This window comes from Marmota flaviventris, chromosome 4 (assembly GCF_047511675.1).
Source record: "Marmota flaviventris isolate mMarFla1 chromosome 4, mMarFla1.hap1, whole genome shotgun sequence".
Taxonomy (NCBI): Eukaryota; Metazoa; Chordata; class Mammalia; order Rodentia; family Sciuridae; genus Marmota; species Marmota flaviventris.
Window position 1 is genome coordinate 158,747,851 of NC_092501.1, and position 69,910 is coordinate 158,817,760.

Below are 69,910 nucleotides of genomic sequence, written 5' to 3' on the forward strand. Positions count from 1 at the left end.
CTGAGCAGGGACCAGGGTCGGTGTTGCTAAACCAGCTTTTACAAGAACACAGAGAGGCCAAGCGAAGGTTCAGGCACTTGTGCAGAGTTTGGTCCAGCCGAGAATCTTTGTCCCTTACAGAGACAGTGGCACTGATGCAGACCCACCCTCTCCCAGAGGTGGCTGGAAGTTCACAAGCTCTTCAAAGCTCTGGAATTAAAGAGGATGTTTGCAACTTTTTGACGCTCAGATTTCCAGTGACTCTGTCAACCGTAATGAGACGTCAATCTCTTTTTTAATGCTGCTGCCATGCACACAGCCACTTTTCAGTTAAAGACCCGTTGGCAAATGTTATCTCATTTTAAGCTCGGGTCATCAGCACCTGGGACAGAGTCACCTCTCCAAGGCCAGCAGGTTGCTGCAAGGACAGCAATCTTTACCAGAATAGAAAGGAAAACAATGAGTGAAAAAAAAAAAAAAAACCTTCATCCAATCAAGAAAGAATTGGATAAGCTGGACTCATTAAAATTAGGACCCTGAGCAACTTAGTGAGAACCTATCTCAAAACAAAAAATAAAAAGGACTGGGGATGTAACTCTGTGAAATAGTGCCCAGGATTCAATATTCAATCCCTAGTAGGAAAAAAAAGTGAACCTTAATGTAAACTGTGGACTTTTGGTGATATATCGGCATAAGTCCATCAATGGTAACAGAAGTACCACTGAGGCCCAGGCCATTGACAGGGAGAAACTGGGGAGGGATGCGTAGCACACAGAGTAAACGGGAATTCTCTGTATTTTCCACTCAATTTTCTGCAACCTAAAACTGCTCTAACAAATAAAATCTACTTTTTAAAAATCTTCCTACATAATAAAAGTAAATGGCAACAAAAATCTTTAAGAAAGCTTGTTGTTAAAAGAGACTTTCTTCGTAATAATAGGTCAGGCTCCATTTCAGCTCTCTGAGAAAACAATTCTGATGGGTCGATATTCTCCTAACCCTGTCTCACAACGTTAATAGAAAACCCCAAGTGGTAGTCGGGAGTCAATCGTCAGGTCCCTGCAAGCTGAAACCCTGAATTGCAGGCAGCTTAAGTGCTTTACACATGTGTGGACAGTCAGCTGATTAGGCTCAGTCTTGGTTCCCTGCCCAGCACAGCAACAGCGATGGCATTATCGGTGGCTCCAATGCAGGATTGTGTCTTCATTCCAGACGTGTGAATCACTTTGGTATTGAAACAACAACTGTGGCTTCTTCTCTGCTCCCAAAACAAAGCAGCGTGCCTTCATACATAGGCAATAGGATTGGAAATACTCCACTACACCCGCATGGAAACAACGCCCTCATCTAGTGGTGCCTCTTTGGAAGCCCAGGATATACAGGTCAGAGCACCAAAGTGTCACTCTCCTTTCACTTAAGAGGGGACGAATGTGATAAAATGTGAATTTCACCCAAGATACCTGTGTCACCTGTCCCAGAAAGCGTTGTTTCTAATCTGAAATGCATGCTGAGCTATTCCAACCACTTAAAACCCTCTGCATTAGCAGATTGCTGGGTAACTGAGACCCAAATTCAGCCTCTCTTTTTTTAGCTCTCCTGGCACAGTGGGAGTGGAAGGATCATAGATCATTTATAAATGCGCTAACACCAGGAAGCATAAATCATCTTATTTAGAATAGAGCTCATTTATAAACGTTCCTTAGAGTGTAGATTTCCCCCATCTCTTGGTTTCGTTATTTTATAGGTGGAAAATGGAGATAAGACTTTTCTTTTTTCTAAACAGTTGTTTTTCTCTCTGGAAATTTCTTGCTACCTCTCTCTGCCCAAGTAATTCTTACTATTTCCTTCAGCACAACTCAAACGTTAGCCACCAGGAGGTTGCCTAGAACACTTCTTACTAAGTTCTGGTCTTGTGTTCTCTTTTCTTTTGAGTCCAGTTTAATTATCTGAGAATTTCTCTCTTGCCCATTGAACCCCAAGGACCATGATAGTTGAGACAATGTACCTGGTCTGGTTATTGGCATAGAAAGGATGCTCATTAAATATTTAAAGAATAAATAAGATGTGTGAATAAACATGGGACCAGCTGCTTTCCTCAACAGAATTCAGATCACACAGGTTAGAAGACTTGGTGTAAATCAGCTTCTTTGTAAGTGGAGAAGTTCTACTACCAGCGCCCAGCTTCTCAAGTTTAAGTATCACTTTTCTCACCAAGATTTTCATGGCTAAACTTATATAGAAAGCTAAAAACTAATCTAATAAACACCCAAATTCCCACCACTTAGATTTGAACTTTATATTTTATCATATTCCTCTATTTTTTAAAGACATTGATGGATACACAGGATGGAGATGTAACTCGGTATTAGAGTACTTACCTAGAATGCATGAAGCCCTGGGTCTCATCCCCAGCTCTAAAAATAATAATAATAATAACAACAACAATAAAATAGAAGACCCAAGTAAAGGTCCCTTCCAACAGATATAGGACCTTAAACATGTATCCTTAGTCAGCTGGAAGGAGGCTAACCTTTGTCAGTAGACGATGCGTAGAAAGGGTTCTGTTCCTGGCTCAGGTGTGCTTCTGCAGCCCAGCAGCTTCTCCAGTTTCTAGCACATTGTTTCCCAGGGTGTAGATCCTGCAGAGCTCCCACAGGGCAGAGCAGCCAACAGCCCCCAGTGGTCATCAGTTTGCCTCCCCTACTGTACCCTTGGGTGATTTTGTAGCTCCATTCTGCCCATGAGCAGCTTTCCCAGGCACCCTCTGGAGCAGAGGGGCAGAACTCAAGCTGGGACAGAACACTACCACGATGAGTCACCTGCAATCCAGAGAGCCATGGCCGTGCCCTCTCAAGAAGCTCTGGACCTCTGTCCTGTTGACAGAGCAAGTTCTATCTCAGTCCTGAACACAGTGATTTCTCCCTGTATTTGCTATTTCTACATTCTTTAGAGTTTTCCTCTTATGAGTGGATGCACCATTATTCCAAGCCCCTGTTATACTTTATCTCCAAGTTCCTTGTTCAAGTTATAGAGTGGTTTCTTTTTCCTGACTGGACCCAAGCAGAAATAGATACAAGCAAAGATTCTTTTGAATAAGTGTATGAGATTTATCGCTTTTTAATAAGATGTAAAATTAATTAATGTTCTTGCCGTAGCATGTTCTATATCTGGATGTGTAGTAGGAATCCATGTGTTCTAAGCTTGTACTTTTTGCCCATCAGTAGCAGATTCTAATTGGGAAGAGCCACATGTAGGGACATGTTAGTAGCCTTGGGAACTCTTCGTCCACCTGGCTTCTGTGAGCTGTGAGTCCCTGAGACCAATGACTGTTCTGATTAGAGTCTGGCCACAGGAGACAGTCTCTGCCCAGATGAGCATCTGTATGTTCTGGACTTATTACTTTCCTAGTGTGACCACAGGGCATGCCCCTTTCGAAGAAATACTATTGGTTTGCTCTCTGGCTGCCATTGAATCTGTACACCTGACCCACAGAGGCCATGTGACTCTGTGAACTGATCTTTCCATTCTCAGGTCAGTGAATTTGGTCCCCATGACTGGGGAAGTGGGAAGGACCCATGTGGAAGATGAAGTTCAATCAACCCCCTAGAAGTACCTTGGCTTTAGGTGGAAAAGTCACCTCTGGACTTCAAAAGGAAATTTCACCCCCCACTTCACCACCTAAAGCAAAGATGTAGCTTTGTGGGGCCCTAAATTCAGTCTCCCCTAAATGCCTGGCCTGGGTCACTAATGGTTTGGTGTCCCCTGGGCTCTGTGGCCATGCTGCCCACACAGGACCAAAGACAGATGGGGTCTCTCTGCCCAGAGGTCAGAGCTTATTCAGTTTTTGGGGTTCTGGCCAATTCTTCCTTGTGTGTAGACGTCCTGTATGTTAATCATTCTTAGGCTGTTGTCACTGGCAAATGGCAGATGTGTGGTCTGCCACTTTTGTGCAGACTCCATATTAACACCCTCTTTGGAGGCTGCCAATGGTAACTGCTGAGAGGACCATCTCACACAGATGCAAACAGGAATCCTTCTCTGATGACACTGTTAGAGCCACGCCTGGATGGAGCCTGGCGTGTCAAACTGCCACCTTGTTACCTGGGTCCCAAGTCGCACTGGATGTGGGACACGTCCCCAGCTTGGGCACAAAGCCAAGCTCCATGTTCCTGCTGCAGGGGCCCTGCATATGAGACTGCAGCCCAGCCACAAGGTGACCTGCTTGTTGGCCATGGAGAGGCTGCAGGGCACAGGGTGCTGCTCCTGGTTTGAATTTGACTAATTCAAACCTCAGTTCCCTATGGGGCTATGGGGGGGCACCATGCCCCTCTGGACACTTTTTCAGGTTTGATGCCATTGTTGCAGTTCAATTAGCAAACTCTGGACACTCAATTGAGGTCCTTGAAGTTCATCTTTGTTATATTGTCAGCTTTCTGGATCTTTAGCGCTTCCACTCTCCCTGCCAGCATCTGGTATTGTTGCTCACTGGAGCAGTCTCCTAAAAATTTGATTCAAAGATTTGATCCTGCTTCCCTCACTTCTCTCTGGTCCACACCCCTCAGTGAAACAGCTTGGTCACTGAATACAGCTGTGACCACAGAGGGATTATAATCTCTGTGCCACTTCCTAGGCAATAATCAGGATGAAAGTGGGGTGGTGGGATGAGAAAGGGACCTGTTTTGAAAATGGATTTCACTCTGGCCCTTTTCAGTTACAATTCTTCTTTTTGTTTTTGTTTTTATTGTTTTCCATCAAAGCAAACCCATACTTTTCTGGTTTTATAGTTTTTTGACAGAAGCTTAGACACAGAAGAGACTGGGAGATTCAAACTTGGTTCTGGCTTAGGCCCTGAATTCTCTGGTGGGATTGACGTCATAAGCATCATAAGGATGAGGACCCTTAGCTTCACATACGGCTCACAAGACCCCTCACAAGTCATATGTGAACCATTTTTCATTCTAAGTTTATGAAAAATGTCCTTGTACCTCTTGCACCTTACCCTGTTGGAGGAAGGTCTGGGTATGAATAGGGGATCACTAGGGGGAACAAATGAAATGGTAGAAACCAGAACGGGGTCTGACAATTTTACAGCAATGAAGGGAAAGCACTTGGGAGGGATGACTCAGATCCCATGAGGGACAGAGAGGCATTAATAATCTTTTTATTTTAGAACTAGAGCTCCCAGAGGTTCCCATCTAAGGAAAACACCTGGTGTCTCTCACAAGCAGTTGCAAACACTTTGCATTAGCTGCTGCCAGACCTGTGATACCCTGAAAGTGCACTGACCACAATTTGGTCACCAGTCTCCTTAACCTGACAGAGAAGTGGATTAGAATCAGCCAGGGCTTGTCCCAGCTCCTGAATCTCCCATATGAACATCCATCAGTGTCGGTCCTCATGCTTTCCCTTGTTCCCATTCGCAGTCATTTTCCAGACAAGAGAATGGATAAAAGGCCATGTGTTCATGCGGTGGAGTATTATTCCACAATAAGGATAAACCACAAGTTCTGCACAGATAACTGCCACAAACAAAACGTTCAATGAAAGAAGCCAGACACAATGCGTACATACCATCCCCAAATAAAGAGGCACAGTGAGCCTATGGAGATGGGAGTCAGAAGAGTGGTTTTGTTGGGGTGATTTCTGGGAAGAGTCTAGACGAGGTTTCTGAGGTGCAGGCAGTGTTCTATACCTTGCTTAAGGTGGTTAAGTGAGTGTGTTCTTGCAAAAAAACACGCAGTGAGCTGTAGATTAAGTATGGCTTACAACAGCTTGCTATATATTTCAAAATAATTGGGCAAATATGGCCAGTTTCAGAGAGCATAACGCTTAGGTTCTGAGATAAATACACTAGAGAAGTCTACTAATAATAACTCAAAAATAACTTAGAAAATTAACTCAAATATGGAGGAATATGTAGTGGGGAAGAAATATTTTGGAGCTATGACTCTCGTGATACACGTGTGGTTTAATCTAAATGGTTGAATACAGATTATTTAGGTTTCTAGAATTCTGTATAAATGCTAAATATTCTTGTAACATAAAAGGTCATCTGCAAAAAAATCCATCAACAACCTATAAATAAGATATTTATGGGCTGGGATTGTAGCTCAGTGATAGAGCGCTTGCCTTGCACGTGTAGGTCACTGGGTTCGATCCTCAGCACCATGTAAAAACAAATAAATAAAGGTATTGTGTCCATCTACAATTTAAAAAGTTTTTAAAAAGACATTTACTTATTGTTATGGACTGAATGTTGTGTTCTCTCAAAATTCGCTTGTAGAAGTCCTAACCCAAATAGGTTGGTGTGATGGAGTAGGACTTTGGGGGTTAAGGAGGTCATGAGGTAGAGCCCTTGTGAATGGGATTAGTGCCCTCATAAAAGAGATACCTGAGCATTCTCTTGTTCTTTCTCCATGAGAATACAATGAAAAGACAGCAGGCTGCAGCCTGGTGGAGAACGTTCACCAGGACCCAATCATGCCGGCACCCTGAATCTTGGAATTCCAGCTTTCAGAACTTCAGAAACTTTCAGAACTTCAGAATTTCAGCTTTCAGAAATTTGTGAAAAATAAATTTCTGCTGTTTATAGACCACTATGTGCTATTTATAAGTGTGCATCTGTGTGTATGCATTAGGGGAAGTGGATGGAGCTTGTGTGTGTGCTGGTGTGTCCACACCCAGGAACCTAATGCCCCTCTTCCTTGTTAAGAAGAGTCCTGAACCAAGGGTGGCCCTGCCTGTGATGTCCTTTTCCAGGACAGATCTCCCAGATCTCCGAGGATTGTAAATGCAATCCTGGGCTTCAGCGTATGGAAAGATTTGTCACACTTCAAGGATAGAACCTACTTTATATGACAACTTGAAAGTTTGATTTATAAGTTGTAAATATTTGCCGCAGTCTGGCTGGGCAAAATAACGGGGTGGGGTGGGGTGACAAGCAACTTGTGAAGATTGAAACAGCGGGAGCTGCTTTATTACGGGACAGTAGAGGTATATATACCCAACTAATTACACACAGCTTAACTTAATTAACATCATCTAGATGCAGCAGTCAGTCATTAAGGAATCCTCATCATCTTAATGGCTCACTGGCGTTACTTCACAAACCACTCCTCCTGGCAAAGTGCCAGGCGCCATCTTAACTTGGTTGTGGCCCTCGACAAATATTTAAATAAATGGTATGTGGCTCTCCCTTTAAGTCTTTCCCTGGACCACCTAAATGTTTGGTCACATTGTACACGGCTCATTGCAAATGATGAGCCGTTAGTTCAGAGGGGAGGACACTGTGGTAGGTTGGTTAGAGCTTTAACAAAAATCTTTCTGAGAGCTCACTGCAGATAATGTCATCTTAGGTTAAGAAGAGGCTGTTGAGGTTACCTAAAGCATCCAGTATCTTGAGCTGGGCACGGTGGCACACACCTGCACTTCCAGCTAGGTGGGAGGTTGAGGTGGGAGGATGCCGCAGTCCGGCTGCAGCAAAATAACCGGGGGGTGACGAACAACTTGTGTACATTGAATCAGCAGGAGTGGGAGCCGTTTATTGTAGGACAACAGAGGTATTTATACATTCCACACAGCTTATCTTAATTAGCATAAACTAGATACATCAGTCAACCAATAAGGAATCTCCACACTTAATGGCTCGCTGGTGTTACTTCACAAACCACTCCCTCTGGCAGAATGCCAGGCGCCATCCAGACTTGTTTACAGACTCTAACAGGAGGACCACTTGAGGCCACCACTTCCAGACAAGTCTGGGAAACATAGCGAGACTATTGAGAATCCTTCTCAAAAAAGAAAAATGGGGGAAATCATTAATCTAGTACAATCCTCATACTTTACAAAAGAGAGCCCAGGGAGTTTCTGCAGATAGTAACATACCTGGGTCTAACCCTGGGCCTCTTGCTGTGAGCTCAGGCTCTTGCACTTCTGGGATGCTCCCTGTGGGCTAGGAGAAGCCGCTTTGGAAAAAAAAGGCGTGTGGAGGGACGTTCCAAGATGGCATAGAGGAGACCAGAGTCCTGAAACTTTTCTAACTCCAGTTGAATGGATGGATGCCTCTTCACTATGACTGAAAATAGCCTGAAGAAAGCACCTTTAAGGTCTCACACCTTGGGGCTGGGACTGGCTCAGTGGTAAAGTGCTTGCCTTGCTTGTGGGAGGCGCTGGGTTCAACCCTCAGCACCACATAAAAATAAGTCAAGATACTGTGTGTTCATCTACAAGTAAATAAATATTAAAAAATATCTCCCATCTGAGCTTTCAAGGTCATGTGAAGTGTGTATTCTGTTCTCTAACAAGGCTTGGGAATTAGACGGAGGGCAGAGCTCCAGCTTCCCCTTTGTTAGTAACTTTGGGCAAGGTATTGGACCGTTCAACCTTGGTTTCTACCTTTGTAAATGGAGTAACAATACCAGGGGTGGGGTTAGATGACATACTGTATATCAACATGCTTTGTGCTTAATAATCTTGGCAAATAAACCTCCCTGCATGTTTGAGGACAGAACTTCCCCCAACGAATAGTCTCTCAGAGTCTGGTCCCATACCTTGATTTGAACATCAGGATGGCATTATTTAGTGCTTAGGATGTACTCAGCAACAGTTTTGAAGAATTTGTGCCATGTTAACTTGAAAGTGGATGCAGAGTCATGCAGACGCCGAGAACATTTCCTGTGTCATGGCTCACAACCATTTCAGATGCATGCTAAAGGGCAAGCCTTTCTTTCCAGAGTTCTTTTCTACTTTTGTCAGCAAGGAGAGCTGACATGACTTATTTTGTAACAATTCTTGTGATCCTGTGATTATACCCTTGGTCTAAATCTACTGATGAGTTGCTTACGATGACATGTTATTGCTTTTCTGGATTGCTGAAAAATACAAGTTGCTGGAAAAGCCATGGGTATATGTATATGGTGTGCAGAAGGGATCAGGAATAGATCAGTGTTACAGTAAAACCAGCAGCCATCTCAAGTGTTACAAAATCATGTTATTAGAAAAAAAATGGCTCTGGAGTTATATTTTCCCTGCAGGGACTATGAAGTCTACAAAGAAACAGAATGTGAAATTGTATGGGACTATCACTATGTTACTGCAAAGTAACAGAATTGTTCTCTCCCTACCCTGTGGATTTATTTATTTATTTATTTTTCAGGAGTTGGGGGGTTTACTGGGGATTGAACTCAGGGGCACTCAACCACTGAGCCACATCCTCAGTTCTATTTTAATATGGTACAGTGGCCTTGGTTCCTCTTTGGCTTTAAAATGAGATTGATAAGTTAAATCAATAACAAGAATCAAATTCAGGTTTGTGTGACTCCAAAGCTGGGATGCTTTCATTAAGGTAGTACGATAGATTTTCTAAGTCTTTGAATATTTTATTTATTGTATATCACTCATAGTTTAATTTTCTATTACAAATTTTATTTGACACAAAAGAATAAAAGTTGTACTTAACTCTTATGGGAAATGATGAAAGAGGAAGTTTTGTACTTTCCAACTTTAGTCGAGGTCATTTTCTCTCATTTGATTTATTTGCAAAAGACAGGGTGACAGTAATTACTTCTAGCCCTGTAAAGACTCTCGTTTGGCCTAACAGAACATTTTCAACAAGCCTCTCTTTCAAACTTGACCTTTCAGGGTTGACAATGAAGTTCAGTATTTTCAAAACATTTTTAAAAGTTTGGTTATTCATTTTAAAGTATGTTAACATTACACAATCTGATTGTGCACCGTCAATGAACAGGCAAATTTGTTTCCATGGGATAGCTCTGTTCTGTCTTCTGAGTTGGCCAGCCATTTCTCAGAGATTTGCCACTGTATGTACTCATTCAAGTTTCAAAATATTAACAGTGTTTATCACCAGAGGTCTGAACACAGTCATGACTGTACCATCCCCACATGGGGACACTAGGCCATGCTATGTTCTTTGTAGCACCACTAACCTGGGATGTAGCTAAGGACTCAGCCCTGGTTGTAGGGACTCAGTGTTTTTGTTGGTTGTTGATGAAATCTCACATCCTTTGAGTTCCATCTGTCTCCATTGCTGTTGAGCACTTTTCAGAGAGCTCTGAGGAGCTGTGCATTTTCAACATAGAAGGAAGACAAGTCAAGGAAGAGTGTCAAGTCAGAAGGGGCTTATTCTACCTTCCCTTCAGCAAAGTAGTTCTCTTCTTTGAGTGTGCCTGGAAAATATCTTAAGATATTCATTTCTGGAATTTTCTTTTGGCAGTGCTAGGGATCTATCTCAGGGCCTCTCTTATGCTAGGCATACTCAGTGGTAGAGTGTAGCCCCACCTCCATGGAAATTTTCTATGCAATTGCCCCTTTTCCTTCCTCCACCCACGGAGGTATCCAGCCTAGTTGTATTGCTTTCACAGGAGTATGTGATAGGGCTGAAGAACAAAAGTCACCTGGAAAATTTATTGAATTGGTCTCAAAAGCTTCTATCACAGGGCAGCATAAAGACTTCTGGAGGAGACTGATGGCAGCAACAGTTTTCATATGGAGGCCATGCAGCTAGAAGATGCAGAAAGGAACATCTGTTGTCCCCTTGAAAAAGAACTGCTTTTCCTTTCGGACCAAACTAAACTGAACAAGTCTGAAGGTGGGGCAACAAGCATTTGTTATAAATAATCTGTATGACACACAAAATTTGTACTGTACCCCCACCATAATCTGGCTTGCTAGTTAGATAGAATTCTCTAATAGTTTGGACATCACAAAACACGTGAGGTGTTTAAGAGACAGCTATCTTTTGGCATATTTCACATCACTTTTTCTCATGTCATAATTATAGATTCAATGTTTTTGTTTCTGCTTGCATGAACTCATCCTCTTCAAATTGATAGAAGTTGTTCTTTACATGCTCAAATTGACATTGGCTGGCCACGCCCCTGGCAGGATCCTTTCTGTAACGGACCTCTCTGTCCTGCTCGGCAGTACCTCACGAATATTCCTCGAAGAATCACTGCTTTCAAGCAACTCTGAGTTCCAGGCCTGTCTTGCTTTCCCTGATCCAAGAATTAGCTATTACTATTTCAAAAAATTCATTTAGTTGCTATTATTAAATGATACTGCAAAGGATATGATCTGACCCTAGAGTACATGTCATCCAAGTAACTCCTTGATGTTACCAGAGTAGCACCCCGGGACCCACGAAGGATATTTTAGTGAAGGAATGGAAGCCTTTTAAATGTACATCACGCTGATATTCTCATTCTCTTTTCTCATTCAAGTAATTCAACAAGTGTTTGGGGAAAAGTTCAGTGGGAAGGCTAGAGCAAAGGCCCCGGGTAGAAGTACATCTGGTGCATTCCAGAAATAGAAAGGAAGCCAGGGTGGCTAGAATGGAGTAACAGGAAGAGAAGTGTAAGACGAACTTGGAAGGTTAGAAGACAGCCAGACCAGGTAGGATGTCGAAGGCTGTTGTAAAGACGTTTTTTTTAAAAAAATGTTGCTTTGAATGAAATGAGGGGCCACGAGTGATTGTGAGTTGCAAGAGATCTGGCTTCTGTGCTGAATAGTGAGAAAGGAAAGAGAGGGAGCACAATTAGGAATTTCCCCCATGCAAAAGGTGATGAGCTTAGCTCAGGGTAGTAGCAGAAGAGATAATCAGAAGAAGTCAGATTCATGACTATTAGGACAAATAGAATTTTGTGCTGAATTAGATATGTAATGTGAAAGAAATAGAAGAGTGATGTGTCAAAATGCATTCTACTGCCATGTGTAACTAATTAGAACAAATTTTAAAAACGGACAAAAATAAACACACACATTTGTAATATACACATGTGCAATTAGCCTATAAACCAATCTAGGGCTTTTTCTTCTACTCCAACCAACAAGTCAAATTGGGAGTTGGTTAGATGAGGACACCAAAGTTCCTTTCATTTCAAAAACTTGAAAGCAGGTCAGTGATGTGCTTTTCTTCATGTCAGAACATCAATTCTAGGACTTCTCGTTGGCTCGTTTTTGCTATGGTCTGAATATTTGCTTCTCCATATCCACATGTTGAAAGCTGACCCTCAATATGGTAGTCTTAAGAGGGTGGTGCCTCATGAATGGGATTTGTGCCTTTATAAGGGTCTGAAGAGACCAGAGTTCTTCCCTTCCCTAGGTGAGGATACAGGGAAAAGTCACCATCTATAAAATGGCCCCTTGACCAGACACAGAATCTTGTTTTGTTTCTTTTTACTTTTTATTTTAAATAAATGTTATACTCATATGAAGTTGTAAAAATTGCACAGGTGGTTCCCAGGTACACTTCCAATTGCTTCCCCCAATGATAATGGGAATTTCTGCATAAGCAATCATGTTGTCCACAAATAGGAAGAGTTTTACTTATTTTTTCACAATCCACATGCCTTTTTTCCCCTTATTGTACTGGTTAGGATTTCAGTGCTTTGTTTAGTTGTTGTGGTCAAAATAAACGTCTCCTGAATTGAAGGGAAAAAATTCCAGCCTTTAACCATTAAGTGTGATGTTAAGAACAGTAAAATGCTTTTTATTAGGTTGAGGAAGTTCTTGTGTATTCCAAGTTTGCTAAGTGGGCACAGAATTTTATTAATTTTTTCACATCAATGAGTATCATGTTGTTTTTCTTCTTTAGCTTCTTATATGATGGATTGCACACTTTTTAAAATATCAAGCCAGGTTTTTATTTCTGAAATAAATCACATTTTTTGTGTATATTTTAAACATAGTGTTAACATACTAACATATTTGAGGAAGTATGCATCTATGCTATTGAGGATTTTTAGTCAGAACTTTTTTTTGGTGGGGGGGGCTATCTCCATTTGGTTTTGCTTTTTGGTAATACTGATATCCTAAGATAAGTTGAGAAATGTTTCTTCTTCTATTTTATGGAAGAACTTGTGTGGAAGTAATACTATATCTTCCTTAAATGTTTGCTATAGTTCTCCAGTGGAATCATCTAGGCTTGGAGATTTCTTTCTCCAAGATTTAAGATAAGAACTTATTTTCTTTAAAAGTTATAGAAATAGTCATATAATCTATTTCATTTATGGTATGTTTTGATAATTTTTGGTTTTTGAGAAATTGGTCCAATTCATCTAAATTGTCAAATTTATATACATAAAGTTGTTTGTAGTATTGTCTTTTTATGCCTTTTAATATCTTTGGGGGTCTATAGTGATATCCCCTCATTAATTTCTGAACATGCAAATTTGTATCTTTTTAATTTGTTAGTATAGGTTATCAATTTTATTGAACCTTCAAAACTCTTCAAATAACTGTCTTTTGAATTGAATAACTTTTTTGTTATTGCTTTCAATTCCCTTGATTCCTGCTCTTGTGCTTATTTTCTTGCTTCTGTTTGCTTTGCATTTGTTCTTTTTTTTTCTGATTTCTTGAAGCAGTAGCCAAATAATTTGAGAACTTTTTCTTTTTAAATTTATATTTAGTATGATTTTCCCTCTAAGCTCTGCCCTAGTGCACAGATTTATTTAGTGTAAATTTTCCCTTTATTTTTTGGTGGGTTGTATGTGTGGTTGGGGACTAAACTCAGTGTTTTACATGCTAGATAAGCACTCTACCATAGAGCTACATCCTCGTGCCCATGTGGTATGTTTTAATTTTTGTTTAGTTCATTGTGTTTTTAAATTTTCATTGAGATGTCTTCTTTATAGAGTATTTGGAAGTATGTTGTTCAGTTTCCAAATACGTGGGGGTTTCCCTTTTACCCCTTTTCAATTTTCTATATTTTTTCCCATTATGGTCAGAAAACACACTCTGTGTAATTTCAGCTTGTTTTATGACTAGGATGTTATCTGTCTTGGTGCATTCCTAGGTGCACATTAACAGAGAGTCTATTTTGCTGTGTCAGGTGAAGTATTCAATAAATACTAGCTAGATATCATGGATCCCAGAGACCTCGCTGATCTAGGTGATACTTTGGTTGATGGTGCTGTTCAGGTATTTTTTCTCCTTTGCTGATTTTCTACTAATTATTGAAAGAGGGTGTTGAAATCCCCAAATACAAATGTGGACCTGTCCATTTCTCCTTCTGGGTCTGTCAGTTTTTACTGAGCATGCTTTGAAGCTCTGCTATTCTCTGTATACATGTCTCAGAACTATTTAGTCTTCCTAAGGATGGACCCTTCTATCATTTAATCTCACTCTGTCCATGGCAATTTTCTTTGCTCTGTAATTGACTTATCTGATATTAGTATGGCTAGTCCAGTTTTATTTTGATTGGTGTATGCCTGGTATATCTTTTCCACCTTTCAATTTATTTATATCATTATCTTTGAAATGAGTTTCTTATAGTCAACATAATTCTGATCCTCTCTGTTAATTTGGCTTTAATGGCATATTTAAAACATTTACATGAAAGTTAATTGTTAATGTTAGGAGCTAAGTTGACCATTTTATGATTTTTTAAAAGTTTGGTCCTTTTGATTTTTGTTTTGCTTTCCTTTTCCTACCTTCCTGTGGAAGGTTACTTGAAATATTTTTAGCATCCCATTTTTATTTACCTGAAGATTTTGTTAGTATATCCCTTTTATAATTTTGGGGGTGTTTTTGAATTTTTGGTGGTTGCTCTAGGAGATAAAATATACAGATATAAGTAATCACAGTTCACTAGTATGAGCATTTAAGTACTTTACTACAGACTCAGAATGTGGATCAGGATGTTATTTGACACTGTACTTCTCTTCTAAAACCTATTGCTGTGTTGTTGATTCTGGTTGGTTTTATGAATTGGTTACTTGAGAGTCTTCCCACAACTTTAAGTACAAATATTTTAAAAGTAGTAAGTGGTAGAATGAGAAACCTTATCATTGAGGTCCCTTTACACACACACCCCTATGTTACTGTTTTTCATCACTGTGACCAGAACACTTGAAAGAGGAGAGGCTTACTTTGGCTCATGGTTCCAGATGTCTTAGTCCATGGTCAGCTGACTCCATTGCTCTGGCCCTGAGGTGAGGCAGAACATCATGGTGGACAGTCATGGAGGAGGAAAGCTGCTTAGATAATGGTAGCTGGGAGTCAGTGGGTGGAGGAAAGTGATAAAAAAGGGCCAGGCAGAATCTACAGTTCAAAGGCATGTTCCCAGTGACCAGCTTCCTTCAACCATACCCCACCTACTTACAGTTTCCACCTCTCCCCGTGGTCCATTCAATTCATTATTCCATCAGATTCATCCATTCATTCATTGATGAGGGTACAGCCTTCATGATCCGTTCACTTCCCCAAAGTCCCACCTCTGGACACTGATACATTGAAGACTGAGTCTTCAACACATGAGCATTTAGGGGATATTCTAGGTCCAAACCTTAACAGAAGGAGTGATAGATGGGTTTTGTGTAATTTTTTTAGACAAAAGAAATGACACCATGTCTCCTCTTAGAAATGACTTGGTATAGTCATGATGGTGCAGGGGAGAAGAAAGAAAAACATTCATTATTGGTTGGGTAGGTGAGTGCTGTGGCCTGGGCATTTGTGTCTCCAAAATTCATGTTGAAGGCTAATCCCCAAAGCATTTGTCTGAAGAGATGGGTCTTTATGAAGTAACCAGAGGTGAGGTGGAGGCTTCAAGAATGGGATTGGAGCCCTTATCAAAGGGCTTGATAAATGAGTTGGTGACACAGGTCTGTAGTCCCCAAGACTGGGGAGATTGAGGCAGGCAGATTTCAAGTTCCAGGGCAGCCTGGGCAACTTAGCAAGACCCTGTCTCCAAATAAAACATAAAGACTGAGCTTGGGAGTAGCTCAATGGCAGAGCGTTTCCCTGGCCTGACCAGAGGTGGTGTGTTTGATCCTCCATACTTCAAAAAGGGGTGTGGGGTAGGAGGAAGCCTGTTTGGCCCTTTTAACCCTTCTGCCACGTGAGGACACAGCAAGAAGACACTATCTATGAGGAACAGGTCCCCATCAGACATTAAATCTGCTGCCACTTTTATCTTGGATTTCCTAGTCTCCAGAACTAAAAGAAATACATCCATGTTCAGTCTAAGGAATTTGGTTATAGCAGCCCAAGCAACTAAGACAATACGAGGAACAGTATCTTGTGAATAAAAAGAGGCATGGGCTGTGCAGAGCAGGGCTCACTCACCTGTGGCAAGAGGTAAGGCTGTCACACAGGTGATGTGGTGTAGTCTGTGAAGTCCCTTCCCTCCTCAATGAGGTGTTAGTAAGGCCCTCTGATTGTGAGGGTGGGATAGAAGGTGTTTGAAATTTGGGGAGAAAAGTGAAGGGATGAAGGAGAGCTGGGTGGTGAAGACTATGGAAATGAACTGAGGCCCACCTGTTTTGTTGTCACAAATATAAACTGATTTCAATTACAGTGCCTGTGTGTAATATGGTGGCAGAAAACAATGAATCTGGCTTCAGTCTCTCATCCTTTGAATTTTCCCTTTCCCTCACTCATACCACCCCTCATTATCCTATTGTTCTTAAAGACTTGCTCTTAGAAAAAAAATACAGAAAATAGAGCATAGAAACAAACTGAAGACCAGGGTTCCAAATGTGTGCCCTGTGATGATGTGGAGTGTTTGACTTGTGAGGGGAACACAGCGGCACCTGCTGGACACTGCATGAACTGCTAGTTCAAGGTTGCTCTACTGCATAATCAGATTGTTCCACATTCCTTCTGTTACATAATTCTCTTCTCACACTGAGTTTTCAGCCATTGATAAAATAAAAGAAAATACTGCACAAGAATTAGTGTGGAATACACAATCTGATTCCAAAGTTTGAGGAGCTGTGTGGCATCCAACAGGCTCACATACCCCACACTAAGTAATTGTAATTAAGAATTAAATTGTTAAAAATTTAATTTAAATTTATTTTTTCAAATAATCTAAGTTGCTAAGATATAAATTCTCATTAAGTTGTTTGGATTTAGCTACTTAATTGTTATTTATTTTGGCCTGTAGCTACAATAGAAATATATGACTCTGAATCATTATTAACTGAGAACATCTGGGAATCTCTGACTTACAGATGAATTCTTGTTGCTTTCTATTTCTTCCAAGTAATGAGTCAAAGCCCGTGAGGGGTGTAGTTGTGTGCAGCAGGAAATCTCAGACCCAAATCTAAAACTTTCAATGTATAAATCATGACAAACATTCTCTCCACCTCACCCCAGCAACTTTCCTCATTACCTTAAAACTTGAGCATTAGTATCACTTCTGTTTTAATGGAATATGGCTACACCACCACCATCTACTCTGAGTATTTAAACCCAAGAAGAAACATGTACCTCTGTTCGCTGGAATCTTGCGTCTCTAAAAGAAGACTCGATTTGGATATTCATCCTTTTGTCAACATCCATTCCAAATTTGTAATTCTTGACAGATGGTTTAGTCTAAATAATTGTGGCCTCAGACCTGCTTTCTTTTCTCCATCTAAGATACCAGCAACACCTATGTGTGTGGTAATGAGATGGCAGCTGGCTATGTCGATGTGTGTGTGTGTGTGTGTGTGTGTGTCTGTCTGTCTGTCTACAATGGGATCAGCCTTTCAGGAGAATGTCTGCTTCTCTTCCCTAACCCAACTCCTGAGTTTTCCAAGTCAAGATTGTGCTTGTTAATGTTGGTTAAGTCCAATGCTCAGGACAAGGTCTGGCACATGGTAGATATTTGAAAAACTGTTGCTGAAATATGGAAATTAATAAACTAATGTTATCTGATTTTCAAAAGCATCTATACTATAAAAACTAAACGAGTTCTAGTTTTAGGCCTCACAGATTTGTAAAATATTTTCACTGCCCTTAGTTAAAAGCATTACCTCTTTTTACTTTGACTTATCCTCCACATCTGGTTTCATGTCTGGTGAGGCTGGAGAAGTTGCAAACATTTTGGGATTGAGCTCAGAGCAAGCTGAGTTAGGATATATTTGGTTTATCGGTGAGCTATATAATAATGTGATTGACATTCACATATTTGGGTATAGAAACTGCTTCTAGGAGTCCTTCATTGCGAAGAACACATCCCAGGGAGGGACACAAAAGTGCAAGCTGGGCTATGTCATAGGGGGAACGCTTCCTACAGGACTTGGAACTGGAGGAAGGTGGGTAGCTAAGAAGATCTAGGTTAGGAAAGTGGGCTTTGGAAGATGCAGCCATTCATCAGATGTGTGAAATTATAAGCTGCTAAATCTTTCTCTTTGATCTAGTCAAAATGCATGTTCTCTTCTCACAGGAAAATATTTACAATGATATATGTTGACTACATATTTTTTTTTTAAACGAGAACTTCATGGTGTAGATTGACCAGAATTTTGTTTGTTAGATACAAATCTATGGCAGTACCACAAGTAGCAAGGACATCTGCGGGTGAAGTCACATAGCTGATGCTATCTAACTTACTGGTTTGCTTTACCACATCTGTCATCTCCTATTCTAATGAAGTCTGATGGTTCTAGATACCAAGTTGCCAGAGTTAGTGAGCGCGCCTGAATTTTCTAAATCATCAACGATAAATAACATCTATCAACCACTAGAAGACCAGATTACTTTTGATCTTTACATAAGTGACATTACAAAATTGTTTTATGAAGGTGATCAAATAGTCAAAAAATATAGGCAAATGACTATCCCGCAGCTAACTATGATGTTATTTTTCTGGACTTACAATGTATTTGGTTCAATCAGCTTTATAAAAATTGAAATGTGTGATTTCTTCTCTTGCTCTGAATAAATACACCTCTTTGTATCTAATTTTATTTTCAAGTTTTTAACTTTTTTTCCCTTTTGACAAATGGACATTTGATATTTTAGTGACAGTTCTTCACAACATAAGAACCAGTCACTCAATCCTCCTGTATCATTTGTGGTAAGAAATCAGGCTACTGAAATAGCCTCATTTGTTCTATTTTGTGACAGGCAATCTCCGAAAGAATACATTTTAAATTATGCTGTAACACTTGTGTATTCTATTTGGATTTTAAGAAGCAATTACTGTATTTTTAGATGTGATTATGGTTATATTAAAAATAGTTTACAGGGCCTGGGGTTGTGGCTCAGCGGTAGAGTGCTCGCCTAGCACATGTGAGGCCCTGGGTTTGAACCTCAGCACCACATAAAAATAAATAAAGATATTGTGTCAACCAAAAAATAAATATTAAAAAAATAGTTTACAGAGATATGCAATAAAATATGGACTAAATAACATATCTAGGATATGTTTCAAAATACTAGTGGAGGAGAATTGATGAGAAGTGAACAATGCAGGTTTGCTATAGGGTGATAGTCTGCAATCCAGTAAATTGGTACATACAAATCTATCACACTATTGTGTGTATGTGTGTTTATGCACACACACACACACACACACACACACACCCCTAGAGTTCTCTAGAATTGTTAGTATTAAGATATTCCATCTGGTTGTCAAACTCAGTGCTCATAACTCAGTATTTGTGCTCTATTCTGTGGCACTGGACACTGGAATCCTCACTGCCATCTGAAACACTCCCCCTTCAGCCTCTGTGCTCCTTCTCTCCTTACTCTCTAAACAGTCTCCATCTCATACATGGGATACAATTCCTCCCACGGGCCCTTCAGTCAATGGTGTAGGGTGAAACGGCTTCTAGGCTGCGGACCACTCCTCTTAGGATTGTCAGGCAGCAGCATCAACTAAAAGGAGAGTTTGGACATGGTAGGACTGAACCCAAAGTCACCTGCTCTTCCATCCTGGCTTGCCAGAACACACGCAAACTCTGCTGTGGAAATAAAGCCAACAACTGAGAAGACACTTCCTGAGGACATCATTTGACATTCTATTACTTTATTTGTCATGGAATACCACCAAGTGACCAGAGTTCCAATCCAGAGGAGTCTAGATATGATGACATATCAACTCTGATGAACTGTACTAAAGGACCCTGACAGTGACTCCAACAACTTTTTGGATGAGCTCCATATACTCCAAGGACTTGAAGTCTTTACCACCAGTGGAATTCTGAAGTTTCCCTTCCTTAAGGTTTTTTGAGGAATAGTCCAGCGAATGGTTTTGGGTATAATCTCCAGTGAATCTGCTGGTACACAGGCATAAAAGAAGGGCTGGTCTTGTTTTTTGTCAGAATGGAAGTTAATACCCATGTGATGAGTTTTTGACGATGATCTATGTTCGCTTTGGGAATAAGTTGATCCTTGTGAGTCATAATTACACACTTTCCTCTTTCTTGTGTGTATCTCTTTACCTGGTGTATGAATGTAGTTATGGTCCTGATGAATGTTGTTCTTTCTGAATAAATCAAATTTGGCTTTCTTTCTTTCTTTGCTTTCCAGGTACATGTGAGACTTGTCTTGGTCATTTTCAAGATGTAATTTCATATCTGACTCAGTTAAGGAAGCTACAGAGTACCCTGTCCTGCTCCCTGACGTCCACGAAAGCTGCTCCTCTCTGAGTGAGATGGAAGGAGACAGAGACTGAATGTCCACAGTATTAAGTGAGCTGGGAGAACAATCAAGAGGCTGCATTTGGAATATATTTGATCTATATTTCCTGCTTCTGTGCTTTTCACAGGAAGGTGGTTTCATGAGAAATGTATGTTTCCTACAGGCTCTAATATGATGGGAGCCCAAATCTTCCCTGCAAAATTGCTGCAAGTAAGTTGTGACTTCTTTCATCTTAGAAAAATTTTTCAAAGGAATGCCTTTCTCTAATTCCAAGAGAACGTTTTGTGACTCCCGACTTAAGTAAGGGTTGGTTTCTAAAAACATACATTCCTGACTCTCACGTGTCTCTGGGGAGAAGCACCTGTCCAGGTTAGCTGAACTCTCAGTATTTATCTGAATATCAGTATAATCTTCAGAAGTCTGAGTGGAATGCGAGTTAACTAAACCAGTATCGTTCTCCTGCATCCTTAAATTAAAAGGCTTATATGTATTTGTTTCTTGAAACCACATACTGTATTGTTTATCTTTTTCTGGAGTCATGTCAGATTTGAGCTCAGAAATAGCCCTAGAATCTTTCTGCTCCCTACTGGGTAGACCAGCGTCAGAGGTACACGTATGGGATGGCTCCAAGAACTTTCTGAAGTGTAATGAGTTTTTGTGGGGGTTTTGCTTTTTAAAAGAAATATGCTGTTCTAACAGTTCTGTGTCAAAGGAAAGAGAATGGCTTTCTCTACCATCACCTGCTTTTTTACATATTGAAATCGGGTTTAGTTTAAGAATGTGTTTAGGAAGTGCATTTGGCTTGGGGAACATACTCTCATCAGAAAGCCCCAGCAGAAAGCGGAGGTATTTGTATTGTAAATCAAGATCAATTTGATGAAGAGATTTTTCTTCAAAAAGTAAGAAAATTCTGTTTTTACGCTTTGGGACTTTGACAGAATGAATACAGTTAGATAAAGGTTTTGTTCTATCCTGGGCAGTGGCCACTGCACAAGATTCTCTTACAACTCTGGGAAGGGCTTTCATTTGTATTTCCAATATTTTCATAGAAAAGTGCATGACAAGTTTGTCTTTACCTTTGACTGAGTACTTCTGGAGAATATGAGGCAGTGGCATCTCACTAGTCAAAATCACTGAAGACATCTCACTTTCTAGGTTATTAATACTGTTTAACTTTGAAATGAGCTCATTGCTGCTGCTTGAAACATTAACCAGCAGTGTCTTCATACAGCTGAGAGGAGGTGAATCTTCTTGGTAATCATGTTTTAAGTTAAGTTCTACACTATCCACCCCTTTTGGACACATAAGACTCATTTGTTTATGCCGTGGATAGAGCCTCCAACTGTTATTTTCAGGAATAGCCTCTCTGGGACAAAAGTCAAACATTTGTAAGGATTTTTTTGCCACCTCTGGCATCAGACTCAGTTTTATTTCAAGTGCTTTTGACCCCAAATGATTGGTGAGTTTATTTTTACCTTCAGGATTAAAATGTCTTAAAAGGGGTTTGTGCTGCGGTTTGGAACTCACTATTGTTGATGTTGTATCTGGACTCTCTGGAAAAGGGGGTGACATTGAGTCATCAGACTTCCCGGCTTGCAATTTGTCCAGTTTCTCAGAAGAAACTTTGTCTTGGATCATACTTTTTACCTGGAAGTCAAGGGCAGCTTTAATTGCTTCATAAATGAAAAATAAACTTTCTGCACTTGTAGCACTTGAAGGTGTTTTGGTCTCGTCACTTGTAACTTGCAGTGATGTGGGCACAGTTCCTGGAACAGCTACTTGCTGCTGGACCTCTTGGGAGGTGGTGTCCCATGCTGGTTCACCCTGATCTCTGTGCTTAGGAAACAAGGAACACCCCCTGGCATCAAGAGGAGTCTCATACTGTGGTTCTTCCTCCTCTAGAGATGGATCATTCACACTTATGGTCCTTCTCATGTGAGTCTCCACAATCTCCTTTGGACCTTTAAACATGGATGGATGCTCTGTGGGTGTCAGAATGCATTCTGGTATCTTTTCTTCTTGCTCAATCATATGTGAATCAGGTTTTTTTATGCTCCTTGGGGCATCATGACTTGGAATAATCCTTTTCTCAGTTTGTGGAGTTTTCTGACCTGTTTTTTTACTGACTTCTCTTTTCCTACTTGTTTTACTCTTGAGGCTTGCTTCTGACTTACCACGAGAATGCTTCTGCATTTGTTGTTTGTGCACTGCAAAGGGTTGAGACTTCTGGGGAACTGTGTCTTTAAAATTTCGTTCCCTTTTTACAACTGTTGAGGTGTCTCTCTTGACAATTTCACCAGCATTTGGTGATTGCCCCCAGAATTTAGAAAGACAAACTCTCTTTTCCCGTTGTCGGTTTGTCTTAGATTTTACAGTTTCTTCACTTTGTGGCGGACTCTTCATGGAAATACGAAGACGTCTGATAAATATTCCTGGGGCATCTTTATCACAAGAAACTTCTCTATTTGGTTTGTTAAACTCATATTGCAATTTCATCCTATTGCTTGGAGAACTACGTCTTATGGAACCAAGAATCTGTAAAACTGGGTGATTTGGGACTTTCATAGTTAAGTGTCTGTGGTTTAGTTTTCTTTCCAGATCTGCAATTGTCAACTTGCCTTTCTGGCCTTTGAAGGAAAGAGGAATATAGGCATAAAGTGAACCCAGAGTGTTTCTTTGAAGTGGTTTTTGTACTTGAATGTTTTCTTTTACCTTAGACAACCCTAGTTCCTCTTTGTGCTTTTGCTTGATGGGGCAGATGTTTTCCTTAGGTGTGATTACCGGAGTCTGGCTCTGAGACTCCTCTGTTCTTGGAGATAAATCATGAAGGCTTGCAGGACGGTTTGAGGCTGATCCTGTGTCCTCCTTCTCCAGACTGACAGAATTATTCTTGTGCATTTCCATTTTGTTCTCTTTCAGCTGTATAGCTCTCTGTGTGTGTACTTTCAATTTCCCTTCTTCCCGATTCACAGTAATGTCACTGGCCATCTCTAACTTCTGTTCCAAATGTACTGTGTTAACTTCACCTTCTTCCACCAGAAGTTCAGATTGAAATTGAAAAGTACAGAGTGGGTTAAAGGACTCTATAATACATTCCTCTTGTTCTGAAACCAGTAATGCCTGACTTTCTTTTCCTGTCATGTCATCACACTCTGTAATATCCACGTGTATTCCTGGTAATATTTGTAGGCTGGAGTCTGCTGTAGTTTTTTTGTCTACATCTATTTCCAACGGTGTCTTGTGCTTTCCATCCTGAAGTGGAGACTGAAGAGAAAACACAGAATTTGGCCTGGTCTCCTGTGTACTCTCAGACAACGGCACTGCTTGCTTTTCCATGATAACGCCTTGTTCTTTATTTTGAGATGTACCTAACTTGGTGCGATTTATTTTTTCAAGTGATTGCTTTGTCTGTGGTGCTAACACTTTGGGAGAAAACATTTTGCTTATTTTATTATTACTTTGTACATCTTTCTCTGGCATATCAAATTCACATGAATCCACATATTCTAGAGACACTTCTGATGAAATTTCCTGTTGGTGGGCATCTCTCTCTGGAAAAGAAATTCCTTTTGAACCTATGTGGGTGCCAAATTTGATATATATTTCCTTGGATGTTTCCCTTGGCAGGGAAGCTGAAACCCTAGGACTTACTTTCTGATTTATGTTACATGTTATTTCAGTTTTCTTCTTCAGATTTCCAATTTTAATTGCATCCATTGTGTGGTAGGAATAAAACATACCATCAGGTTCTCTGCATCTTTCTGGTTGAGCCTTTTGTCCTGTAAAGTGCAATTCCACTCTTCTCTCATTTTGTGTTGTACCAAATCTTGTGAAATTAACGTTCTCATCTTTTGAAATTAAATCTCTTTCTGATTTAACCTGTGGTGCGTCATTCCTTTGCTGGGCTCCAATCATGAAGTCTGAGGCCCCCTGTTGCTCCGCCTTTTTCTGGGGCACACCCTGTTTCCTTTGCTTCATGGTGTTTTTACTATCATCTTCAACTGATTCTCTGAACGCTCTTTTCTGGGCATCTAATAAATCCTGGAGATTCTGTTGTGAATGAGAGGGTCCTGACATTCTTGCTGAGACTTCCTCTACTTTTTTCCCTGAATCCGGAGAAAGGAGAGGTGCTGATGGTATGGAAAGAAAAGTCCTTGTCAAAACCACACGTGATTCATCTTTTCCTTCATGCACTTTTTTCTCCAGCACCTTCATATTCAGTACAAACTCCTTCATATTAAGGATATGTGAAATGGGTGAAATCCTTGCCTCTTTGCAATGCACCCCGATCCTCATATCTACTGTTTTCAGTTCATACCTTTTTTCTTTCCATGACATCTGTGGGTCTCTTTGCCTTACATCACCACCTAATGCCTTTGTATGTGCTATTTTCTCTGCATCTGATAGTGCTGAACACATTAGTGGCAACAGAAATGTTTTATTTCCAAGTTCTTCTTCATTTACTTGTGTATCTTTATCCAGTTTAGGGTTGGGTGGAGAAGGTTTGAAAGCATAAATTTTTCTCGGGACTATACCTTGTGGTTCACCTGGACCTTCATGTTCTTTTCCTTTGTGTCCTCTGACAATCATATGCAGTTCTGATCTATGGAGTTTATGGGAAGAAGGTGATTTCTTTGACTTCAAAGATGTATCTATGCTTCCCTTACCTACTGTTTTCCCTCTATCTATCATTTCTTTCTGAAGCATATGTTGTTTTTCACCTTTAACATCTTTCATGGTATCATTACCAACTGACCCTGTAGGTACTGTTTTCCCTGCACTTGATATTTTTGGCAAAGCAGACCTTGGAAGTCTTAGCAGTTCATCATCTATTTCTACTTTGGTATCCAACTTGCGCTGAGGCAGAGTTGGCAATGAAGCTGAAGGTTCCTCTGGACGTTCCTGCACCTTCCTTTCTTGACATTTGGGGAACATGAACTTTATTATTTGTACTCCATCCTCTTCCTCATTCTGTTGGACATGATGTTTTCCTTTTGGTAGACAAATTAAAATATCACCAGTAATTGGCTTTATACATATGCCTCCTTCAGAATTCAATGATTCCTGGAAGTTTACTATGGAAAAAAAGGATCTTGCCCACGCTGGTGTGCTTTCTTCCTTGATCCCAGTATTCACATCAGGCAGAAGTGGAGATTCAGCAGAAGTCTCATTGGGCACTATATCTGCCTCACTTTTAACGTCTAGAACCTTTTCCTCTTGCTTTCTAGATTTCCCTTGAAGGTTACCTAATTGTGTATGTAAAATACATGATTTCTTTGTCTTCAAACAAGTGTCCTTGGGATCCACTATGACATTCATACCCACAACTTTTTCTCCTTCGTTTTCTTTCTGTAGCATATGTTCTTTTAATTCTTCTACCTCATTTGAAAGTTTTCCATCAATTGTTTCTGGATATGCTAGTCTCCCTGTACTTGATTCCTTGAACTGCCTAAGTGAGAGAAATGATTTTATAATTCTGTTTGCCAGACCCACCAGTAGTTTAGTTTTATATTCCTGCATTTTTTCCTTTTGTTCCTTGGTTTTCCATGGCAGTGCTTTATTATTGAGTGAATATGAAAGTGATGATTTCTGTACCATCACATATTTGGGGAGCTTGATGTCTTTTATGTCTATTTTGAATCTATCTTTTTCTTCTTGCTGTGCTATGGACTGTACTGATTCTTTAATGCTGCTCAACATGTAACTATCTAATGACTCAGTACATGATTTTTTATCTGAATCTGATGCATCTTGAGTCGTTAATGGTGGAAAAGAGAACTGTGTTCTTCCAAGGGTTCTTTCCTGTTTTTTCATTCTAGTGTCCTGCTCCAGGTAAGATGGAAAAGGTAAAGAGCTTTTCCTCAGAACCACTCCTGGTTCCCTTTTGCCTTCTTGCTCTCCTTTCCTTTCTTTTTTAATATTCAAAGGTAGTTTCCTTCTATCGTATAGATGTGGATGCGGGGATGCCTCTGTTCTCACACTTATTATACTACTTTCTGTGCCTTTTATTTTCACTTTGTCCCTTACCTCTCTGCATGGCACACGCCCCTTTGCTCCTAATGTTATATTACGTGAGCTAACACCTTCACGTAAACCAGCATGTCCAATTCTCCCTATATCTAATAATTGAGGAAGCTTTGCTTGTGAAGGAGCAACTCTGTGGTGAGATGGAGATGGTATGGAAGGACATATTTCTGCCTGAACCACATTAGGATCTCTTGTTTTTTCTTGTTTCAGTCCTACTTTTCCTATAATGCCCCCCTGCGCTTCCTGAGTGTTGCGCAGAGCACTGTGCTCACAGATATTGACCACATGAGAAGATGCTGAGGTCTTTGCCTGGAGAGCTGTGCCACTGGGGCCTATCAAGCCCCTTGTGGCTGAGGGTTGTATTCTGCCTTCCTCCTGTGATAAACACTGTTTTCTTGGCTTTGCATGGCTTTCTTTCTTTGCACAGCTAGAAATGGACTCTGTAAGTCTTATTTGTCCTGAAGGAAATGATACATGCAGCACAGGATGTGGTACATAACTTTTTATTTTTCCTGGTTCATCTTCTTCTTTTATTGTGTCTAATTCAAAGAGAGGTAAAGAAGTGATAAAAGAGTAAGTTTGGTTGAGAAGAACATCTGTATCCTCATTTCCTTCCCGTCTCTGTTTGTTTTGCTGTGTGATGTTCACCTGCAGTTTCTTTATTTTCAATATATCATCAAGGAGTGATTCCTTTGCCTTCCCAGATGTGTCCTTGGGATACATTATGCTTTTCTTTAAAACATTTTCTTTATCCTCTTCTCCATGTGTCATGCATTTTGTTCTTCTTGAATCACTGGAGATGTCTTTCAAAGGTGACACTTTATAATTCAATTTCCCTACAACTGTAGATTCCATGTGGTATGAAGGGGGAAGAAAGGACCTTGATACTTTTTGTTTTTGTTCTGTGACTTCTATCCCTTTGTTTGATTTACAGTGAGGTAAAGGAAGTACCTCATCTAGTTCATGTTTTCTTTCCTGTACACGTCCCAATTTTTCATTTACGTTTGTCTGTCTTCTAGTTTTTGGGTCACCATGGCCAGTGATACTGGGTTCATGTGGAAGTGATAATTGATCTGCCTTGAAAGTCACATCCTCAGGGTGTACTCCATGTTTCATATTTACTGTGTTTTTTCTCTCCATCTCTTTCTGGGCCTTGTATTTTTGTATGGGTTTTACATCATGTGATTTCTCCTCCCCAGTTGATTTTGTATGCATCATCTGCCTGCTGTCAGATAATTTTTGGTCCTGTAATGGTGAAATAGCAGATCTTGTTATTTTGTGCGTATCTTCTTTTCCTGCCTTATGATAAATCAGAGGAGGTTCGGAAGGCATATGTACATGGGGAACCATTTCCTGCTCACTTCCACTTTCTTGGTCTATTTTTCCTTGCTTTCTATTGTTTTGATTCACTTCCCCTTGACCTTTGCCTTCTTGATCCCATTTGTCCTGGGCTTTACCTGCTGCAACTGCTTTCCCCTGTTCTTGACGACCTTTGTGGACTTTCCCTTGTCTTTTGCCTTCTGGATCTGTTTTCCCTTGCTCTTTAGAATTTGGTGGTAGGTCTTGTGAAAGTGCTCCATTTCCTTCCAAACCTTTGGCTTTTGGATACATTGTGCCTTTCTCAGCTAATTTCTTTACATCATCCTTTTCTGTCTGTGGCATAAATTCTTTTAATTTTTGTGTACCACTTGTGATATCACCCTCAATGGACTCTTTGCTTGGTTTTCTCACTGCATCTGATGATTTCTGGTAGGATAGTTCTGGAAGAAAGTATCTTCTCACCTCAGTTCCATGGTTTGTTTTTCTTCTCCTCATATCCAATTTTAAATGAGGTGGTGGTATGTATGTATCAGTACTGGTCAAAATCTCATTTGATTCATCTTTAACTTTTGGCAGATTTTTATCTTGCTCTTTGATGTCTAACTGAATTTCCTGTGAAATTGCCAATGATTTTCTTTCTTTCAAAAGCATTACTTTTTCCATTTTTACACTTTCCTCTTCTTTCTGCATTGTAACTACTACAGCATTTTTTACACTGTTGGGGGTAGGATATATATTTTGCATGTATTTTGCTCCTTTTATACTGCTTAAGACATCATCAATTGGCTCCTTATATAGTTCCGTTCCATCTGACAATTCCTGGAGTGTCAATAATGGAAGACAGAACCTTACGATTCCTTGCATGTATAGATCTTTTATTGTAGGATCCCATTCTGGGTGAGGTGGAGGAATGGAATCCCAGAGTTCATTCTGAATTATGTCTTGATTTTGTTTATCCTCCTGCATAATTTTCTTTGTTTTTTTGTTGGACCACTGTAATTCCTTCCTATTCACTAAGTGTTTAAAAGGTGAATTCTTTCCCTTCAGAATGATATATATGAGGCCAATTATATCTTTCAGATCTACTATATTTCCTCTACCTCTCCTTTTCTTCTGTAGCAAACATTTTGATTCCATTATGTTATTGAAGTGATATCGAGTCATTGACTCTAAATATGATATTCTTCTGATATTTAACGATGCCTGGGGCTTTAGTGGTGGAAGGCAGCCCTTTGGTATTCTTGATTTATCTTTTCTTACTTTTATCCTAGGATTCAAATTAGAATGTGACAGAGTTGGTAAAGAAGCATAGGAGAGTCTTAGATCCACATCCAATTTACCTTTATCTTCTTGTACCCTGCTTTCTGGTTTTATAATTTTCAACAGTGACAAGTCCTTTCTGTTGAGCATATGTGACAGTGATTTCTCTGACTTCATTGTGAAGTATGGGTTCATTTTTTCTTCCATTTCCAGAGCTTTCACTCTATCCTTCTCTTCCTGTGATATATGTTGTTTCCTTCTTTTTACATTTGAAGTAGTCCCATCGATTTTTTCTTTATCCAATTTGAAGTGAGGTAAAGAAAGCATGGGCTGATATGTTTTTTTCACATCCAAATCTGGATCACCCTTTCTGGATCTTGTACTTACTGTTTTCTCTTTTACATTCCACTGCCCTTCTACTCTGTTGCTTGGGGTATCAGAGTGAGTGACACTGGAGAGATTCTTCAACTCTAGAGCTTTTCTTTTGGGGCATATTATGTCTTTCATAACACCTTGTTTTAGGCTATCCTTCTGTCTTTGACTTTCACGCAAAACAGACATACATATAGACAGAGAATGTAATAGTATTCTAGGTAGATGCACCTTTCCTGGAATTCCCCTATGTGATTTTACCTTCATTCCAACTCTTAGTTTGGATGAACTTCCATTTGATATTGTCTCTGTTACTGGTGCCCCATATGATGATTGCTTTTTTTCTGAAAATAAACCAGTCATGTGTTTCTTAGCTTCTGTGCTTTGTTCTACAGGCATTTTGTCTTGTTTTCTCATGTCCCTTGGAGTAACTGGAGACATACTCTGTTCTAGTCCACACTTATATGCAGTGCTTGGTTGATCTGTAGAAAACAGATTTTGTCCTTCTACCCTGCTTAATGCACTACCCACTTCTGCTAATACCTCTCTTGTTAGAGGAATTGAATGTGGCCAGAGACAGGGATACTTTTGAGGGTAAAACATTCGCTCCTTCAAGTTCTCATAGGAAATTGATAGGTCCTGCTGTTTTGGTGCTTCTTTCCTTTTTTGAGTATATTCATTTGTAACATCCATTTGCTTTAATGTTTTCCTCATCTGTGAAGCTGAAGAGTCACAATGCATGATATTTACAGCATCTAGCATTGGACTATCATTTTCAGATGTGGACTGTGGAAGAGACTTATACATACTTTTTTTCTTTTGCTGTTTTCTTTCTGTAGTCAAAGTGTGATAGCATGGATTATCTCTTGCATTTAATGTTCTCTTTACCTGCAAATTAAACTGATATGTACCCATCAGAGGATGAGTAACAGATGTTGGAAAAACCGTGCATATACTCTCTTGTAGATGTTCTTCTGTTCCTGTAATAGGCAGATTAATTCCTTCTGTACATGGAGGTTGATCTTCCAGAACACTCACTTCATCTGATGCTTTTTTCAAGACTTCTGGCTTTAGTATTGCTTTTGCTGAGGTTTGTTTCTTTGCATTTTCAATATGAAGATGATGTAATGTGTGAGAGAAAATAGATTCTAAAATCTTGTCTTTGTGCTGGTTATAAGTAGTCAGTTGCCTTGTCCTCAATTTTTTTGAAAAGTCCACTTTCTGTCTATTTAATTTTAATAGATTATCAGTTAATTCTGTTTGTTCTTTTCCCTGTTGATTTACACTGAAACTTCGAGAGAGCCTACCATTTTCTTTCCTTGTATTTACTGCCTGTTTTAAACGAAGAGGGTCCTTACTGGGGCAAGATGCAGAATCCATACTTTCAGGTGTATGACTTGGTTTCACATGTCTTCTCTGCTCTGTACAAATCTTGAATGGATCCTTTAGCTTTGAATAAAGAAATTTCTGTCCTTTGGAATCTATTAAGATATCTGTTTCCTTTAATTCTTTTCTTCCCAATAGATGTGAAATATTTTTTCTGTTAACATGCATATCTTCCTTAGCTACCTGTCCTGTGTTTTCTAAATGAAGAGGTTCTCTAATGGGATAGGAAACAGATTCCATGTCTACCAGGAAAGTACTTTCTTGTTTCCGTGATTCTGGCTTTTTATAAGTAAATATATTCTGTCCTTCTGAACTTAATGAAATATCTGTTTTCTTTGCTCTTTCTTTCCTGGGTGGAACTGAAACTGAATGTTCAGCAACATCTGCAATTCTTTGTTTCTCTCCTTGTGCAGTGAAGAAATCAAGTTCTGTATCTGTTCTTGGTTTTCTGAGCCTACCACCACTAATTTCTCTCTTCTGTGAAAATATAACAGGGTGTATTTCTTTTTCCAAATCCACTTTTAATTTGTCATGGTCAAGTCCAATGTAATCAGTTTCATCTTTCTGTGAAATGGGCTCAAGACACACCTTTCTTTCCAAATATTCTAATTTGACATGAGGATGCCTTTTCATTTGTTCTGACCTAATCGGTAATTGTTGTAGGTATTGCTGGGGCATGTCTACTAAAGTGCATTGGTGGGTTTGTTCTTTTCTAATATTCTCTTCTGGTTTTTCAATGATGCCGGCCATGTCAACACATTCTGACAATGATATCTGCCTGTCGTTTAGTGGTTTCTCTGGCATTAGCTGTAAAAAAATGTTTACCCCCTTCTTCAACTTGTCTTTCTTCATTTTTATTTCTATAGGCTTTTTATTGGAAGACACAGGGGATCGAGAGTCAAAATCAGCTTTCAGAACTGGGTTTGTTGCAGCTTTACTCAACTGAAATGCTTTCTCCTGCTGAATGTTTCCTCCCTGCTCCTCCTTATTGTTTCTTGAACCACATCCAAGCATCCAGGAAACTCGTGTTTTCTTTGCCTTCAGTTGTACCTGTTTGGTATGTCTAGCATTTTTCACATATGCTGTTTCCACCGTACAATTGTGTCTTACAATTTTAGGATACATGGGTATGAAGGCATAAGGAGAACTTGAGATATTTCCTGAGATAACAGGCTCTTGCTGTCTCTCTTGCAGGGCAAAGGTTTCAGGATTTGTAATTGTTTCACTGTTTGCAGTCTGGAATTCTTTCTTCTGGATTTCAATTTGAAGAGGATTTATATTAGAGAAAGAAACCGACTCTGGACTAAGCAACTCCACAGGTTTTATCTCTTCTTCTTGATCTATTAAATAAATTTCTATTTTTTGAGGAGTGATCTTCTTGGGGCACACTGTATCGAATGAACGTGCTTCTGAGCTGAAAGGATCACGCTCTCTCAATTGATCTGCTCCAAATTCGACTGGCTGGATATCCTGCGGAGCTGCTCTAGACAAAATCTGTTGTTCATATTCCTCTTTTTCCCTAAATTTTTCTTTGGGCTCTTGCTGTTTCTCTTGCAGGGCAAATGTCTTGAGATTTGTTACCGTTTCACCATTTGCAGTCTTGGATTTTTTCTTCTGGTTTCCAATTTGAAGAGGATTTACATTAGAGAAAGAAACCAACTCTGGACTAAGCAACTCCACAGGTTTTCTCTCTGCTTCTTGATCTATTAAATAAATTTCTGTTTTCTGAGAAGTGATCATCTTGGGGCACACTCTATTGATTGAAGGTGCTTGTGAGCTGAAAGGATCAGGCTCTCTCAATTGATCTGCTCCAAACTCAACTGGCTGGATATCCTGTGGAGCTGATCTAGACAAAATCTGTTGTCCATACTCCTCTTTCTTCCTAACTTCTGCTTTATTAGGAGCATTTCCCCTCGAAGATTTTTCACGTGTATCCCTGGCATATGTAGCACCGTGTAGCATTGGCATAGAGGCATATACAGATTTTACTTCAGTACTTGGTACAGCCTTTTGTCTCTCTACTTTTATCTTTTGGGTTTCAAAATTCCACTTCGGTTTCTCAGTAATGCTTAGAGCAGCATGACCTGCATGATTAAGTGTTTGTGAAACTGCCAATCGCTTTACCTTTGATATTATGCCTTTTGGACTTGTGATAACTATGTTTAGATTGTCAGTCTGTCTTTCAATTCCTTCTGACACAGTTAAATGCCTGCCAACAGAATCTATGGTTCCAGCCAAATGGTATGGAGCTTTTTCTTTTAAAACAGATTGGTCAATTCTCTTTTGATCATATTGACTAAATATAGCATCATCTTTTGGTTCACCTAAATCTGCAAAAATATGTGGTTTCTCCATCTTGGAGTGTCCAACTCCGAAACTTGCTTGCACATTTTCTATGTTTTCTACTTTGACATTTTTTCCTGGATCCCCTTCATACACCTGTTTTTTGGGGAAAAATGATTTTCCTAGAAGAATGACTTCTGATTTGCCAGGATCGGGTACTTTTATGGGATGTGCATTTATTGTTAAGCTTTTTATGTAGAATAAGTCAGTTTTTATTGGAGGTTCTCTTTTCTTTTTCCCACATTCTCCATCATGTAATTCTGTTTCCCTTAAAAAGCTGGAGGTACTGCTCTGGTCAATGGAATTGGAATGTGACAGGCCTCCGGCTGGCGACTGCTGTGTTAGCTGTGTGTGACTAAACCTTGGTACTGTCACGTCTGCCTCCATTTCTAACTTACATTGCTTTCTAATGTCAGAGGTATTTGGTGCAAAGCAACGGGTATTTGGAAATGTGCCAGTCATGCTTCTACCTTGCCACATTGTTTTCATGCTGGTTCTTAAACTAGATTTAAATTTCTTGCTATGTTTTGTGCCAAAGTGTCTAATGCTTTTAAGTATCTGTGAAACTGGTGGCTTCTCTTCCTCTGTAGCCAAACACCTGGGATTCAATATAGTTTCATTTTCTGACAATTGTACTGTGCTTGCCTGGCTTTTAGAGTCAAAGAAACCAGGCATGAAAAAATCAGAAGGCCCCAACAAAGTTTTGGTTACATTTTCTTCTAACTCTGCCTTTTCCTCTGGAATATGACCTACCACAGTTTTTTGAAATGTTCTGTTGGACTGGATGCCCCTCACAGTTGTATCCAATGAGAGCTTATCAATCATTAATTTGAGGGGAAGACTCTTAGCATCTTCAGAGGCCTCAAGTAATACTTCTCTGACACTAGCATACCACTGCACCTCTCTCAGCTTGTGCTTTATGTTGTACTTTTTCTTTCTATGGCCTCCCATGGGATACCTTGAGATATTAAGCAGTTTTGAAATTGGTGGTTGTTTTGCCTTCAAAGTTATATGCTTAGGACTCAGTATACTTTTTTTGCTTACAAAATCTAATGTGTAGGTCTCACTTTTAGATTCATAAGATACAAAGCTGGAGAAATCTAAAGGTTTTAAAGATGTTCTTAATAAGTCTTTGTGATTGTATGCCTTTTCCCCAGAAACTGGATAATCATATTTCTGTCTAGCATTTCCATCCCAGGGCAAATCAGACACTGTTGAAATGATCTCTAATTCCTCTGCATTTGGAGATGATGTCTTTAGACCTGCCATAATTTTTACTTCTTCCTGCATATGAGGACTTCTTTGCATTGTTTCAACTTGAAAATTTATCATGTGTCCAGAAATAGGCTCCAAAATAGTTTCTTGAAACTGGTGGCTTCTCTTAAACACATCTTCTTCTTGAAGGTGTGCTTCCTGTGCTATATAGGACAAATTCTGAGTCCTTCTGCCTTCTGACCTCTTCAGATCAGACTCTGATTTGTGAGAATCAAGGGCTTCCGTTTGATATACACTGAAGCTCAAGTGCTGGCTGCAGTGTGGACCAGACCCCGATGGCACGTCTGAGATATCCTCCTGTGTCTCTGCGTGTAGCACATTCATTTTCACTGCATCACTAGGTCTGTTTTGCAAACCAGTCAAACTGTTTTTTTGTGTGTCTTCATGTGGCAACTTCTCTACCTCTGGATGGGTTTGATGGTATACTTTTACTCTTGGTTCATCCATCTCAGTTTTTGAAGACCTATGTACTTCACTGTCTACTTTGGTACTAGTTGAGACAGGTAAAGGAAACAAAAATGTGTGAGCTCTACTTTCATTTTGTTGGTTGTCTTTTAGCAAAGATTTTACATTGCATTCCTCTTTCCCCCTATGGTACAGATTGCCATGCTTGATGACATTCATCATTTGTGAACAAACAGGCTTCTTTGCCTTCATAGCTACACGTTTGGGACTCATGAGAGCTTGACTTTCTGGAAATTTCAATACATCTCTCTGCCTTCTGGCATCAGATAAAGAAGACACCATTCCCAATGTTAGGAAATCTCTTTGCACCTCATCATCTTTCTTAGCTATATGACTACCCAGTTTCTTTAAAGAAGTTGTATCCCATGGATTGTCAAACACTAAGTTCCCTGAGTTGATAGGTAGGATATTTTGATCAACTGTGTATTTTATAACTTTTGGTGCACTTACATTTTTCTCTCTTTCCTCACATTGTGGGGAAACTGCACTGTGAACCTCTAGCATCCTTATAGGATCCCCATTAGATATTGTATTATATTCTATTTCATCAATTAAAAGTTCATCAAATATTGCCCTCTCTGATTTTGGACATGGAAACTTTTCACTTATTTGATGTAGTACGTTTTTTTGAAGTGGAATGTTCTGTAGATTTTTAATTCGAAATGAAGTCACTAGAGGAGAACAAAAAACCTCCAGAGTATTTTCTGAAACTGTTTTTTGCTGTATATCTTGCTCTGGAATAAGCAGACTTTGGCCTTTTCTATTTTCTGCACTCTTCAGGAATTGTGGACTTGCTTCAAGTAAAACTTCTTTGCCCTTTCTTTCTTCTTCATTCTGCCATCTTGTTTCTAATGTGTTGCTTGACACAGTCCATTTATTAGAGGGATCTATATATAATCTTTTCAGTTCATCTTGCTTTAACTGTGTAACATTGCTTGTTTTTCTTAATGGGCTTCTTGTTGATTCAGCTTTTTTATGCATTTTGATGCCAGGTGAAACAAGTGTGGGAAAAACGGTATTCATAAATTTATTTGATATATCTTGACATGTTTCTTTGGTCATGTTTTTCAAGATGAGTTTCCTTTTCTTTCTACAACTAAGGGCACAATATCTAGTGATATTACTTCTCTCAAAAACTAATGGCATCTGTGTTTTCCCAGTTATGGATTTAGCAATTTGTACTGCATTTCTTTGCCCTTTAAATTCAAACGAAGTAGGCATGGAAAAATCAAGAGGCTCTAGAGTTCTATCTTGTAAGTCCTTTTGCAAACATACCTTTCCCTCTGCAGTAAGACTAGCAAATTCCTTCCCAGTGCCTCTTTCAAATGGGATATGACCATTTGTTGTATCAATTAAAAGTTCACTAACTGATTTTTCTGCCATTGGAGATGAAATCTTTCCACTCCATATATCTTTTAAGTCTTTTTGTGATTTTGTTCTTTTTGGTAGCTTCTCAAATGAAAATGTATTTGCAATAGAATTTAATCTACTTTGTTCGGCAACTATTTGATGCTGCAGCTCTAGAGGTGTAGAAAAGACGTCTGGGATTTTGTTGCTTGCTGAAGTCTTCAGTTCTAGATCTGATTGAAAGTTAGTTGCCTTTATTCCATGAGCACTGAAGCTGAAGTGTTGGGACACCCGCAGGGCTGTCTCTCCACCTTGATCTATTATATCTTTAGTGCCATTAGGGCTCGTGTCCTCGTCACCCGGATGTGCATGTGGGTCTGTCTTGTTGTGTGCTGACTGCTCTTGCTGTTGTAACCCATTGCTACTCTGTGTATTCCCCAGCCTCTTGGTCTCTTCCACTCTGTCACATACTTTTGTGTCAAGCAGCACAGGCATGAGGAAGCCAATGGCATTTAGGAATATATCTGCCACAGGTTTACCTTGTTTAGTTGTTGTTTCAGGGTTGAATTGCCTTCTTTGGCATGGTGTGTGACGTCCTGTGATATTAAATGTCTGGGAGAATGGTGTCTTCTTTGCCTTCAAAGTGATGCATTTTGGTCTCATCTTATGTCTCCTTTTCATTAGCATTAAGTTGTTTCTCTCTCTTTTAGATACAGGTAAAGCAAGTGTGGAGGAATCCAAACACTCCAAAATCATTGCTGGCATTTCCTGTGCTGATATTTTCTTTTTCTCTACTATTGGATCTTCCAGTATGACCATATGAAACCCAGAAGATATGATGCTGCTACAGCATGATAAAAATTCAACAATCTGTGTCATTAGGGTCTTGGGAGATAAAAAATTTTTTCGACAACCACTCTGTGGAATATTAAATATCTTCGAAACTGGTATTTTTTTTGCCTTCATAATTATCCGTGTGGGACTCATTTTTCTTTTTATGACTCTAGATGTAAATGTCTTTCTCTGCCTTTTGGATTCAGGTAGATCAATTGTGGAGAGTCTGGAAGATTCCAGTACAGCTGCTGCCTGTAGATCATCTTTAAACCCTGCTTTTTCCTCTTTACCTTGGCTGTGTGGTTCCCTCACATGCTTCCCGTCAATTGGGATGCCATATTTTTCTGTGCTAATTATATCTTCACCAACTGATGATTCCTCTGAGTTTAGAAAAGGAATCTTTAAACTTGTATATATCATGCCATTTTGAGTCTGGAGGTCTTTCTTCAAGTTCTGTCCTTGCCCTGGATCTGTGGATTGAATCTGCTGTGGGACATCTTGTTCTGTAACAATCAGAATTTTCCTGCTTCCTTGGTTTTTTGACTTACAATGGTCATGATCCTTCCTCTGGCCTGAATAGAATACAAAATGTTGACTGTATTGTGGAATTACTTTTAATAATGCTTCCTGTTTACGTTTTTCTTTCTCTTGATCTTGAAGCTTGGTTTCTTTGATGTCATCTGAATTAACATTCCTTTGCTTTACTTTTGTAGAACTGAGTTGTTTTTCTCTTGTGCGTCTTCTTCTTTCTATTTTGTTGTACATATTAATATCAGATGTAATAGTTGCTGAAGAGTACATTTTATCTGCTACTTCTTTATTTTGATACATATCTTTCATTTTAGTTAAGTTCCCTACTGATTTTTTCCTACAGTTTGGACTAGTACAACCCTTGATATTGAGCATGTTTGAAACTGGTAATTTCTTTGCCTTCCTAGTTCCATATTTGAGATTCACTTTAGTTTTCATGTCTGAAAATTGTTTGAAGTTTCTCTTCCTTTCAGATGTAGATAAAGCTGGTGTGTAGAAAAGAACGGCCACTGTTCCTTTATTTTCATTACTATCAGCCTGTTCCTTGTGACAGCTTACATCAGATGGGGCTCCACCTTTTTTTGCAGAAACAACCTTTGCATCCCTAGATTTTGGAGGTGAAAACCTAACCCAAGTCTCCAGCTTTTCAGAATGAAATTGATCTAGCATGGGGCATGAAATAGAACGCCAGATAGTTGATGCAGGATGTGTCTGTGGTTGTACCTGTGTATTTGTACTTCCTGGTTGATACAATTTCTCACCAAATTCAACAAGGCCATGATCTCTCTTCTGATGTGTGCTGAATATGAAGCCATGACTACTCTCTGGAAGCTGTAAAGCTTTAGGTTCCCCTTCCCTCTCCTTTCCACATTTCAATCTGTTAGAGAAACTACTCATATAAGTAGCATCTAGGCAATATACTTTTCTTCCACTTAGTGATTTCTCTTGCATTAACTGCATATAACCAAATCTTGCTATTCTTCGCACATTTATTCTCCCCACAGTTAAACTCCTCCTCATTTTGATGTTGGGCAAAATGGTCACCTTGGAGAGAATGATGTCCCAAAATGTATCTGCTGCATTTTCTCTTTGCTGTGGGCCTTTCATCTTCATTTTAATATTGCTCTGCAGTTCCTTGCTATATCTGCCATTAAGCGTATTTAAGATTGATGGCTTTATTTCCCTCATAGTTCTAAGTCTGCGACTCTCTGGTCTTTGCCTCCTTGCTAATCTTAATGTCTTTTTCTGCCTTTTAAATTTAGAAACACAGGGTGATATAACAGAATCAGAAGATTGCAGGACTGTCACTTGCACATCCATTGGCACCTCTGAATTTTTTTGCATAAAATATGAATCTAGTTCCCTGTTAGGGTTTCCACCAGATGGCAAGCCACAGTTTATCACTGTGTTAAATTCATCACATGATGAGTTTCCCACTTGGAGAGGTGGAATCTTAGGACCCATAGGGACTTCTATGTCATTTTGCATTTGGTTGGGTTTCCATAATTCAGCTTCTGTGGGATCCTTTTTGAGACTAGCCTCCAAAGTAGTTTGTGGGAAAACTGCTTGGTGCTGCACACCTTGCCCAATAATAGGTAGCTCCTGTGTTAAGCAGCTTATCAGTGATAGGTTTGGTTCATCAAGGTGGGTTTTCTTTATTTGACATGCATCAGACCACAGGTGTTGGCTCTCCTGTGGAGCTACTTCTAGGGAAGCTTTTTGTTCCTCCTCCTCTTGGAAAACCTCTCTCTCATGGACTACACTACTCTTAGCAAAGACATCAATATACTTTTTACTTGCCAGTTCTCCTTGCTTCATCTGAGCTTGAGAGTACTCTCCTGGCAATGTTTCATATATGGGAGAGTAGAGGGCGTTTAGACATTCGGGTACCAAGTCTTTAATTGGGTTTATCTTTGTAACCTTGTTTTTAAAGTCCAATTTCTCTCTATGGCTTGTGATACTGGAAATTTGTGAGACTGGTGGATTCATTTTCATGCATTTGAATTTCACTGTATTTGTCACGTTTGCAAATCTTACTCTGTTTTTCTTCCCTTTAGAGTCAGACCGCACAGGCATGCAGCAACTAAAAGTTTCTGGGGAAGTTTCTTGTAAATCTTTTGGTAATTCTGCTTTTTCTCCTGCAAAATGGTGATCCATTTCCCTTGTATCACTCCTAATACTTGGAACATTATTTTCTTTTGTTTGATCAAAAGGGTCTCCCCTTAGTGATTTTTCTGATATTGGAGGAGATATCTCCAAGCCTGCTGTGCACTGGAAGTCAGTCTGTGTTGCTAGGCTTCTCTTCAAATTTTCAGTGTGAGGTGGAGCCATTCTAAGGGACTCAACAGACTCCTTCATGGTTTCAGTAAATGGGACTGGTTGATGCATTTTTTTCTCTGCTTTACTCTCCTCCATTGTATGTGCATAAGGGACTGCTTTTGGTAGATGGTCTCTGACCTCATTCACTTCATCTTGCAAGTTAGCTTTTAGTGTGTTTTGAGATTCATTTTCCTTATTAACATGGGATCTCTCTTGTATGAGACTGATATGAGTGATTTTCTGTGCATTTAATCTGCTATCCATTCTAGCATTAGGCAAAATAGACAAGTGAGGGTAGACATCCAGAAGTGCGTCTGCCAAAATTTTGTCTTGCAGCATCTTCTTAACTTTAAAACCGTCTCCCATTTTTTTCCTATGGCTTGGAGCATCATGTCTCTTGGTACAAAGCATTAATGAATTTGCTAACTTCTTTACTTTCATAATTGCATGCCTGGCACTGAGTATATTTTTTGTTCTTGACAGTACTTTTCTGATTTGAGAAGACCTCATAGCAACTGCAGGTAAATCTCTTTTTAAGTGTTCCTTCTCCTCTGTAATATGACCATGCAATGTCTTTCTGGGGTTTCCACCAAAGGGGACCCAACATGCCATTGTTTCAATTAAATATTCACCAGTTGGCAAATTCTCTGGAATTATAAGATTCATATGATCCATAGCACTTTCTTTGCCTGCAGATCTGTCTGTGTTTTGCTTCAGTTTCTCAACTTGAAATGAATCCATCATGGGGCATGGATTCGTCTCCAGAATAGTTTGATTAGAAAGAGTTTGTGATGGTATTTCTTGCTCTTTATTTTGAGATTTTCTATTTCCTGAACAGATTTGTTCCATTTCAAATTTGACATATTTGGGCTTTTGCTTCAGCTGTAGGCTGAACCTGAAGTCTGGGGTCACCTGAGGAACTACTGCTTGTTCCTCTTCTTCCCCTTGTTCACTATCATATTGTTGTGGCTTTTTAGAAGCAGAGCTTCGAATATATTTTGCCTTCTTTGTTCTCTTTGCATCTGGCAGTTTTTCTTGCTTTGATGCTGAATGACTTCCCTTTATTATTATTGTTGATGTATCTGTCTTGGCTTTTAATCTGCCGTGCATTTCCACATTGGTTGGTTCAGGAATGGTAGTGTAAGTGGCATTATCAAATGCATCAGATGTCCTTTCATCTTGATGCATATTTCTTATAAAGCTGCCAGTGTTGCACTCCAATTCCTCACTTTCACTCAGGTTACCATTTTCTGAAATATTAAGTCTTAATGGTTTCTTTTGCTTCAGATTGACACTTTTTGTACTCACTGGACTTTTTATGCCTTCTGAGTCTTCACTACTTATATACCTTTTGGTTCCAAGGGAAATGAGTAAATTGACATCTGACATTTCTAGAACAACTTCCAGAAAATCTTTTTGTTGCTGTGTATTTTCCTGTGGAAAACACCTCTGCATATTTAGTGTAGTAGCTGCAAACTCCTCTCCATTTGAAAGTAGTAGATGGGACTCCTCCTTACTTGGTAGATCATCCTGTACTTTCATGCCTCCGTTTGATTTCATCTTAGGAGATGAAACAAGTTTCTGCACAGGTTCCCCTGTTGTTTCTTCTGAAGGCATATCATGGTTTGGAATGTGTGGGTCAAGTGTTTGCTTAAGGTCTTTAGGAGACTCTGTACTCTTCTGGTTTGCTTCTAATAATGTGCAAGATGCCTTTACTTCTTCAGTGTTGACTGTGAAAGATTGTTCTAGCTCAGGTAACATTTTGGGTGAAATGTTTTTTAGTCCTATATTTTCTTTGTCATACAGTTTTACATTTTTAATGATACCTGGGTTTTCTCTCTTAATAGAATCTGCGTACTTGATTTTCTTTTTATCTGGTGACTTATTTTGTTCTTGCAGAAAATATCCACATTTTTGTAAGCATGGCATGCCTGTCACTAGTTTTTTTCGGCAATATTTGTTAATGTGAGGAGTACTAAGCCTGGAGATAGAAATAAGATGCGAAGTTACATTTGATACATCTTTTCTTTGCTGTAATTCTTTCTTGACAGTGTTACTCTCACATTCTAACTCATTCCTGTTTTTTGAAGTGTGACATATTATGAGTTTTGATTCGTGCAAAGGAGTTTTCTTTGCTTTTAGAGATGGAACTTTAAGACTGAGTTTGCTTTTACGATTTGGTGCTTTTCTTCTGTTTTTCTGCCCTTCAACAGTAGGTGGAAGGAGCATTGGGCTACATATAGAATACTGGTTTATTTCTAATAAAGCAACTTGTTGCTGGTCTTTTGGCTTTCCCATCTGTAGTTGTGACATATCTTCAGCAATTGACTGTGGACTAAAAGTTAAAACTAGAAATTCAGCATTCTTACAAACACTTTCTTGCACGTTGATTGAATTTTTAATCTTGTTGGAATCTTCAAACCAAACAGAATATTGGGCGTCATCTAAATATTCATCAAATTCTAGGCCCTTGATTGAATCTTGTGCCTCAACACAATATGGAGCTTCGGTATAATATAGGCTCCTATCTGTATCTTGGGCCTGGAAGAAGTCTTGTGTGCTGCTGTAAAATGGTTTCTTCATCAAATCTTGAGCCTGAGCAAAATAGCTAGCCCTGATATCAGACTGGCTGTTGACTGATTCTTGGTTGGGAACAAATTGTTGGGCTTGATTAATAAATTGTGTCTCATAAAACTCTTGATTCTGCATAGCATTTTGTTCTGGAAAAAAATCTTGTGCTTGGGTAGAAATAACAATCTCAACAGAATGTTGATCCTGAATCAATGACTCTTGAGGTCGGGAATACAGATAATTACTTATAATTTCTAATGCTCTCTGTTTCAAAGGAATTTGATTTCTCACATTTTCTTCCAAAAGTTTAACTTGGTCTCTAGAAAGAAATAAAAGGGCAGGAGGGCATGGTGCCGTATTGAGATCTTCATTTTCTACAGTGAATATACAAGTTTTTGAAAGCCTATAATCAGAAGAAAACCTTGCATTTTTATTTTTGTTGGTTTTCATTACTGAAAACAATTTCTTTGAGGAAAATTGTATTGCTTCATATTCATTTTCTGGATGCTCTCTATCACTAAGAAAAATTTCCTTTACTTCTGAACAAAAGAATGACAAAGGTGAGCTGGTCCCAACTGAAGATGGCATGTGACTTTCACAAAAGTGACTTACTTGATATTTACTTTCATTGGTACCTGCCCATATTATTTCCTCCTCTGATAAAATTTTGTCTCCAAAGTTACCTTCATTTTCTTCAGATGTAAGGGTTGAAGTAATTCTTTCTGAAAAGACATCAACTCTGAAATAAAAGAAAAATGTGCAAATGAACTACCAATTAGAACATATTTCTCATAAGGACTCACTCTAGATAAATGAAGCTCAGTACCATATACAAAAAGAGGTCAATATAATGATGAAAGGAAAGATTACAAAATTACAGATTATCACAAAATATTTCACTACATAGTTCTTTTCATTTAATAAATCTATCAAGTGTGATTTAAAAAGTGAAAGAAAATCATGTTTATATCTCAGAGAATGAGAGAATTTTTATTGTAACTTCTCTCAAAATCTATTTTTGACAGCAATGAGTCAAAGTGGCCAGATAAGATTGCATCCTTTTATAAAGAATATCAATCTGTTTCTGTTCTCTATATAAAATTTTAAAAGAAAACATCCTTATGGAAATTTAATAGGTACAACAGAAACTGTCCAATCATGTAATCTGTAGCTTTCTATAGACAGAGTATCTTAAGAACAATGATTAATGGAAAAGCCTACATCTGGGGGAAATACTTCTCAGTACAATTTTGGATTGGACTCATGAAGGAGAAACATCCATGGCAGCTGATCTGCCAAAATCCCAATATCCATCTACCTCAAATGATCAGTCTCAATTTAATGAGTGCTCAGACCAATAGCACTACTTGGAAAGATGGTTAATGTTATGATCATGGTGCCCAGATAAGTGGTCAAACATTATTCTGGATGTTTCTATGAGGGGATAAGATTAACATTTAAAGCACTGAACTTTAGGTAAAGAAGACTGCTCTCCCTAATGTGGGCAGGTCTCACATAATCAGCTGAAGGCTTGTAGAACAAAACAATGGCCTCTCCAGAGCAAGAGAACATTCTGCCAATACAGTTTGTGTATTCATACTGCAGATTTTAACCTGTTAGTTGCCATAACTGCATAGACCAATTTCATAAAATGATTCTATTTATATATACAAACACATCCCATTAGTTCTGCTTCTCTGCTTTTTCTTATCCTACCTGTGCTGAGTCAGAAGCTCTGAGCGTAGAGTTTAGTTTTATTTTTATCTTTTAGGGTTTTTTCCCTCCATACTAAGGGGTTATATCCAGGGGTGCTCTATCACTGAGCTATATCCCCAGCTTTTTTTTTTTTTTTTTTTTGATAGGATCTTGCTAAATTGCTGAGATTGGCCTTAAAGTCACAATCCTCCTATCTTAGCCTCTAGAGTTTCTGGGATTCTGGGCATTATACCACTGTGCCCAGCTAGAAATCTGCCCTCTAAGCGATTCTGATGCATGATAAATTTTGAAAAAAATCCCCATTTCATGAAAGAACAAATCTAAAGTGAAAAACTGAAACTAAAATAGGCAAGATAACTCACTAGCTATTTGTGAAACACAGATTATCTCCTAGTTTCCTGGAGGTGTGACCTTACTTTCATTAATATCCTTCAATCAAAAAAAAAAAAAAAGTAAAGGTAGTATAAACCATCATCATGGTTTATGCAAACATAAAATCATTTGTTAAATCTCATTAATTTGGATTTGGCTAATTAGAATTTGGGAGATTTTAGACTATGTTGCAATACAAAAATATTGGGTGAATATTTAAAATATGTTTTGTAGCTTTCAAGTTCCCTCAGTTGTTATTTTTTTAATCTAACATACAGGCTGTGTTATGGGTTAAATTGTGTTCTCCCAAAATTCATTTGTTGAAGTCTTAACTCTAGTAACTCACAATATGCCCATATTTGGAGACAGGGATTGGAATGGGAAATTAAGATTAAATGAGGCCATATGGGTGGTTCCTAATTCATATGACTATATTTGGATATATTGTATTTCACTGAACAATTGTCATTTTATGCTATTTTTTTTCTTGGCAAAAAAGTGGGGGTGCAACATTATGTGAAGGTTTCTTTTTTTTTCTTTTTAAATTGTGCGGATATTACTTAATCATGTATTACTAAACTGTATTACTCATGAATATACATCAGTGCAGCAGCGATGGTTATGCTGTGAAATACAGTAAGGGCTTAAAAAGTAACAAATTTAAACTAAGGTCTGTAGGAGGGGCCCTAATCCTATATGCCTGGTGCCTTTTAAAATAAGAGAGAAATTCTGAATTTAATAAAATAAAAATATCCTGCATTTAATAAAAAAAGGCCAGAGAATGAAAAAGGAAGTGAGATGGGGTGAAGTTAATCACTTAACAAGCTAGACCTAAAGAACTCAAGATTTTTTTGCACTGTTGAATGCACATTACTGTCTTAACCCAACTCCAATCATGACTCTGTAGATGCTGCTGCATCTGCTCACAACCCCACACAATCCAGAAGCAACAATAACTTCTCCTTCTGGCTTGCCCTCCTATCCTACAGCCTTCCTGCTTCATGTAATCACGATCCTCCCGCCTAAGATGTAGGTTCAATGTAAAAAACTTAGACCTGCCTTACCCAAATTTTAATAAAAATATCTTTAAATGCTCTTAATTCTAGTCCAGAGGACATTTTCCCATCTGCTTACCTAATCTTGCTGCTGGGGGCTATGGGAACTTGTCACAGAACTGGTCTGTCCTTTCTGGCTAGCATTTGTAATGGTTCAATAAGCCCTTTTATTCAGAGTTCTCAGTGTTTAGAGTTTTGATGTAACTTCTTACTAAGAAGAAGAATTTGGACAAACAGACATATGTGTATTGAAAAGAGACCAAGTGAGAACATAGCAAGAAAGTGCCTGCCTGGGGCTGGGGCTGTAGCTCAGTGGCAGAGCACTTGCTGAGCAAGCGTGAGGCACTGAGTTCGATCTTCAGCACCATATAAGTAAATAAATAAAAATAAAGGTAACAACTAAAAACATACATATTAAAAAAGAAAGAAAGAAAGTGCCTGCCTGTAAGTCAAGGAAAGAGGGCTCAGGAGAAACCAGACCTGCTGATACAATGATCTTGGACTTATCAGCTCCAGAAAAATAAGGAAAGAATTTCTGTTTTTTTATGTCACCCAGTCTGTGGTACAATGTTATGATAGCCACAGAAAACTAATACAGGCTGTACATACCATTTTTGTTATCTACCCATTACTTTTAGTATATAGTCCTTGGTACCAAGGTCTGTCCTTACAACTAAGTCAATGTTTTACATCAAAATGTGTACTCTCCAACACACAGACTACCTGAGATAATGAGGCTCAGGCTAACATAGGAATCAAATGTCCAAGAGATTAGTGTAGGAATAGGTATGATCTAATCCCAGGATAAGGAAATACTAAAACAAACCATTCCCCAATCCAATATAAGATCAGCAGCTTTCCTTGCTCACTGAAATCATGCCAGGCCAGCATGGCTTTCCCTGCTTTCACATAGTACCTTTGACAATTTGTTATGTTATTGTTCATTATTGGACAGCAACCCCCCCCCCAAAAAAAAAAAAGAAAAAAGAAGGCAGGAATCTCTGTTTTGTTCACTAATGTACCTAAAGAGCCTAGAACAATGCCTGGCAGTAAATATTGCTGTGTAGTCAGTCATTCCCCACCAGGCTTCTCCTTCCTCTAAAACAAGATGATGTGAATATACAATCCAACCCTTTCCTCAATTTCATATAACTGGAATAAACTACTCATAAATGTGGCTGACTTTACTGAGAATCTTGAGGCAGACACAGATTGGTTTTTATAGGAATGGATGTAGCTCCTACTTAAGCACCAGGTATGTCTTCCCATTTGTGAAATGTCCTTTAGCCTCTGCCTCACCAGAAAATCTGCACTGGCCTTTGAATTTGATAGGAACACCCAGTCTTCCTAGGAAAAGACTGATAGTTGTATAGCCATGTTAAGTAGTAACAGAGCTGGTTTTAAGTCAATTAAATCCATCAATGGCAGCTCAATAGTCAGTAAAAAATAAACATCCAATCTGCTTTTAAACTATTTTATCAATGATAACTCACTTCAGGAAATACACTTCTGAAACCAACAGTCAGTGACAGGTTCAAGCTTTGAAAGTCAAGTAACTGATAGTAGATTCTCCAATGATATGTACCTATAGGCAATGCCAACTCTGAAATAAGCAATCCCCTAAATCCCATGTAAAACCAGCAATTTGTTTTCTTACTGAGATTATGCCAAGCCAGTTTGGCTCCTCTGATTTCAGAGGTGGATCTATCCTTCAGGCCACACAGACCTGAGTCTCACACCAATTTCAATTGCATCTCCTTCCCTTATGTGTTGCCCCATTTTTCTCTTTCTTCCATTTTATAAGCTAGAAAAAAATCTACTCAGTGGGTCTCTAATGCAGTGTACTAACCATTTTGTGGTTTGGGCTTCTAACAATATTCAAACCCTTCTATTTCAAAATAATCTTTTTCAAAAATTTTATTATTATTAAATTTTATTTTTTATTTATATATGACAGAATGCATTACAATTTTTATTACACACATAGAGCACAATTTTTCATATCTGGTTGTATACAAAGTATATTCACACCAATTTGTCTTTATTCATGTACTTTGGATAATAATGATCATCACGTTCCACCATCATTTCTAACCCAATGCCCCCTCCCTTTCCCTCCCACCCCTCTACCTATCTAGAGTTCATCTATTCCTCCCATGCTCCCTCTCCCTATCCCATTATGAATCAGCCTCCTTACATCAAAGAAAACATTCAGCATTTGGTTTTGGGGGATTGGCTAACTTCACTTAGCATCATCTCCTCTAACTCCATCCATTTACCTGCAAATGCCATGATTTTATTCTCTTTTATTGCTGAGTAATATTCCATTGTGTATATATGCCACATTTTTTTTTATCCATTCATCTACCGAAAGGCATCTAAGTTGGTTCCACAGTTTAGCTAGTGTGAATTGTGCTGCTATAAACATTGATGTGGCTGTGTCCCTGTAGTATGCTGTTTTTAAGTCCTCTGGGTATAGACCGAGGAGAGGGACAGCTGGGTCAAACAGTGGTTCCATTCCCAATTTTCCAAGAAATCTCCACACTGCTTTCCAGATTGGCTGCACTAATTTGCAGTCCCACCAACAGTGTATACAAGTGTACCTTTTTCCCCACATCCTCACCAACACTTATTGTTGTTTGTGTGCATAATAGCTGCCATTCTTACTGAAGTGAGATGAAATCAGAGTGGTTTTGATTTGCATTTCTCTAATTGCTAGTGATGATGAACATTTTTTCATGTATTTGTTGATTGATTGTATATCATCTTCTGAGAAGTGTCTGTTCAGGTCCTTGGCCCATTTATTGATTGGGTTATTTGTTTTGTCGGTGTTTAGCTTTTTGAGTTCTTTATATACCCTAGAGGTTAGGGTATGAGGGGTAAAGATTTAAGACTCCTGTGGTGCAAGAATTAAAATCAAGAATCAATAAATGGGATGAACTCAAAAAAGTTGAATCAATAAATGGGATGAACTCAGAATGGTGTGCAATTTAAAACTTAAATGGGAAGAACTAAAAAAGTTCTTCTCAGCAAAAGAAAGAATCTATGAGGTGAACAGAGAGCCTACATCTTGGGAGCAAATATTTACCCCCAAACTAATCTTTTAAGATGCTATTTCAAATACAGTTCTGTTCCAGAAAGGAAATTCTGGTGCTAGGATAAAATATTTGTGCTTTGTTACAGATGTCATTTTAACCAGTCTTGATGATAACCCTAACAGTTTGTTCTAACTCCTACTTTGAAAATAAGGAGAAAGGGGGTATAGTGACTTTAGACTATTAGCCCAAATCCATGCCATCTGTTAAAAGGCAATATGAATTTATACCATTTTTATTCCAATATTTGGAGTTTTCCCCACACGATGCTGCTGTACAGGAGCTGTATCTCTTCCCTAATACTTTTCTTTATGTCATTGCACTAATCTCTTCTTCTACAGTAGCCCACCCTTATTCCCAAGACACCTCTGATAATACCAAAACCTATATATACTATCTTTTTCTTATAATATCTACCTATGATGAAGTTTATTTAAATATTTATTTGTGGTGCTAAGGACGGAACTCCCTAGAGTTTAATTTATAAATTAGGCCCACTAGTAGATTAACAACAATTAATACTAAAGTAGAAAATTTAAAAAAAAAATTTAGATGTTGACGGACCTTTTTTATATTCATTTATTTGTATGTGGTGCTAGAATCAAATCCAGTGTCTCACACATGTGAGGCAAGCCCTCTACCCTGAGCCACAACTCCAGCCCCCTAATGTAGAAAATTTAAACAATATACTATAATAAAAGTTATGTGAATGTGGTCTCTTTCTTTTTCAAAAAATCTTGTTTACTTTCACCTTTTCACTTAAAAGAAAACACTGTTTGGCTCCTCTTTTGCATATCTACTATTGCCAGCCTCACTGCTCTCATAAAGATGACTTGAACAGCTCTGTGATACTGTAACAGTCAAACTGATATCCAGGACAGCTACTTAGTGGCTAACAGGAAGATGGCATATAGATAGCCTGGATATGCTGGACAAAGGGATAATGCACATCTTGGGCAGAACAGAGAGGGTTGGCGTGAAATTTTATCATGTTACTCAGAATGGTGTGCAATTTAAAACTTAAACTGTTTATTTCTTCAGTTTTGTTCATTTTTAGACCATGGTTGACACTGGGTAACTGAAATCACAGAAAGTAAAATCTCAGTTCAGGGGTGACTGCTATACCCTCCGTTAGTATCCCCTAGAAAGGAGCTACTGAAGAATTAATCCTGCCTAGATAGGAAAGGAAGCTTGGCATGAAGAGTGGGCAGGCTCTTGTCTCCTTGACTCTGAAGGAGAAAATCTTTCTCTCCCATTTCTGTGGAGATTTCCTCTTACCTGTGAACCCTTTGGCTTTGAATTCTATGTGAAGCTTGGGTCATAGTGTTCGCCTTAGCCCTGAAATGCCTCAAACATTGACTCGGTCAGTATAGCCGGGACTATTCTGTGTGACTGAGGTGCCACAGTCACATCCCAGCTCCCCACCTGTCCCAACACAGATCCTATCCATCTGTACCTTCAGAGAGTGCTCCAGCTTCTTAAGATACCCACTTCATAACTATAGCTGCTAGGACCCAATACTACATAAAGTGACTTGAATAAATTTTAAAAGCCCTATAAACTGGCACATTAAAGAAATTAGACTAACGCAAAGCAATCTTTTATTCATTATTCAAAAAAGATAGTGGAATGAACCGGACATAACTTTCCTATGTTTATACATGAATACACCACTAGTGAAACTCCACATCACGTACAACCACAAGAATGAGATTCTAATTAAAATATGTCATACTCCAGGTGTGTACAATATGTCAAAATATACTCTACTGTCATGTGTATAAAATGAACTAAAAAAAAAAAAGAACAAAGACAAAGAAAACAAAATAGCAACAAACTTTGGGATCTACAAAGTAGATATGTACTAACTCTTAGCACACAATTTTTGGAGTTTTCATTTTCTTTCATCACATTCACAGTTTTCAAGGTAACTAACTGATCAGTTAATGTGCATAATGTTGTTTTGTCTAGTGATTTTTCATTATTAGAATGACATTATTCGTGTTGGTAGAGAAACAATAGTATATTTTCTTCTTAGTGCCTCAATACATGTTATTGATAATTGATAACTGATAATTCCCAACTTGATTCTTGGTTTACATGTGTTGTTTGACAGATTTAACTGTTAAATTCATTATTTTTCCCTTTGTAATCAAACCATTATTTTGAAGCTATGTAAATATCTTGTTTCTCATAATAATTTCTCCACCTGGTTTAATCATGCAATGGCAAATTTTGCCTGTATCAATTATTACTGTGATGTTTGTTTAGTGAAAGTTTACTTTGTTTTTTCAGTTGTTGATAGACCTTTATTTTATTCATTTATTTATATGTGGTGCTGAGAATCGAACCCAGTGCCTCACACGTCTGGCAAGTGCTCTACCACTAAGCCACATCCCCAGCTCTGATAGTTTTCTCTTTTTTAATTAGTTCTATATTCATCAAGTGGCATTTTGTAGTAAACATCTATCTGGATGCCACAATTTGATTACCTGAATGCAAATATGAACTTTTAGATATTTATTTAAAAAAAAAGTGGTCTTGCTAAAACACAAGCTCCTATGCTTTAAGCAGCTTTAGGTGGTCACTGTCTACAGAGTCTAAGCCTCTTAACGTGGTGTAGAGAGCCCTTCATGATTTGATCTTGTCTACCCCATCACATCCATCCCCCACTACTATCCCTGACTGAATGTTAGTATTACAGCAACTCTGAAATAACTGTCCATTTCTTTCACATAGCCTGCTGTTTCTTACTTCTTCACCTTTGCTCATGTCTGGAATGCCTTTCTTATCCTCCTCACTCTCTATTTCAGGCTAATTTTCACTGGTCCTCTAAAATTCAGCTCCAGCATAACCTTCATGAAACCATTCCTGAGATCCTAAGGCTGGTGTGAGTACCTCCTAAATGTTGTCATATTTGTCACTGTTACTGCACTGCAAGGCAAGTAGCCTTTGTGTATGTCTCTCCACAAAAATATAAGCCTCTTGAGATCAGAGAGTATCTTACCTTTAATAACCCACGATCAAATATATATAGTGTCCATTATATAGTAGATACCTAATAATGGTTGAACAAATTTCGATGAAAACAACTAAAATATTGATAGCAACCATAGTAGTGATGATGTCAGTATTTCATCCCTAGCACTGAGCTACCTTTAGCATGCTGATAAGATTCTGATCTTATAAAGTCCTTTTATGTCAATTTTGCAGCACCTAGTGTTGACCTGGTCCACAGTAGATGCTAAATGAATTTGCCTTTTTTCTCTCTAATGGAGTATAAGAAGTGGTGGTAACAACTGCTTTGTGTGTAGTGCGAAAGAATTTATAGTAAGAAAGCAAGTCAGTCTCTCCAAGCTTCATTCCTCCTTATCGGTAAAAACAAAAATATTACCTACCTTGAAGGATCTTACAAATACGCAAAAAATCCCTAACACAACTTGGAACTAACAATCACTTAAAAGAAATGTTAGATTGAATTCTAATGTTGAACAGCTATAGTACCTTATACATATGAGAAAATCTTCTGAAATTCAGAAGGAAATGTACTTTTTAATAGAATGCAACCAAACCATTTCATTTAATTTCAAAATGTGTCACTTACCCTTCTTCAGAAGATGGTGGAATGATGGACTGATTCCCTAGAGCTAAATGGGAATCAAAAAGTCACAGTATCAGTGGAAGTAATTCATGCTAAATAAATTTCATATTAAAATATGAAATTCTGTGATATTTACCAAATTTCTTCCTTTTCAGGCAACTACTATCTTCACTCTATTCCAGGAGAATAAATGAATAAATAAATGTTATTAGTAAAGTAATCTAAATATCAGTTAAAAAATGGTACTAATTATTCTGATGTGTAATTCTGAAAAATAGGAGTGGGAGAAGTCAACATCTGTTCTTACCTCCCAGGAAACTGAACTATCTATTTCTGGAAGCACCGTCTTCTTAAAGAACGCACAAATTTTTATGAGTATTATTTCAAAAATAATGCCTAGGAAAATTATAAAGAAGATTGTTGTCCAGTCATTTTGAAAAATCCGGGACTCTAGAAGGTCCATTAATGTAAAAACTGTATTATCTTCCAATGTACCCTTCACTTCATTTTTAAAATAATAATATGGCTTTGACATTTTAACATAGCAGGTAAAATAAATTGGTATCTCATTCAGAAATTCTCCACTTCAGGTGCTCCAAAACACAAAAGTTGGTATGTCCATCTCATAATCACATGCAGAAAAAAAACTTCAGTGGTGTTCAGTGTTTTATCAAATGCAGCAATGATTGCTCTGGGCCTCAGTAATGTGAAGTACGTGTCACAGTGGGTATTGAACTGAGCTCATGTCAGCTTTCTTCAGCAATAATGAAAGTTCACTGGGGAGACATGTACAGTGCTATAGTTTTTTTAATTAAAAAAAGTATAATCAGTCCAGATGCCCATCAATGTATGAATGAATTAAGAAAATGTGGTAAACACATACAATGGAGTTTTACTCAGCCATAAAGAAGAATGAAATATGGTATTTGCTGGTAAATGGATGGAAATGGAGAATATAATGCTAAGTGAAATAAGCTAGATTCAAGGGTTGAATGTTTTCTCTCATATGTGGAAGCTAGAGCTTAAAAATAAGGAAAAGGGTGGCGGGTGAGGATGGATATCATAAAGATATAGGGAAGGTGAGTAGAAAAGGACTTGGAAGGGTGGAAGGAGGGATGGGAAATGGGAAGAAATGTGGAGTGAATTTAACAAACTCACATCATATGCATATTAGATAAACCACAGGGAATTTTACTTTTATGTGAGTGTGAAAAGCACAAGTGTGAGGGGAGGAACTGGGAATGAAACGGAGTGGGTCACATTTCAGGAATGTATAATTCTGCCGGGATGAACTCAGCTACTATGTATAACTAGAATGCTCTAATAAAAATGATAATAAAAATTATCCTCTATTAATTTCATATACAGAAATGCAATTCTAAGATGCAATTCCTTAGCACAGTTGGACTATCCATTCTTATAGTTCAAAAATATAAATAAACTTGAATTGGTAGAAGGCAGTTGATATAATCATTTCTATTATGATCAGTAATAGTGTATTTTATGTTTCTTTGTGGTAAGGAAGATATAGTCCTTTCTTAGAATGAATGTAAGGTTGACAGGTTTAACAAATAAAATACTGGATGCCCAATTTAATTTGTATTTCAAATAAATTCCAAATAAGCATTTACTATAGATATGTGCCATTACCACTATGTAAATTGAGTCTATTTTTAGAACACTTCATTTTATATTTCTTTTTGTTAGAGGGCTCTGCTGGCAAGTTTCCCTTCAACAATCTATTGATATGCCGAAAAACAAAGTTAGACTTTGAACCAGCCTTTATGGTGAATTTCCTTTACACCAGTCCATGGCAATTCCAAGGAGCTACTTGTGATGTCCTTTCAATGTCAGAATTAAGGGTGGGGCAGAGGTAGCTCTTAGTACGGCCCACTTGCCTGAGTCTAGAGGGCAGGCCTGTATGTTTCCTGAGCATACAAAACAAGTTTAGTCAAAAGCAGAGTTAGTCTTAGTTAGTAATGAATACTGTTCCTTTGAAGGTAAAACAGTTCCTTTGGAGATGAACAGTTCCTTCTTCAAAGGAACAGTACTCCATACCTCCTCTGGCTTTACTTTTGCAAGACGGGTTAAGGAAAGAAGTACTATTTGTTCTACTGGAGTAAATGGTTCAGGCCTTCTCTGAGCACAGTGAAAATTGACTTGAGTTCTTATTTCCCTTGAGTACCAAGGATCACAAATATCATAATTTACAGTCAACTATACTATTTGTCCAGGTATCTGTAATCCTCAGTTAGGTTAAACTTAGTTAGGTTAAACTTGGGTTTTGTATTTACAAAAAATAGTGCTCCAGAATGTATGGTAGGTATTATTTAGCTCTGGATGAAACTTTAGCAATTTCTCTCAATTTTTCTAGCACTGTAATAAAGCACACCCTCTTTTCTGTACCCTCCCTCTTATTTAAGCTGAGTGATTTTTAAAGACCATCCCCCCCCCTTTCTTGTGTTTTTGAGTTTTTTTATTTTAGTTTTATGGGGGGGGGGGTGATTTTATTCTGCTTAGGTTTTCCTTTAAAATTTAAAGCATCTAGTAAAAATTCAATTTCTTTCACCTACTTTCAGAAATTCTAATTTGCTTAATGTTAACTTTCATAAAGGGGCTTTGTTATTTCAATACTTTAGTTACTTAAATCCTTCCAAGCTTTATGGTACTGAGTCCCTCACTAGGATCCCATTGCATAGCTTATAAAAACTGAAAAGGAGCTGCTGCTTACTGCTCCTGATAGAAAATTAACATGGGTTAATATTATTCCCCTCCAGTGCTTCACTGTTTTATTACTCATGTTCTTATTCTTGCCTACTAACAAAAGTATAATCGTCTATTGTTCAGCACAGATGCTTCTATCCCTTGTACTAGAACTGATTTTTTAAAAAAACAGATTTAAACAATCATGAAGTTAAAACAAGAACATCAGAGAAAGCCCATTTCTAACAGTAATAAAGAAAAGAAACTACAAGAAAACACTCAAAAAAAATTCGAAAACTCTGTATCTACCAATGTCACATTATTTTTCTGGTGCTCACTGCTGGGGCTCAAACCCCAGGCCTTGCAAACACAGGGAAGTGTTCTACCTCTAAGCTATATCACCAGCTCATAAAACTTTTAAAAAAAATTTTTTGCTTTAAAATATTTTATTAGATTTTTTTTCATAACACTTGTATAAGACAAAATATAGAACATCTATGCCACTGACCTTCTATTTTTGCATAAAAAAGTAAAATAAAAAATAAATTATAGATGAATACTGTCTACTTGATATACAAGTGTTCTCAGTTTAGAACATGGAACATGTTTCTAGAATCTGCCTAATATCAGATAGAGAACATCCTTTGATTCAGCAAAATCCTAAAAATTTCATACAAGGAACACATCAGAACCCTTGCAGGCAATTGGTAGTGAAAACATGAAGCTGGATGTGTTGGGGAGGTGCTACACAGGATGGAGGGGAAGCAGAAGAGTGGATAACGGGTTTCCAAGATCCTCAGAGAAGGGGCTGGGGTTGTGGCTCAGCAGTAGAGTGCTCGCCTCACACATGCAAGACCCTGGGTTCGAGCCTCAGCACCACATAAGAATAAATAAGTGAAATATAGGTATTGTTTCCAACTACAACTAAAAAATAAATATTTTTAAAAAATCTTGAGAAAAGCTGGGAGAACATAGTACTTATTGAATTTTTTTTTTTCCCTCCCAGAACTAGGGGGTTGAAACAAATCTAAGGCCTCCAAATACTAGGCAAGTGCTCTACCAATGAGTAATATATATCCCCAGCCAATATCACATTCTTTGAACTATTTGGACTTTATAAGCCAGGTTTTCTTTAACAGAAAAGTTTCAATGACAGGTATATAAAACAGGAACATAAAACCAGGGATTGTTCATAATGATTACAAATATTCCTTCTAATTACCTTATTTCAATGCAACAAATATTTACTGAGTAAAGAAGGCACTGAACACAGAAAAAGTGCTTCAAAGACAAGTGAAATATAGTTCCCGACTTGTTGAAGTTTGTAATACAAATAGGATGCTGCACATGTATTAATAATAGGAAGGCAGATTGTGACAAAGATATTTATTTTGGAAATCATTCAAAGAAAGTTGCAAAGAGAGAAAAAACTGTTTTAAGGATGAGTAACACTTAAGAACAGGCAAAGATCAAAAGTTTCAGTAAGAGACAGATTTTCCTTTATACAAAAGCTTTTTGTAATCCAGGTAGCTATAGTGCTGAAACAGGTTTGAGTATGAAGAGGAAAAAGGCTAAACTGTTGATAGGGTGCTATTATAGAATGTCATTCAAGATTTGGGGTTGGTAAGATCAATTTATTAATCAAAGCAAAGCGACAATAAAAGAGGAAAATCAATTAGGCTACTGCAATTACACAGATGAAAATTGATAAAGGCTTCAACTGAATGATGGTGGTACCAATAGCAAAGAGATGGAAGCAAGAGAATTTTAGACCCTGAAAATCCAAGATTTAGCAACCGAAAGGAAACAAAGGGGCATGTGGAGGAGCTAATGGTAATAACCCTAACATTTAAAGCATTTAAAGATAATCCCGAAACTGGTATGCCTAGGACAGAACTTTTCATGGCACTAGTGACATCTTGAATGGAGCACTTCTTTGCTGTAGCTGTTGCCCTGCATGGTAAGATATTCAGCAATATCCTTTTCTTCTACTTATAGGATGTCACAGCACCACTTCAGTAGTGACAAGTTTCCAGACATTGCCATATGTCCCCAAAGGGCAAAAATCACCCCCAGCTGGAAAGCACTGGACTAGCTCGATGAGCAGCTGCATCATTAATTAGTGCCTACCTGTGAAGGCTATATGATGGCTTCCATAATCTTTGGTAAGCCTTCTTATAACTGCATAGCCTTGTTAATAACTTTTAAAATCCATTTGTCTTAGTATTTTATAGTATGTTCAATTTGTAATAAGTTGTCCTTTGTCTTTTTGATTAGTTTTACTTCTGGTTCTCAGTGTTATTCCCCAGTTGATTTGTAGTTGTTAACAGATCAGTGATTATGTAGACATCTAGATTGTTTTCATACCCATATCATTTTAAATATGAACTGTTAACTTTTTTTTTTTTTTAATTTAGGTTTTCTTCAGGAAATAAATTGGTCTCAGAGCAGATATAGGAGTTTTGGATTTGTAGTTGTACTTCACTTCATTCTATAACATGAATGATCTGGATGCTATTACCTAGGTTTTCATTCTTTATGCAATATTTTCTAAAATAAAATAATTGCTTTTACCATGGCAGGAAGAAAGAGGAACCTCAAAAATCTACAAGTTGCCCACACCATCTGAGGCTAGAGTAAATTCTTTATAGAAAACCATTCCTTGCTACACATTTTCTTTATAAATTTAACTTCATTATTTTTGCATTTTAGATTTTATATTCTCAATACCATTTCAAGTTCAGTTCAGGAGATACCTGAATTTCCCAAGACAAAAATTAAGTGCCCCAACTCTGCCTACATATTATGTTAGTCCTACCATGTAGTCCATTATTTAACTCCTTAATCAGACAGTGGTCTACTTATTGGTTTCATGCACCATGTTGTAAGGTGTAAGTTTTACTTTTTTTGCAAACCTATGTAGCCTCACTTTTAACATATTCAGTAAAAGCTTCTTCAATGAAAATTGTTACTTCATTTTTTAAAGTGTTCAGGGTCTCACATTTGAAATGCATTTCCATTCCTACCTTCCTAGGTATAGATGTATATAACTCCATAAATCTGACTAGATTTAATATAGTAAATTAATTTAGTTTTCTTTCCTTTTCTTGGTACCAAGGATTGATCCTAGGGGTGCTTAACCACTGAGCCACATTCCCAGCCCAATTTATTTTTTAAGACAGAGTCTTACTAAGGTTGCTCAGGCTTGCAATCCTCCTTCCTTATGCTCCCAAGCTGCTGGGATTACAGGCATGTGCCATCGCTCCCAGCTAGTTTTCTTTTTTGTAGTGCTAGGAATTGAACTAAAGGCTTTACAAATGCTAGGCAAGTGAGCTACAGCCCCCACCCCAATTTCTCTTCATTAAGAATGACACTATTCTACAAAATTACTTTTTTTCAGTTGCATATCAGTAAGACAAAAGCACTGTTGTAACAAAATTCAAAAGTTTAATTTTTTCAAAGCTTAACTATACTAGTGAAAATAAATTATATTTAGACCACCTTTAATATTTGTACATCATCTTCATACAACTATAACAGTGCTTTCAAAAGACATTTTGTAAAGAATATTATTTTCACAATTAAAATGTGTTTCAAAAATAGGGCAACATTAAAGAACATTAGTCTGAAATATATCTCATAATGCTGAGAGGTATATTATTCTTTATCAAATTAACTGTACTTGTATTCAAAATAACATGGCTTTTAACTAATGACAATTATTTCTTGTCCATTTCAGTGATTTCTTGGATCCAAAACAAAATCTGTGTATTTATTTCTTTGAAAACATCATTTGTTGACCGTCCTTTCACTGCCATGGAATGATTTGCCTTCTCAATCCAGTGGATTTTATTGGGAGCTTGCATTTTCTGTGCCACTTTCTCCAACAAGTTCTAAGAGGAAAAAGAAGAGGATACTAGACTAATGCTGTATTGTTTAATAAAAGATCCCCCCATACTGCATTCACTCACCAACTATTCATTTAATACCTACTCTATGGAATGCACAAGGAAATGAATGATAACACAGAATGGATCAATTACCAACAATAAAAGAGTTTAGTGAATTAAACCCCTTCCAAAAAAAAAAAAAATCCCAAGGAAATTATATATTCTGGGAAACACAAAAATGTTTCATAATATTGGGCTAATATTTCATAATATGCCAACACTGCCAACCCTTTCTCAAGTCAATTTTATAACAATCTGCATGAATGATGAAATGACAAATCAAAGTACAACTTCATAATCTCCAAATCAGAGCATTTGGATATTAATCCTTCACTTTCCAAATAAGGGCTAATCCATTTACCAACCTTCTTTCCAGAGAAATGGATTTTGTCAGCATACTGCTATTTTTACTTTCTCTAGAGCAACAGGGTGACAAAGGCACAAAACTAGCATTAGACAAATTAGCATATTTTTAGGAGACTGAATTTTGCAGGTAATATCTCATTCACTCTCATTTAAACAAACATCAAGTTGTAATTCACCTTCTCACACATTTCATCTGCTGAGCCTGACACAAACAGTACAGGATCTTTTATACGAAAGAGATCTTCATCTCTGAGTTTATGCTGTTGTTTTGGATGGTGCAGTGGATAAGAAATACAAATGAGACCTCGAACAAAACCATCAGCGTCATCTGGCTCAATATGACACATTACAGAAGCAGCTGCTCTTGAGCCCATTGAACGACCTAATAAAATCAATTAAAATTCAGTTCAGTTTGAAATAGAAACATTTACACAAATGGATTTTACTGTTTGTATTTGTTCATTGAAAACATTTCTTAGCTCTAAAAGGTGGCAACTAACAAGTTACAATTCCCATAATGGAAAACTATAGCCTTATGAAAAGCTAAAATCACATTTAAATAAAGCAATTATTTATGGGCATGGTGGTGCATGCCTATAAACCCAGCAACCTGGAAGACCCAGACTGGAGGATTGCAATTTCAAAGCCAGCCTCAGAAATGTGACCCTTTCTCAAAAAATAAAAGGCTAGGGATGAAGTGTTAAGCAGCCCGGGATTCAATCCCTGGTACTCCTTCCCCCGAAAGCAATTATTTTTCTGAAGAAAACTTCAAAATATGAGGACAATCTGTGAAGGAAACATTTGCAAGAGAGTCAAAGATATAAATAAAAGGAGAGTTCCTGCCAGGAACAGTGGGTACATGCCTGTAATCCCAGTGGCTCAAGAGGCTAAGACAGGAGGATTGTAAGTTCAAAGCAATTTCAGCAACTTAGCAAGGCCCTAAGCAACTCACTGAGACTCTATCCCTAAATAAAATACAAGAAGAGGCTGAGGATGTGGCTCAATGGTTAACTGCCCCTGGGTCTAATCCCTGGTACCAAAAATAAAGGGGGAAAAAAAAGAGAGTTCCTTAGATTACTGTAAAAAAGGTTTAAATTTGCTTAAAATACAAAAAATACACCAAGGAGGCCGCTTACCAAAACAAACAAAAAGCATTAAATTACCTTCCTGGAATCAAGTATTTTTAATATTAAAATGGATAGCTAACAAGTATTCACAAGTATTGCAACTTACCTCCAAGGAAAACACCTGCAAGTTTGTATTCTCCTGAGGTCTTTAGGTAATTCTAGACAAATCAACCAAAAAATTATCAATTCTTCTCCTATTCAATGTTCTACCAGAAAGCCAAGACACATTATTTCTTATCATTACTAACATGTATGAAAATCTATGCAAAGACAATCACAAAAATCTTAAAAAGATTCTTCTTGAAAGAGATATCAGTTCTTTCCTTTTCTGGTCACTATCAAATCACGTTGGGTAACACAAATATGTAAGAAAACATCAATTTACCTTTATATAAAGATGTGATATGCCTATATATTACCCTTTATAAAAATATTCAAGCACTGAGCTATTGTTAAAGAATAAATTAATTTAAAAAGGCCAGTAAGGGCTTCTAATTTGATAATACTAATATCTAATTTAAATCTCTGAAAAAACTTAGCAAGCTTGAAATAATTTAGATTAAAAGAAATTTCAGATTTGAGCTTTATCTAGAAATCTTATGCAATATTCTTAAACATATATAGAAAACACTGTCATATTTGCACAGTAGGTGAAACACTCCAGAATGCCACAACTATAATAAAGTTATATGAGTTCAGTGAGAAAATACTAAATAGTTTTCTGGGCAGTAGCATGGGGGAACATTTCTGATGTGTGCATTCATCTCCATGGAAACTAATGGCAAAAAAGGAACAAATCTGACCACTAAATGGCCTTCTTAACTGTTGTGTTTCTAAGGATACTCATTAAAAGATTTTTTAATAAAACCAAATGACTGCTAACAAAACTGTCTTAAATTTATTAAAAATTTTAAACAGAATCTTATTAAAAGTAAATATAAAGAAATTTCTTACCAAAACTGCTTTGTATGCCTTAATTCTATGCACAATATTAAGGCCTTTACAGGTAAATCTCAGGCAAAAAAAGCCATGAGATGCAAGATGGGATGCCAATGACATCAAATGAGGAAGATTCATATCTCCTGATGCTCCATGTGTAAGAATTATTCCGTATGTTAAACTCTTGCTAGGTACCAAACAAACAGCATCCAGCAACTTATTTCCAAAAGGTATTTTTAACTTAACCTGAAATTCAAGAGAATAAGGAATTAAATTACTTCCTTGACTACTCAGACAAGTGAATAAACTATACATGTTTGGAGAGACTCAAGATTCAAATCATGGCCTCCAAATAAAAACTAATGCTATTAATAAAAGTTAATATTTAAGTGTGTCAGGTACTATAAGTGCTTTATATGTATTAACTCATTTAAACCTTTCTTATAATTCTACGAGGCGAGTACTACTATTATTCCCATTTTTATAGACCAGGGCACAATAGATTAAGTAATTTGCCCAAGGTATTAAAACCACTAGCTAGGATTCAAACTCAGGCAGTCTGCTCCACAGTCCTTACTCTTATTAACTACGAATACTGTACTGCCTCTCACAGTGCAAGTTGAAAATAAGAAAAGCACTCTGATTATGATTACAGTTTTTTTTTTTAAAAAGGAAACCTGAAGATACATAACATATGAAAATATTATTACCTCTGTATGACTCATTTTCACTGTTGAATAATAAACTTAAAGTGCATTACATCTGAGAAGCAAAGGACATCTCCCTGAAAAGAAGATTCTGTTGTGAAAGGTGAGTTGTCAGACATGGATATGACATAAGAACTAAGAATGAACAAATTCAGTAGCTGAAATAAACACATTCAGAACTATATCTTTAAAAACTGGTGTCTTTATATGTATATTATTTAACCAAACAAATGTTTCTATCAATGCTAAGAACTGATTACAAAGCAGGGTGGCAGGACTGGCAGATATAAGATAAACCAAACATGATACCTTGACATGGAAGCCTTGAGATATCTCATTTTAAAGTAAGATGCTATATCTTGGACAATTTTAATTTAGAAAATATACATTAATACACATTTTTGTAAGCAACTTTATTCTCAACCATCCTCAACTGAATTTCTTTGCATCTGTTAACTCATTTCCTTCATCATCACTCTCATCTCCCTTTCCCTGTAAAAGAAGCATGTATCCACACCCTTGCATGTGCCTCCCAGTAGGCAAATAATACATCTTCACTCTACTGACTCTGAGTTTGGCTATGTGACTTGATTTAATAGAATAAAGGTAGGTGTTTCAATGTGCTACTTGTACTGGGAGACAAGGCAAATTCCTAGAAACCCTTCTGAATTTTCACTGAGCCACAAGTAAACATGCTCCAGTAGTTCTCCATTTCCAGCCTGGTCCTAGAATGAAGACACATGGAGTAGATTTGAACCCCACAAAGTCCAGCCTAGTCCACCTAAGATCAAAATCACAGCTGAACTGAAGAACCATGACCATGAAATGATCTAAGTCCATTGAAATTTAGGAACTGTTATGCAGCATTCCTTTTACAAGAGAATTTTAATTTTGCAGGATATTATCAACATCGGAATCTCCATTACCACTGTGTCCACATTATTAAGGCAACCAATTTTATCTGCTTCAAAAAATATGTTCATTTAAAAAAAGTATATTTCATTTTTAAATAGGCAACACATGAACATGATTTAAAAAAATAACAAAAACATAGTAAGGTCTCCTCACACTCTTCCCCTCAGACACTAAGTTTATTTCTCTTCCCAGAAGCAATCACTGAAATCACTGTGACCAACTTGTGCACTTTCCCTTCTGTGTGTAGAATTCTCTTATTTGAGCATTAAGAGTTGTTAGTCTGGCCACAAAAGTTCTGGGGGTCAAAGGGAAAAGGCGATGGAAGAATTCAGGCTTCAGTATCCTTTTATCCGAACTGCACCCCTCCAATTAATTCTGCCTTGGGTTCCCTGGTTCAAAATGCCTCTACGTTCTAGAGACAAGCTTCCATGCAGTCTTCTAACAGCAAGAAACGCAGTCACTCAAGAGTGTAAAATGGGAAAGGAGAGCTGGACACCTAATTTCTGTTTAAGCCTCTCACCGCAGCATGACCACCTTCACTGGCAGTACCAAAGGTAGCAGGTGCTGCCGGCTCCCGCGCATTGGGAAACTCTGCGGTTCGCAGGGAGCCGTTTTAGGGCACTCCCCACGGCTGTTAGAACTGTGCTCGGTCTGCTAAGAAACCGGCTTTCTAGAGACATTCCCGGAGGGCAGCTTTCCCAAGCCCTCTAGTGCTGCGGGTCTATGTCTCAGAAAAAAAAAACAAAACACAACTTTATTTTTATTTTGGTTTTGGTGAAGTCTCAGGACAAGTTCAGCAGAGCCTGTTCTCAGTCACCCGCACCCTCCCCGCTCGGTTTGGTGCTGGTTCAGGACCCTCCTCTCCCGGCCTCGGCCCGTCTTCGCCGCCGCTGCGCGTCCCGGGCGGCTTCCGACCCCCAGCGACCCGATCTCCAGCTCCGGGCGGCCTCGGGAGGCTGAAGCCCAGCCCACCCCGGGGGCAGAGGCGACCACGGCAGCGCGCGGCAGGGTTTGGAGCGGCGGGTGCCGCCGTGAACACCCAACAGCCGCCGCGGGCGGAACGCGCTACCGCACCCGGCGCCGCGGGCTCCCGGCGCCACAGGCACCGGACTTTCGGTTAAAAGACGTTTGCGCACGGTTACGTCTCCCGCGCAGCGTCGGCTGTCACGGGCGAACAAAAACGCCGGCGCTCGAGTCGCCGGAGGTCGCGGCCACCACACCCCCAAAACCACACCGGAGCACGTCCCTGGAGAGCCGCGAGGAGTGCGGGCTCCGCGGCGCCCGGGAGCCCCACTTACCCGCCGCCGTCCGCCGAGCCCCCGGGCGGCCCTGCGCGGTGCCCCGGCTCCGGGCGAGTGGCCGCAGCTCGCCTCCCGCGCTCCACCCGCCGCCCGCCGCCGCGGCCGGCAGCCCACACGCCCCGGGAAGCCGCCCTCTGCGTGGCGGCGCCCACCGGCCCCGCCGCACTCACCCGGGAAGGCAAACGCGGCCACCGGCGCCCAACCGTCCTCTCTCTCTTCAAACAGAGCACAAGCTAGCACGCTCGAAGCGACCGCCTCGCCGCCCCGTCAGCGCGGTCCGCAACGACGCACGCGTGCGCAGGCCACGCCCCCGCCCGCGGGGCACGCCGGGAGCAGGCGTTCTCCCGCCTGTTCGGCCCTGCGGGTTTCCCGCCGCCGAGGCTGTGGGCGGGGCGACTGTGGCGAGCTCGCGGCCGCGAGGGCGGGCTCCCCATGCTTCAACTTCAGTCTGTCCCCGTGCCATCCGTGCTGTTGTGAGCTGTTTGGGGCGAAAAACAGGGGTCGACCCTGACCAGTCTCTTTCCACAGTCCTCAGTAAAGTCCTCAGTAACGTTGGCTCGGTTACACAGAAGTGCAGAGTGCAACCACCTCTCACACTTGCACCAGCAGTGTGCAGCCACCTCTCGCACTTGGGCCACACTGAGCCTCGCCCCATCTTCGGATTCTTGACAGTCGCCTGACTGGGGTCTTGTTAGTGCCCTCGCCCTTCCATGGCTCGTCTATACGCGAGCATTGCGCGAGTCCTTGCGGCCTCCGTCTAGGCCCAGGCGGCGTGGCCGGCCCCGCGCCCGTGCCCACCTGCTACTCATGAGCTAGGCCTTGCTCGGGGCTCCATGCATGCACGGGGCTCCATGCATGCACGGGGCTCCATGCATGCACGGGGCTCCATGCATGCACGGGGCTCCATGCATGCACGGGGCTCCATGCATGCACGGGGCTCCATGCATGCACGGGGCTCCATGCATGCACGGGGCTCCATGCATGCACGGGGCTCCATGCATGCACGGGGCTCCATGCACTGATGCTCTGGGGCTCCCGCATTGGGGAGCTCCCCCACAAAGAGCCGGTTTTGTGTGCGGCGTTTCTAACCACAGCCTCCCCTGTATGAAATATTTCTTGAAGATAATGCGTTATTTCCAAGCCCAGTGCAGTTGGTGGCTGCCCTCTTTTCTGTCATAGCACATATAAGGAAATAAATTCCAGGAAATACTTATTCACAGTCATTTATCATGAATGTTTTCCTAAATTGCGGTCTTAACAAATACTAATTGACTGCTAATGTTCTAGCTTTAAAAAAAAAAAAATTTACATGCCTGATAGTTCACTAGTTTTAAGTGTACAATTCAATGATTTCTGGTAATTTTGTAACCATTCGTAACAATCACCATTTAAGTACATTTCTATTACCCCCAAAATGAATCCTGTTACTCCCCGTTCCTAACCTGAGCCACAGACAACAACTAACAGACCTTTCCTCTCTATAGATTTACGAGCCACCCCATGTAAATAGTGTCATACAACATGAGGTCTCCCACCTGGCTTCTTGTACTTGGGGTGTTTTTGAGATTCATCCAGGTGGCGGCCTGCTTCGGTACTGTTTCTTCTTATAACTCATTTCTTTTTATTGCTGAATCCTACGCATTTGTGCATGCAACTTGGTGTATCCTTCCACCAGTTGATGGACTTCTGGCTTGCTTCCACTTTTTGGCTCTAAGGAATAATGTTAAACCATTCAGAGCAGAACATGATGTGACAACAGAGACAGAGAAATTTGAGGATGATAAGCTGCTGACCCAGAAGATGGAGGAAGGAATCCCCAACCAAGAAATGTAAAGAATAAAGCTCTAGAAGAAGGAAACAAACAACAACAACAAAAAAAAAGGAAGGAGGGAAGGAAAGGGTGTTTTTTCCCCTCCCAGACTCCAGATGGAGCCATCGCTGACAGCACCTGACAAGTACTGTGAGGATGGCCTGAGGCCTGAGCCTAAGAAACTACATTTTAAAAATTTCATTTTGAAACCTGCAGTCTCACCAGGCACACCCACAGAGCCCTCCATGATGGCCTCAAACAAGTTACTTCCCCCAACCCTGATAAACAGAGTGAAGCCTCTGGCAGGCTGCCCTCACCTGATAAGAGGGAGAGGTAAGAAGATCAGTGTGGAGACCACCAGACCAGATGTTTCTGACCCCAGGGTAACTGATGGAGAAATCTGGTGGTAGCTGATAAGGATTGAAAGGGGGGGTGGTGGTGTCAAAAGCCCCAAAGTTTAGTATAAATAATAGAGCAAAGGAACAGGGATTCAGCCACCGAAACAAGGATACACTCGAGCTGATGAGGACCTGCCATCCCATCACTGGTCATAGTTTTCCTGATCCTCTGTGTGAAGCTCACATCTCTCAAACTCTACCACCTGTCTGGACACTGGTGGGAGCCATAACTTCTCCCTAGGACCCTCTCCTCGACCGGTGGTCCACTCCACGCCAGGAAAAGCCTGCCTTGGTTACAGACCTGATCACCGTGGTCTGAGTGAGTGTGCATCTGCTGGACATAAAGCCTGAGGCTTGAGACTTTTGAACTTAACACACAGAAGGAATGTCTGTCGTTAGCCTGTCGTGATTAAGTGTGTTTGCAGTGCTTAGAATTAATCTAGAATTGTTTGCTGTGAATTAATTAATCTAGAATTGTTTGCTATGAATTGATTATGTCTCTTGCAGTGCTTAGCATTAAGGATTGTCATTTTCTTTTCTTTCTTTTTTTTTTTTGTGATGCTAGGGATTGAACCCAGGGCCTTGTGTATGCAAGGCAAGCACTCTACCAACTGAGTTATATCCCCAGCCCTGTCGTTTTCTTGATTAAGAACCTATAGAGTGAAATTGTACTGAGTGATTTGAATGAATAAAACATTGAAAAGGGCAGAAGCATGTGGACATTCTTTATTTCTCCCCCTGGACTGCATACGTCGCAGTTTTGCCCCCTTGCGACAGTACATGTGTGTTGTTTTTGACAACTAAGTTTGGGGTGGTTTTTCACAGCACGAATGGGAATCTAATATATATGTTTCACAAGTAATGAAATATTCTTCTTTTGAAATTACCCAGTTGTTGAGCACAGGGAAATGGGATTTACTCTTCTGTGGATGGGGACAAAGTTTGTGATGTGTCAGTTTCCTTCATGTTAGAAATTTACGTTACCCATGGCCTTTGCTTCAGTAATTCACAGCAGGCAGCCTTCTTTTTGATGGAGCAGAAACACTTCTTCCCACAGAATGGGTGGAGAGGATGAACCATTATGGTCTGGGCCCCTGATAGACCTCCCCTTCATGTTTGTACATCCAAGAAATGCCTGGAAATCTACACACTAATAATGGTGGTTCTGCTCAGGAAAGGATAGGAATCAAAAAGAGCTAGTTCTTTAAATTATGAGCATGTATTTTGTCAATTATTTTTTTAAAAAAAACCTATCTTTTAAATTTTTTATTTTGGAATGATCATAGATTTGTGGAAATATACAAAAGTATGATCAAGGAGGTGCTGTGTTCAGTTTCCCCCAATGGTAGCCATCTTCAGTAATTGTAATGTAATATCAGAACTAGGATCTGAAGTTAGAACAATCCTCAGAGTTTATTCTGCTCTCATCAGACACGTGTGTATATTCTATGTATTTTTATCTCCATTCATGTAAACACCACCACACCACGATGCAGAATAATACATCACCAAGAATATCTATCAAACTACTATTTTTTGGGGGGGGGTACAGGGGATTGAACCCCCTTGTAAAAACTCAACTTTACCATAGAGCTACATCCCCAGTTCTTTTTATTTTTTACTTTGAGACAGGGTCTCACTTAGCTGCTTAGGGCCATAGTAAGTTGCTGAGGCTGACCTCAAACTGATCTCCTTGCCTCAGCCTCCTGAGCCACTAGGATTATAGGTGTGGACCCTGCACTTGGCCTTAGGCTACTTCTTTATAGCCATGACTATCTCTCTACCCATCAAATTATTATTATTATTATTTGTAGTACTGGAGATTGAACCTAGGGGCACTCTACTGCTGAGCTACATTCCCAGTCCTTTTTATTTTTTTTTTAAATTTTGAAACAGGGTCTCAGTAAGTTGTTGTAGTTGACTTTGAACTTGAGGACCTCCTACCTCAGCGTCCTTAGATTCTGGGATTACAGACATGTGCCGCTGCAACCAACCAAGATATTATTCTTTAAAAAAAAAAAAAATGTGTTGTTGAATGAGAAATAAGTTGGAGGAAAAATTTGGAGAGGAAAATATTTATGTATGTTTATATAATCACATGAAACTTTCAACTCAATCTCTTATATCCAAATTGAAATGATCAAACTGAAAGTCCAATTCTCTACACCAAACTTTGAAAGATGCTAACAGAAGCCATGTGCCAAAGGTTGTCATCAACAGATCACACACTCAATGTTCAACGGCCAAAGTCAGGCCTGAATTCTTCACTGGAATCTCACATCTCCCCATTTAGAATTAAGAGATTGGTAAGACAAGCAGGATAGATGAGGAATTCCATCCTGTCGACACCTACCTTTCGCTCATTTTACAACAGGAGCCTTGCTCTGAGGAATTCCTGTTAGGCTAATGTGTCACTCCAGGTCCAGGAAACACACGGGCCAATTGTGGTGGTGCCACTGTGATAGATTGTAATGGCCTCTCTCTCGAAACAAAGGGGCGGACGAAAGAGTTGTATAATGAGAAACATACGTTCCAGAAACTTTGAGACTTGCTATATTTTAGAAACAATTCTGAAGACTTTATTAGAGTCACAAAGTGAAAAAAAAATATTTGACTACTTCAGCTGCTGCAGTTTGTACTGTTAGATGAGGAGACATCCTCTATGCCAGTTTTAAAAAATATTGTTTTGCCTTTTGTCACTAATCTTGTGGAATTGTTCTTTATTTATTTTTGTGGTGCAAGGGATCCAACTCAGGGCCTCACACATGCTAGGCAAGTGCTCTCCCACTGAGCTGCACCTCAGCCCATGGAACGCATCTTTGATGTAGTATGTGCTAGACCCAAGTGTTCTTCCCCATGTGAGAATCCAGTCACCCCAGCTCCCTTCAGTGAAAAGCACACTCTTTCTCCAACATCTGAGTTCTCCATGCCAGACTGAGTGTCCACATAAACAAGGGCCTGTTTATGCCTTAACATTCCAGTATTGTTCTGGTTTTTTATTCCTATTTGTGTACCAATATCACAAGGTCTTAAATATTATAGCATCATAAGACATCTTGCTATATAGTATGGGAAGTTCTCCCAATTCATTCTTCCTCAAGAACGATTGGTTTTCACAGGTACATGAATATTTAGAAATTGGTCAAGTTTCACACAAAGTGGGCAGGGCAGGGCTGGGGTTGTGGCTCAGTGGTAGAGTACTTGCCTCACACATCTGAGGCACTGGGTTCGATCCTCAGCACCACATAAAAATAAATAAATAAAGTAAAGGTATTGTGTCCATTTACAACTAAAATTGAAAAAAAAAAAAACGGGCAGCGCAAATTTTTTATTAGTATTATATTGATTCTATATAGGGAAGAATTAACATTAATATTAATTTTGCCTGTATCTTTCAATTTAATTAATTTGTTTTCAAAAATTGTCTTATCTATTTTTGTTACACTTAATTCTTCA

The 69,910-nt window shown here is 39.0% G+C and overlaps 4 protein-coding genes across 6 annotated transcripts; all 4 read right to left on the reverse strand.

The window, feature by feature from the left end:
* Positions 1-19,730: 19,730 nt before the first annotated feature.
* Ccdc168 (coiled-coil domain containing 168) lies at positions 19,731-35,010 on the reverse strand. The gene has a single exon (XM_071611764.1). The coding sequence runs from the start codon at positions 35,008-35,010 to the stop codon at positions 19,804-19,806; it is 15,207 nt and encodes a 5,068-aa protein (XP_071467865.1). The 3' UTR covers positions 19,731-19,803.
* Positions 35,011-35,957: 947 nt separating this feature from the next.
* On the reverse strand, positions 35,958-38,697 carry LOC139705523 (uncharacterized). Its single transcript, XM_071611765.1, has 2 exons — positions 36,073-38,697; positions 35,958-35,993 (listed from the first exon to the last, which is right to left on the reverse strand). Exons 1-2 carry the CDS (start codon positions 38,695-38,697, stop codon positions 35,958-35,960), a joined length of 2,661 nt encoding a protein of 886 aa, XP_071467866.1.
* A 4-nt stretch (positions 38,698-38,701) lies between these two features.
* Positions 38,702-43,028, reverse strand: LOC139705524 (leucine-rich repeat transmembrane protein CCDC168-like). Its single transcript, XM_071611766.1, has 3 exons — positions 43,012-43,028; positions 38,947-42,718; positions 38,702-38,758 (listed from the first exon to the last, which is right to left on the reverse strand). The coding sequence occupies exons 1-3, from the start codon at positions 43,026-43,028 to the stop codon at positions 38,702-38,704; spliced, it is 3,846 nt and encodes a 1,281-aa protein (XP_071467867.1).
* Positions 43,029-58,386: 15,358 nt separating this feature from the next.
* Tex30 (testis expressed 30) lies at positions 58,387-64,516 on the reverse strand. 3 transcript variants are annotated; one of them, XM_027938878.3, is made up of 6 exons: positions 64,417-64,516; positions 62,034-62,107; positions 61,339-61,569; positions 60,491-60,542; positions 59,434-59,639; positions 58,387-58,834 (listed from the first exon to the last, which is right to left on the reverse strand). In XM_027938878.3, the coding sequence occupies exons 2-6, from the start codon at positions 62,046-62,048 to the stop codon at positions 58,661-58,663; spliced, it is 678 nt and encodes a 225-aa protein (XP_027794679.1). In that variant the 5' UTR covers positions 62,049-62,107; positions 64,417-64,516; the 3' UTR covers positions 58,387-58,660. The 3 variants fall into 3 exon arrangements, with proteins under 3 accessions (XP_027794679.1, XP_027794680.1, XP_027794681.1); XM_027938879.2 differs by having other exon boundaries at positions 62,034-62,121; XM_027938880.3 differs by lacking the exon at positions 62,034-62,107 and having other exon boundaries at positions 58,388-58,834.
* Between the last annotated feature and the right edge of the window lie 5,394 nt (positions 64,517-69,910).

Excerpts from the sequence above, each read along its gene's own strand:
- Ccdc168 (XM_071611764.1), bottom strand. The coding sequence starts at position 35,010 with ATGAGTCCCAAACGTGTAGCTATGAAGGCAAAGAAGCCTGTTTGTTCA.
- LOC139705523 (XM_071611765.1), bottom strand. The coding sequence starts at position 38,697 with ATGAGGGAAATAAAGCCATCAATCTTAAATACGCTTAATGGCAGATAT. Across the intron at positions 35,994-36,072 it reads GTCTTACTGCAGAGGGAAAG|GGCAAAGAAATGCAGTACAA; the intron begins GTATGTTTGCAA and ends TTGAATTTAAAG.
- LOC139705524 (XM_071611766.1), bottom strand. Across the intron at positions 38,759-38,946 it reads CTAAGATTCCACCTCTCCAA|GCAGAAAAAGACATTAAGAT; the intron begins GTGGGAAACTCA and ends TAAATTTAAAAG.
- Tex30 (XM_027938878.3), bottom strand. Across the intron at positions 60,543-61,338 it reads AGGCATACAAAGCAGTTTTG|AATTACCTAAAGACCTCAGG; the intron begins GTAAGAAATTTC and ends TGATTTGTCTAG. Across the intron at positions 59,640-60,490 it reads TGCAGGTGTTTTCCTTGGAG|GTCGTTCAATGGGCTCAAGA; the intron begins GTAAGTTGCAAT and ends TGATTTTATTAG.